This window comes from Phaseolus vulgaris, chromosome 4 (genome assembly GCF_051622355.1).
Source record: "Phaseolus vulgaris cultivar YP4 chromosome 4, ASM5162235v1, whole genome shotgun sequence".
Taxonomy (NCBI): Eukaryota; Viridiplantae; Streptophyta; class Magnoliopsida; order Fabales; family Fabaceae; genus Phaseolus; species Phaseolus vulgaris.
In genome coordinates, this window is record NC_143501.1 from 33,837,260 (window position 1) to 33,909,348 (window position 72,089).

At 38.2% G+C, this 72,089-nt stretch overlaps 4 protein-coding genes across 26 annotated transcripts in view; 2 read left to right on the plus strand and 2 right to left on the minus strand.

The window, feature by feature from the left end:
* Positions 1–28,665: 28,665 nt before the first annotated feature.
* Positions 28,666–29,703, minus strand: LOC137838721 (uncharacterized). Its single transcript, XM_068647949.1, has one exon. The coding sequence runs from the start codon at positions 29,701–29,703 to the stop codon at positions 28,666–28,668; it is 1,038 nt and encodes a 345-aa protein (XP_068504050.1).
* Positions 29,704–30,741: 1,038 nt separating this feature from the next.
* On the plus strand, positions 30,742–57,844 carry LOC137837556 (tRNA dimethylallyltransferase). Of its 23 annotated transcripts, XR_016520427.1 has the most exons (9): positions 30,742–30,918; positions 30,993–31,043; positions 31,464–31,608; positions 37,717–47,551; positions 47,626–47,695; positions 52,444–53,959; positions 54,058–54,297; positions 54,455–54,585; positions 55,444–55,612. XR_016520427.1 is itself a non-coding variant. In XM_090301372.1 (8 exons), the coding sequence occupies exons 7-8, from the start codon at positions 55,610–55,612 to the stop codon at positions 57,605–57,607; spliced, it is 507 nt and encodes a 168-aa protein (XP_090157498.1). In that variant the 5' UTR covers positions 30,765–30,918; positions 30,993–31,043; positions 31,464–31,608; positions 53,895–53,959; positions 54,058–54,297; positions 54,455–54,585; positions 55,444–55,609; the 3' UTR covers positions 57,608–57,844. The 23 variants fall into 23 exon arrangements, 10 of the variants coding, with proteins under 10 accessions (XP_090157492.1, XP_090157494.1, XP_090157495.1 ...); XR_016520432.1 differs by lacking the exon at positions 54,455–54,585; XR_016520426.1 differs by lacking the exon at positions 55,444–55,612 and having other exon boundaries at positions 54,058–54,323; positions 54,455–54,685.
* On the minus strand, positions 49,616–52,447 carry LOC150028022 (uncharacterized). Its single transcript, XM_090301489.1, has one exon. The coding sequence runs from the start codon at positions 51,203–51,205 to the stop codon at positions 49,616–49,618; it is 1,590 nt and encodes a 529-aa protein (XP_090157615.1). The 5' UTR covers positions 51,206–52,447.
* Positions 57,845–71,811: 13,967 nt separating the features above from the next.
* The window catches only part of LOC137837558 (acidic endochitinase), a 1,787-nt gene continuing 1,509 nt past the window's right edge, over positions 71,812–72,089 (plus strand). The window contains exon 1 of the mRNA XM_068646583.2: positions 71,812–72,089. This exon is cut by the window's right edge and continues 195 nt beyond it. Coding sequence (XP_068502684.1) covers positions 71,882–72,089 — 208 coding nt within the window. The 5' untranslated portion in view covers positions 71,812–71,881.

Consider the following 72,089-nt stretch of genomic DNA (forward strand, 5'->3'; position numbering starts at 1 on the left):
TTTCCTACTCAAAGGAAGTCCAAACTTATGCCTCGTGGAGATGGACCTTTTCAAGTCCTAAAGAGGATTAATGATAATGCTTATGAGTTAGATATGCCTGATACATTTCTTGGAAGTCATACATTTAACATCAGTGATCTAACTCCTTTTTCTATAGGTCTCCAGAATTCGTGGTCGAATTCTCTCCAACTCGGGGAGTATGATGGAGATCAAGATCTAGAAAAGAAAGAAGCCGAAGATGAAAATGCTCAAGAGGATATTAGCTCATCATCCTTTTTACCTCAAAGGATTACTAGGAGCAAATTTAAAGAATTAGGAAGTAGTGGTCAAATGTTTTCTCTTTTTGTAGTACCTTTTGTATAAAATGTAAAATGTTTAAATATATAGTTTTTAGGACGGTGCTAAGAGGGAAACCTAAAGATACCTCTTATGTAAAGCATCTTTAGGTATTAGTTTTAGAACATTCTAGTAGTTGACCCTTCATACCTCACTATAGGTGCTAGAAGTGAGAGATGTGCAAGGGACTTTTGGATAGCTTCTTGTGTAAGCTTCTTGACCGGTCCTTCTCCTATATAAGGAGGGTTTGGGTCCTTCTAAATACAGAATTTGATATTGAACTACCGAAACTCTCCCAAATTGGTGACTAAGTGAGTGAGATTTGTCTTCTCTTCTTCTAGTCTTATCTTGAGTGCATCTTGGAACCTCAAGTGGCGGCATCTACACTCATCTTGAAGCCTTCATCCTTCAAGTGGCGTGTTCACCTCCAAGAACTCCAACCACATAAGTTTCCTTCTCTCTTCCATCTTATTCATCCGTTTCCATGTCCTTAGAAATTCTAGAAACATGTCTTAGGCTTTTCTTGCACTTTTGTTCGGTTCATTTGTTCCAATTTCTATTTTGTTCAGTTCATTTCATTTGTTAATCATTTTAATCGGTTCAATAGCTTTCTTTCTTGCTTTTGTTTGGTTCAATTGCTTCTTAAGTAGTTTTAATCGGTTCCTTTGCTTTTTTTGTGCATTTCAATCGGTTCATTTGGCAAGAAATGGGTTTCTACATGAGTTTTGGTTTGGTGGCTCAAGTTTTGGTGAGTTCTTGAATGAAAGAACATTGATCCAATTCTAGAAAAGTGCCTATTCATATTCCAACTCAAGTTGATTCCATATCATGTCTATGAAACATCTCTATCTTGCTATTGGAATCATATCATGCATGGTCATTGTCTTCAATTTTGTTTTTTGCATTCCTGTAAGTGGAACTGAGGTTTGTGTGTAAGTGACACATAGTTGGAGTGTATTAATGTTAATTGGGTGGGTTTTACCATGATGCGATTTGTTAAGTTTTTGGTGCATGTTATTGCAGAAAATTTTAATTAACTCAAAAGTAATTTTTTTTCAGATTGTATGGGATTGGCCAGTAAGTGCCGAAGAGTAAGGAATCCAAATTTTGAAAGAAGGCTTAGCAGATTCTGATGAGGGTGTTGGGGAAGGTAGTGGTGGTAAAAGTGAATGGGACGACTTACTTTACCAACACAAACTTTTTGAGAAGAAAGTTGCAGATAACGAATTAAAAATTGATCATTTGGATGAGCAAATTAAAGAGGTCCGACAAATGCTTGTTAAAGAAAACGAGTGGTCAGTTGGATTTGTGCGAGGAGCCAACCAACCTCTCATGGGGCAACTTGTGTTGGTCCAACCTCATGCAGTTTGGATATTTCCAAAATTTATAAAACATTTTTTGCATTCAAGTTTGACATGAAACGGTAAGTACATATAATTGTAGTAAGTACATATAATTGTAGTCATTACTTCATTTGTTGTTATTACTTGATTATTGAGTTGGTGTTAAATGTTGATGTAGTGTCATTGTGGATATACAAAACAACATGTTGACGAGGCTGGATTTGCAATCATTAAGGTCGCGGTCAAGAGTTGACAACATGGTAAAAATCTACATATTGTAGTAGTTGTTCTATTTACTTGTAATATTTACTTAGTTATGTTGAATGTGTTTGTAGGTTATGCTATTTGTAACTGGCTTCTTAAATATGAATCAAATTGTTCATTTTGGAATGGTGAATCGTTTTTCATTCAATCCGTTTTTTGCAGTTAGTGTTCATTTAAATTCATTTTTATTTCTTTTAAGTTTTTGTTAATATTAATAATAGAGTTTGTTGTTGCAGACTCGTGTAATTGAGGAGATGATCAACAATGGGGGACAAAATTCATGGTCCAGTTCGGATTACATGTCATTTTATGAGAATGCTTTATACCCATATCAGGGAATATCTTATTCATAGTTTGGTGATTGCAAACTGACTCCATGATATATTATTTAGAAGGAGCTCCTACGCTTTCGTCAAGAGATGTTATTTTCATGGGTGCTGCATGAGTCTAACGTTGAACGACAAGCCGTATTAACAGATTTGGAAGTAGATTGTCGTTGATTTTTATTGGACTTATTTTGAATGTAATTGTACACTTTCAATTGTAACAAAAAAAATGTTAGTTATCATGAGCTGATGTGAACAATGTAGATACTTTTATTTCATGAATAGAAGCATTCTCAATTTCATTTAACTTATTTAGTTCAAGTATTGTTTTATATCATATTTTGGGCAGAAATTTGTCATTGAAGCACGGGAATGTGAAGGTCTTTGTTAATAAATTAACTGATACTGTTTTCTTTTGTTAATAAGTGTAACTGGGGACCTATGTGTTAATAAGTGGGGACCCATGAATAACTTTAAGTATGGTCATTGTGTTCAATTATTATTATTTTTTTGGATTCCTAGAAGTGTAAGTGAATGATGTGTGTAACTGACACATAGTAGGTCAGTTTTAGCATGATGTGGTGGTCGTAGGAAACCTTATATTGTGAGTGGAGACCTATGTGTTAATAAGTGGGGACCTAAGAACAACTTTCTGCATGGTCATTGTTTTCAAAAAAAATTTGCATTCCTGGAAGTGGAACTGAATGTTGTGTGTAAGTGAGACATAGTTGGAGTGTATGAATGTTAATTGGGTGGGTTTTACGATGATGTGGTGGTCATAGAAACGCTTATACTGTAAGTGGGGACCCATGTGTTAATAAGTGGGGACCCGTGAATAACTTTCTACATGATCATTGTTTTCAATTTTGTTTTTGTATTCCTGGAAGTGGAACTGAATGTTGTGTGTAAGTGAGACATAGTTGGAGTGTATGATTGTTAATTGTGTGGGTTTTACGATGATGTGGTGGTCATAGAAACCCTTATACTGTAAGTGGGGATCCATGTGTTAATAAGTGGAGACTCGTGAATAACTTTCTGCATGGTCATTGTTTTCAATTTTGTTTTTGTATTCCTAGAAATGGAACTGAATGTTGTATGTAAGTGAAACATAGTTGGAGTGTATGAATGTTAATTGGGTGGTTTTTACGATGATGTGGTGGTCATAGAAACCCTTATACTGTAAGTGGGGACCCATGTGTTAATAAGTGGAGACTCGTGAATAACTTTCTGCATGGTCATTGTTTTCAATTTTGTTTTTGTATTCCTGGAAGTGAAACTTAATGTTGTGTGTAACTGAAACATAGTTGTAGTGTATGAATGTTAATTGTGTGGGTTTTACGATGATGTGGAGGTCCTAGAAACTCTTATACTGTAAGTGGGGACCCATGTGTTAATAAGTGGGGACCCGTGAATAACTTTCTGCATGGTCATTGTTTTCAATTTTGTTTTTGTATTCCTAGAAGTGGAACTGAATGTTGTGTGTAAGTGAAACATAGTTGAAGTGTATGAATGTTAATTGGGTGGGTTTTACGATGATGTGGTGATCATAGAAACCCTTATACTGTAAGTGGGGATCCATGTGTTAATAAGTGGAGACTCGTGAATAACTTTCTGCATGGTCATTGTTTTCAATTTTGTTTTTGTATTCCTGGAAGTGGAACTTAATGTTGTGTGTAAGTGAAACATAGTTGGAGTGTATGAATGTTAATTGGGTGGGTTTTACGATGATGTGGTGGTCATAGAAACTCTTATACTGTAAGTGGGGACCCATGTGTTAATAAGTGGGGACCCGTGAATAACTTTTTACATGGTTATGGCTTTCATGTTGCTTTTTCTCACTGCAACTGTATGCATGCAGGGGAGAGGATTACAATAATTTTATAACGAACCTAATTCTCCTTCAATTCAACGAAATTGAATGCAACAAATTTAAAATGATTGTATTTTGAAGACATCATGGTTATCATTTTGTTCAATACCCAAGGTACAACCAAGTGGTGCAAGAATGGTTTTTATATAACCATCTATTCAAACAAAGAAGACATGAAATTGATTTGTAACTTAAACTTGCAGTACAACAAATATTATCAATACATATAGGAATGTATCCCATGTACGATGTTTAATAGTGAGGAGTTGGGATGCACCAAAAATAATAAAGGTTCTCTTCTATGTCATATAAAACACTTCCTTGTATGCAAAAAGTTGTGTGGTTCCTTCATTACAACCTGCAACCAAAGAATGAATTTAACTTATATGAATAAATTGATATCTATAGAACATTTGTTGGGTTTAAGGTCACAAACCTAAACAACTTTGATGCATTTGATTCTTGAGATACAGAAAAACCCTAAACCAAAAAAATCAAAATGCCAGAAAAACACAAATACAGACACTTACCTTCTCCTCCTTCCTCGCACACCTTTCGCGCACCTTTCGCACACCACTGAATCCTATCGCAGACCCCAGACACCACCGAACCCTATCGCAGACAACGCACACCACCGCTTCTTCGCACTACAACATGGTTGTCGTTCCTCGCCGTCGTCAACGTCGCAATACCTTGCCGCCGTCACCGTCCAACTACGTCTCCGCCGTCAACGTTTCGCACACATATGCTTGCAGTTTGGGAAATTTGAAATTGAAAGCTTTTTGGGGGTGTTGACCTTTTCAGAGTCAATTGCCACGTTGCCCTTTTCAAACTGCACATGATGCCACATAAGCACGTAATCTACGTCACCCAGACATAATTTGGAACAAACACTTTTAGGAGTGTCAAAATATCGGTACTCATATGACAAATATAAACTATTTTGATTTGACGGAAAAACAAAGTGGTCACTCAAGTCAAACAAATTCTTAAAGCTTTTAGAGTTTTGGGTGTTATCTTCTCCTTCAAAAACTAAGCCCCATTTGATATAACCTTAAAAATGTCTCCATCATGTCTCATAACACCAATTTATGACTAAAAAACAAGAAATTTTATTTATTTAATTATTTATATATATTTTTTCTAATATCTCTGTTTTCCATTTGTTATCTCCTTATATGACCCGAATATACCCAAATTATTCCAAACTTGTTAGTCAAACAAGTAGTGTTTACTAATTAACATTTGTGAAATCCATCTAAATTCTAATGTGACTCAGCACACACCAACGTAAGGCTTCCATGCAAAGTAAACGTCGGAGTCATGACTGCATTTTTTCCTATTAAAACAGCTCCAAAAACTTCCAACATACACGTGACCATAAGATATGAATTAATATTCTATATACTAACATATATATAATACTATTATGATCCCTCACAATGAATTTTTTTTTTCTTGGAACATTTTGTCGCATTTTTTCAACTTTTCCCTAAAATATTTATGACACTAAAAGTTGCCAAACATCTTATACTTAATCTCAAGGGTATGTGATTGCATATTACTTAAAGTTAAGTAGGGTTATCTAACAAAATTTTCTATTAAAGTAAATGACTTACCTGACTGAGTTCCTTAAATAAATTACATTGCGGTTCGCACTAATTAAAGAAAAATTACTCATAAAATTTAATATGGTTTAAGATAAGTATTTTTTAACACTCTTAATTAGTATTAAGGATACATTTGAATTCAACTTTTAAATCTATGTAGTACTGCAAAATTTACAAATTTATGATAAGACATATATTTAAGCAATCAACATTTCTGAGAAATCAGACCAAAAAAATCATTGTATGTATTGAGATACATCAAACAAACAGCTTGTGGGTACACATTTTAAACAATCAATGCACACTGGCATCTTTTTTCCCTGTCTCTTGCTTTTGTTCAAACTGTCCAGGACCCTCATACACTTCCAAAGGTAAAAAAAAACTCTCAAAAAATAAATTACAATCAACAATTTGATGGAAAAAATATTTTACATTATTTTAAAGAAATATAGGATAAGATAAAAAAAATTAAATATTGAACTTATGATAGAATTCCTATGTGTTTTTAATGTTGTTCTTTAGTTAGAATGAGTTTTATCTCAACAATTTATATTGACTTTCAATATAAATCCTTATCATAAAATTTATGAAAGTAAAACTTTAACTGAATCAGAAAACAGCATCAAAATTATATGAAGAATTATATTGAACTTCGTTTTAATAAACATACAAGTTAGTGTAAGTTTTTAAATTTCCAAGTTTCTATATATCATTAACACGTTTTTTTCATCACTGTCTTCCTTTACCTTCTGAACCAAATGTTTTCTGGGGTATCATTGAGTTATTGAGTATGTGCATGATCCTTGATTCACAATGCTTGCATGAGTTGAGAAGGTGTGTAGGTATTTACTTTATTCATAGAAACAAAGTTTTCATGAAAAATTTGTTTATTGTGTGTATATAACTTTGTCTTCACAAACTAAACATTTCTTAGTGTTGTAGTAAACTATTAATGTTTACATATATACCTTTATATATTTTTATTTTATTTTATTTGTTTTTTATCCTCTTAAATTAGCTTTGGATGTTTCCTACTATTATATACAGTCAAAGGGTTTTTGGAGAATTAGAGTTAAAATATTCAATAGGTTTTTCATAAGAGATTAACCGTCCTCTTACTTTTTTTTAATAAGATCATGTAACTTGACCTACAAGTTACTGATACTTGACAATGAAGAGAAGGCAGGAGAGAAAAATTATTTCGCTGAGGCTGACAAACTTAAGGTAAAGATACAAAGGATAAAAACTTAAGAAAACACTTAGCCTTATTTACATCAAATCAAGGTGGGTTTAGGCTAGGTTCTTGGAAATACAACGTGTAAAGTTGCTAAAAACTATTAAAATACAAGACGTAAAAGTTGAGAAAACTATTATAATACAAGGTGATTGTTATAGGTTGTGGCAAAAAAAATAAAAGGAAGATAATCAAAGTGGAGCATAAGAATTGAGTAATGTGAGTTGAGTAATTTATGTTTTCATAGAGATTGGAAAATAAATAAAAAAAGAAGACAATAATGTATTACCGTGCTAATTTTGTTTTGAATTATTTTATTTTATCAAAATATATTTGTTATTCTAAACTTTCTTTCTCGAGACCATGTGAGGTCTAATCCAAGTGGAAAGGTATTCAGGCATTTGGAATTTGGAGAAGTTAAAGAAAAAATCATATTACTTTTCCTTTTACAGGTGGTTGCTATAACCTGGATTCACTTATCAAAAAGGTAAAGAGAAAACCCTTAAGGATGAGGATATCCTATTGGGTTTCATTATGTTTTTTATTCTATTGACTTCCTTTTTATTTTTATTTTAGGCCTTTTACTTAGTTAATCCTTTATAAATAACCTGCTATTGTATTTTTGAATACACGCACTAGTAAAAAATATAAGAATAAATGACAGCTTCATAATAAAAAACACATATTATGTCAGTTAGTATTTTAAATGACATAATAGGTATTTATTATGTTGGTTGAACTTAGACCTGACATAATAAATTTCTTTTTTCTTTCACAATCCCACTTTCTTTCAAGTCTCCCACCAGCAGTTCACTCTCACACTTTCCACAGGCATTTCGCACTCCTTACATATCTCCCACAGTTCCTTTATTAACAGAACGAAGTCACTTTTAAGTAAGTTCTATTTCTTTTATTTCTCCTTTAATGATTAAGATTTTTGGGGCTTAGGGTTTATTTCATGCTCATGGTGCTTTCTTCTATCTTTCTACCAGAACGTCGTTACCGATGGCACCTTTAACCGATTGCATGACGGCGATCGTGGAGGTGCATGTGCAGGTTTGGTGCGGTAATGGAATGAAGCACGAAGTTGAAGATGAAAGAAATATGAGATAATGGCTTTGTAACTCATCATGACTTCCTTATTTTCTTCTTTTCTTCTTCTCTTCTTCATTCTTCAATTGTTATTACTGTGACACCACCGTTGACACATGAGATTGCGTGAAGAAGAAGACCTCCTTTCTCACCATCTCTTTCTTTTCCTTTATTCTTTTAATTTTTATTTTTATTTTTATTTAAATAAAAAATGTGGAAGTTTGAAATTTGTGTGCAGGCTTCTGTGGAAGTGGCAAAGTGAAGGATTGTAATTGGAGTTTGCGATGGCAAAGGAGCAAGTACCTTTTAAGCTTTTCACACAGAATTGTTCTTTTTTTGTTAATTTATATTCAGACACAATCTCTCAGAAATTATATTGCTTTTTAGATTTTTAACTGAAAATGCAAAATGCAATTCGTTTTACAGTTAATTTGCTATGTCATTGCTTTGTTATATTTATATTCCACTTTTGAGTACCAGTAAAATTGTTTGATTTTTTTAAGCCTTTTTCTTGAATTTTTGAACTCTAATGTAAATTTTATAATTAGTTTTGTCTAAAAAAATGTTTTATGAAGATGTAGAAGGGGAAGGTGTAATAGTAATAATTTATGCATTCATAACTGATGGAAATTAAATAGAAGATTTATACATTTAATTTTTTAAGGATCTGATTAGTTGAAAGACAATTCAATAATTCATGACTAATCTATTCATGCAGCAGGAACTATATATTAGATGTTATTTTGTTTATTTCCCACCAATGATGCACATGTTGAATGAAATTATAATGAGATGATGAAGATTGAATGGGTTGATTAGAAGGTGACAAATGTGGTGGTAATATTTTGTCTTGGTGATATATCAGTTTTAAAATTATATTAACATGTTATTTTATAATTTTATTTTCAACACCTTTATTATTGAGATTAAATTTAATGTATTTTCATATTATAATGTATTTTACCCACATGTTAACTCTTATTCAAGTTCTGCTATTCTAGTTGATATCACCATGCAAGTCCAGTGCTATTCAAGCAAACTGTATATGACTATAACACATAACGGGAATTTCAATCTTGAAAGAGATTGTGACAAATTAGCATAATAATCTTTTTCACATGTCCATAATTTTTTGCTGGAGAAACTTTGCAATGGTATAACAAAGGGAGAGATAAAGAAAGCAGCGCATAAAAGTATATTTCTCTTAATTTCAGTGAAAGAACCTTAAACAATTAATATAAAAGAATAGAGAATATTTTATAATTTATTATTCAATCTTAATTTGTATTTGAATAGGAATTGTATCATAATCATAACTAATGTGTTTGAATTATAAAAAAAATTACAAGTATAAAAAAGTATAAATGAATTAAAAGCGCTGTTGGTGAAACACTACATTCCACCCATAAAATTAAAATTATAGATATTAAAATGTAAATCAATTTTAATTTTATTTGAATTGGATTTGGATTATAACTAACATTATAGATGCTTGATTTGTATTTCAGTTCTAATTATGTTTGAATTAGAATGATGTTTGAGTAATTATGTGATAACTTAATTAATAATCACTAATTTTCTTTTTCTACTTTTTTTCCTTTTTTTTAAATAAACAAATGAATTAGGAGTAGAAAGATAGAAAACTAGGTAATGGTATTGGAGGGGTTGGTGACGTAGATTCTGGGTTAGGAAAATGTTATTATTATTTTATGTTTTATTTTATTAAATTTAATTTGATTCTGAGATTGAATGTAGATAATTAGAATCATCTTTGGAGCAAACATTTTTTAAAAAAATAATTATTATGATGGTTATTGTAATATACGACATAAAAAATTTGATTTACTATGACGGGTGGTAGAAATATTTGTCATAGAAAATTACTTACTATGACGGTTCTGTTGAGAACTATCATAGTAAGTCATATTTTCTATGACTGTTCTAAAAATACCAGTCATAGAAAGTTCTGTCTGAACTTACTATAACAGATATTTTGGACATTTTATGACAGTTTATATATAACAGTCATGGTAAGTAAACTTACTATGTCAGTTTTTCAACTGACATAGAAAGTGCAGAGTTTTTATATCGCCTGAATCTATATCGCCATTAGAACCATCATAAAAAGTCTCGTATAACCGTCATAAAAAGTCTTTTTTACACTAGTGACGTGAATAATAGATTAGATTCTATTCTTCTCTTCCTACTTTGTTTTTCTTTTGTTTCCTCTGGTGCACATACAATACTTTACATCATTGATTGACTGAATTAGAAGTCTTCCGCGGTCTTCTGCACACCATGGTATCAGAGCGGACCCGCTCGGTTCCTCTTCCATTTTTTATTTTCTCTGTTTTTTTCTTCTATCTGTAGTTTGTGTTTTCTTCCTGTCCAGATTCATGGATTCATCACAAAATCCATCCAACTCATATTATTGGCATCCTGGGGAAAATCTTGGTTCTTGTTACACCTCTTCTAGATGGTACTAACTATCATACGTATCAATTCTAAGCACCTCTCATTAGCAAAATCAAAGATGCAACATGATGGTGATCTCGTGGATTATTCGCATTCTCAAAACTCCAATCGGCGCAAAGTATCATATATATGATTAGGTTTTGTAGGACGATTTAAAGGAAAGATTTTCAAAAGTGAATTATTTTCGTATATCTAATTTTCTTCAAGAGGTTAACTCCATTAGACAAGAGGAAAGAAGTGTTTCTGAATATTTCACTAATCTTAAGGTTCTATGGGAAGAACTAGAATTCTTGAGACCCATCCCTTCTTGCACCTGCAAAGTCAAATAAAGTTACAGAGATTCTAATAACGTGATTTTTTTTTTCTTAAAAAGGCTTGGTGATGTATATACAAATGTTAAGACTCAAATATTACTTATGGAACCATTGCCTAACATTAATAGAGTTTTTTTCTCTTGTACAGACAAGAGTGGAAGTTTAGAAATGGAACTGGTAGTTACCAAAATAATAGCTGGAAAATGTAAGGAAGGGGAAGACCAAGAAATCAAGGGAAGTAGTGTAGCTATTGTCACAAGATGAATCACACGGCAGATGTGTGTTACTCGAAGCATGGATTCCCTCCATGGATGAAGAAAAATTACAAGAATAGTGTTAATCAAATTGAATAAGAAAATAAGTCTCAATCTCCTATGGAAGAGGGACAACTACATCATGTTGAAAATAAGCAAGTTGCTGCTGAGTCATTAACTTCATATTAGATACAACAGAAAATCTTACACAATTCAACAGATTAACTCCCTGTCCTCTACTGTACAATCGAATGAAAAAGGTAAAAATTCTTCTTGGATTCTTGATACGGGTGCCACATATAATGTAACATGCATGAAAAATATTTTTATTAGTTTTTACAAAATCAAATCTTTAAAAATCAGTTTACCAAATGGTACATGTGTCTTTGCAAATTATGTAGGTAATGTCCAGATAACAAAATGGCTTACCATTTATAATGTTCTTTACATTCCTGAATTCATAGTAAACATTATTTTTGTTCAAAAGCTTATTTCTTATTCTAGTTTACAATGCCTTTTTGCCCATCAAAATTGTCAGATACAGGATGAGGATGGTTGGGCAAGCTAATCTCATTGGTGGCTTATATCATATCGCTGATGACATGGATTTTATCAGTTCTCATAAGAATCATATCAACAATGTTACCAACTTTAAAACTTAGAATTTTGATATTTGGCATTTCAGACTTGGGCACCCTTCTAATAAAATTTTATACCGCATTTGTAAATACAATTTTGATATTCAGTACAACAGTACAAATATATGTGATTCATGTTACTTTGCCAAACAACATAGACTTAGCTTTCCTGATAGTAGATCTATTACTTCTTATGTGTTTGATCTTGTCCACAGATATTTGGGGTCCCTTTGGCATAACTTTTATACGCGAACATAAGTATTTTCTTACTATTGTTGATGATTTCTCTAGACATACTTGGATATACCTAAAGAAAAATAAAAGTGAAACTAGATCTCTTCTCAATACTTTTGTTATATATGCTCAAAATCAGTTTAATAAATGCATCAAGATTATAAGAAATGATAATGGTTTGGAATTTGATTGCAAAACCTTTTATGATGATTTTGACATATTACATCAAACATCTTGTGTTGAAACCCCTCAGCAAAATTTTGTAGTGGAAAGGAAACATCAACATATCCTTAATGTGGCTAGAAGTATCATGTTTCATTCCAGTTTACCCAAACAATTTTGGTCTTATGCTACATGTCATGTTGTATATATAATCAACAGAATACCTTCTTCTGCAATTGATTTTAGAAATCCTCATGAATTAATTTACAATTTACCCCTGATTTATCTGTTTTAAGATTCTTTGGATGTTTGTGCTTTGCCTCTACCATAACAAATAACAGAGACAAATTTTATTTTAGAAGTAGAAAATGTATTTTTCTGGGGTTTAAATCTGGTGTTAAAGGCTACATTGTTATTGATATTAAGACTAGGGAGATATTAATTTCCAGAGATGTTGTTTTTCATGAAGAAACTTTTATTCATCTATGTAATAATAATACAAAACAACTTGATGGAAACTCTGAGGAAATTTCTTTCAATTTACAAAGCTTTCCTACATATGAATGTGTCAATGAGAATATGCAATTGGAGGAGCTTGCAGGAAATAATCAAGAAGATTGCAATTTGAGAAGATCCACCAGAACACGTAAGGCACCAATATACTTACAGGATTACCATCATCAAATATCTCAATCTGCTCAAAATGATTATGATAACAATCAAGTTAAGTTTTCTATAAGCTTTGTTCTTCCATACAATTCTATCTCAAAATCACTTACGATTCATTTTTGTTGTTTCATCTCGCATTGAGCCTCGTAATTTTGAGGAAGCTGTCAACATACTAGGATGGAAGGATGCCATGAATGTCGAATTGATGCCTTAAAGACCAATCAGACTTGGTTCATCACTAATCTTCCTGCGAGAAAAACTCCCATAGATTGATGTTTAATGCTAATGGAGATGTTGAGTGACACAAAGTGCGTCTTGTTGCTAAAGGATACACCCAGCTTGAAAGTGTAGATTACTTTGACACTTATTCCCCTATTGCCAAAATGAACATTGTACGTTTGCTCATAGCCGTTGCTGCTGCTAAGAATTGGTTTCTGGAGCAATTGGATGTAAATAATGCTTTCTTCCATGGTGATTTGATTGAAAAAGTCTACATGACTTTGCCTTAAGGTTTATGTGTTGAGAAACCAAACCAAGTGTGTCGTCTTAACAAGTCATTATATGGCTTGAAACAAGTCAGCCAACAATGGTATGCAAAACTATCTTCTTTTCTGCATAATCTCATTTTATTCAATCTTCTTCTGATCACTTTCTTTTCACAAAAAGGTCTAATACATCATTTATTGTTCTTCTGATATATGTGGACGACATCATTCTTGTCGGAGAAAATATCAATGACATGAATGCTGTTAAAAACCTTCTTGATGAGAAATTCAAGATCAAGAATCTTGGGCCACTAAATTTCTTTCTTGGCTTAGAAGTAACACGAACAAGCAAGGGGATACATGTTTGTTAGAGAAAATATGCTCTGGACATCTTGGCTGACTCGAGAATGCTTGCTGTTAGACCTAGTTCTACCCCTATGACAAAGGATATGAAGCTCATGTTTAAGCAAGACGAATGTACTTATGAGGCAGAAGCTTATCGCAAAATTATTGGGAGGTTATTGTATCTCACCAACACAAGACCTGACATAAATTTCCTTGTCCAATTTTTAAGTCAGTTTATGCAGTCCACTATTGTTCATCATCACAATGCTATCAACCGTATTTTGAGATACATAAAGAATTCTCCTGCCTAGGTATTTTCTTCTCTTGCGATTCAAACATTTAATTGAAGGCTTTCAGCGATTCAGATTGGACATCTTGTGCCATTACACGAAGGTCTACCACTGATTACTGCATATATCTTGGATCATCCTTGATTTCGTGGAAAACAAAAAAACAAAGTACTGTTTTGCATTCTTCGTCTGAAGCTGAATATCAAGCTCTTGCTACCACGACATATGAAATTCAATGGCTCACTTTTCTTTTACAAGATCTCCAGATCAATATTCAACGAAGTGCCAACCTGTTTTTGCGACAATAAAGTTGCCCGACACATTGCTTCAAATCCTGTCTTTCACGAACGCACAAAGCATATTGAAAAAGATTGCCACGTCGTTAGAGAAAAACTACAAGTTGGATTATTTCATCTGCTCCCCATCAAATGTTCTGAGCAACCTGCAGACATTTTCACCAAAGTCCTTCCTCAATCCATATTCAATACGATGGTTTCCAAGCTTAGGTTGAAAAATTATCAACCTTCAGCTTGAGGGAGGCTATTCGGCTTCATTATTTTGTATTCTATTGGGCTTCCTTTTTATTTTTCTCTTAGGCCTTTTACTTAGTTTATTCCTTTATAAATAACCCGCTGTTGTATTTTTGAATACACGTGAATAATAGATGATTCTATTCTTCTCTTCCTACTCTGTTTTTCGTTTGTTTCCTCTGGTGCACATACAATACTTTACATCATTGAATGACTGAATTAGAAGTCTTCCGCTGTCTTCTACAAAGTTGGGAGAGTTAGATAGAGTAGAAAGTTGTTATCCATTGTTTGAAGAATATTTGAATAAACAGATAGAAAAAGACCCATCTGTGTTTATTTTGTGGGTTGCCATTAAAAAGAGATTATGATAACAACATTCTTTGCATTGCTTAAGATGCTGACTCAGTCTTCTGGTTCTGTACTTCGAAATGCCTTTATACTGGTTACTGAGGGTAATGAAAGTTTTAAGTATTGGTCATATTACTTTTCCCTGTCACAAAGGCAGCGGTTATAGGCTAAGAAGCCCAAACACGAATACGGGCACGGATACGACACGGACACGGACACGGAGATACGGCTAAACTGAAAATTATAGGACACGGGACACGGCTATATATAAATTAAAATGTAGTAATATATTTTGTTATATGAAAAAAAATCAAGAAAAACATAATGTTTAACTTTTACTTTTTGGAGATTTTAATATTTTGTTTGAGATTTTATCATATTTTATCTGAGATTTAGTGTGGAAAAGAAGAGTTCTTTAAAACACTGAACCGCGTTTTTTTTTCGAGCTTTTCTGGCGTGTTCAAGGAGGGAAACCTGTCCCCTCCGACGTATCCAGAAAGAGGACCGTTTCCGGCCCAATAAAAAGTGTCTGACACCGTGTCGGGCACGCTTCCGCCGCGTGTCCGTGTCCGCGGTGTATCGGACACACCGAAGACACATTTTTAGCCGTATCCGAGCTTCATAGGTTATAGGTCGTTGGTTACTGCAGCCATTTATAAAAAGAATGTTGAGGTTGTCCAATGTTGCGAGATTAATAAGTGGCGAGACAATGAATTATGTAACTGTGTGGATGCTTATAGAGTTGGAGAATTTCCATTTTGGTTTCACCAAACATGGACTACTAAGTGCCAATTATGCATTGCAATAGTAATACATTGGGATGGCAATTATCGCCTCATAGTGGTGATTACTTCTCACTCGTTGTGCAATACTTGAATAGCTAAGTTACAACACAACTTTCAGACCAAACTTATGGTGGCACAAGATTAGAGATTCAAAGGCTAGTTCTGAAGCTCTTGTGAATATGATTTTGAAAGTTCTAAAGCTATATGCATGAGAAAACCATTCTAAGAATGCTATAGTAAAGTTAAGAAGTGGAACTCAAATGGTTAGCTGCGGTGCAACTAAGAAAGGGATACAACATAACTATCTTTTGGTCTTGCCCTGGTTTCTGCTGCTTTCTTTGGGTATGTTACTTGTAGTAACATTTTGTTTTACATAAATGTACTATAAGTAAAATAAACATAAACATTGTTACATCATCTTATAAATGAATGTTATAATAAATAAATTTAAATTAACCTATAGCATCATTCTTCTAAAATATTACTAAAGATAATTTTTCAATAAAATAAAATAAAAAAGAATAAATTGATTTTTATTTTTCAGAATTATTATTCCACTAAAAAATCAATAAACATAGATTAATTTAGAAAAAATAATTATTATATTCATTAAATCAACACTATTAGAAATACATACATTTTACTAATTTTTTAAAAAATATTTATAAATTTTACTATCAATAATAATTTACTAGAAATTATTAATAAATTTATTTTATCTTTATTTAAGATATATATTAAGAGAATTAAAAAAATACTCGATTTTATATGTCTTTTATATATATTTTTTAGAAAAGATATTTTTTTCTAATATTTTAATAAATTTTTTATTTAATTACTTTTTGTCCTTACTTTTGAGGTCAATATTCAATTTAATATAGTAGTTTTAAAAAAAATTAATTTTGTCCCAAGGTTTTTTAAAAAGGTTCAATTTGGTCCCTTGAGTTAAGTTTTCACCAAGGATGTTAACGATGGATTACTTGACGCAACACAATGCACACGTGAAATGTCTCTCTCATCTTTTTTTCGTTTTTTTTGTCTTTCATCAATAACTTTTATCTCTCTAATCTATACCTATATATAAAGGGGATTCCCCTCTTAACCGCTCCTAATTTTTTTTCCCATTTTATCCTTATATTAATATTTAATTTTATTATTGTATTATGGTCATTGTGTCATTTCTTATTCCCCTCTTAACTGCTCTTAATTTTTTTCCCATTTTATCCTTATATTAATATTTAATTTTATTATTGTATTATGGTCATTGTGTCATTTCTTATTTTTTTTCTACAATATTTGGTATAGGGCGGTTTTTAATGGAAAGTGGGGTGGAAAAGCGGTTTTGAATTGAAAGAGATGTGGAAGAACAATTATGAAATGAAAGAGAGGTGGAGGAGTGGTTATGAATTGAAAAAGAGGTGAAGGAATGGTTATGAATTAAAAAAGATGGTTTATTTTCAAAATCAATTACATAAAGAAAGGGAGTTTATTTTTTCAAATTCAGTTACATAAAGAAAGGGAGTTTATTTTCAAGATCAGTTGCATAAATAAAGGGAGTAACTATTCAAATTCGGAGATAAAAAAAATATTAGAGAAAATAACAAAGATAAGAAGGAAGTGTTGAAAAAAAAAAAGAATAAGGAACAGGAAGAAGCATTGGTTGCTTTTTATCCTTGCACCCTCCAATCCCACCAATGAGTATCAGGTAGCTTCACGTGTCTCCCTTACAAGAAAATGTGATCTTTTTTTGTAATACATTAATTATTTTTTCTTTGAGTATTTGGGAAGGATCAATGGGTGTCATGCCTCTTCGGCCAATAAGGCCACTGGTGAGGCCTTGAAGCTTTGAATTGGTTCCTCTCATCCAATAAGATCTTTCTCTCAAGGTTTACTCTTTCATTGCAGAGTGTTTTTTTTATATGTCGTTGTGCTTGATAATTGCTTTGCTGGTTTTACAATTGGGATTATAGAGATCTTGATTTTTTATGACCGCTTTGGTAGCTTTTTCTGTTTTGAATAGTGTACATGCCAAAAATGGGGTTTATGGGTGGATTGGATTGGAGTTTTATGCTTTTAAGATAAAGATGTGTTGTTGTGTTGTTCTAATGTGCAGATTTTGAAACTGTTTGCATTTGGGATAAGAGCAACAGTAATACGATCATGGCATCGCTTATTACACAACCCAGGTTTTCTCTTATCCCTCCGATTTCCCTTCCCTATGATTTTGCCTTTTTCTTTAGTCGTTTCTTCATTTTGTTTCGTCACTTTCCGCTCATACTTTTACTACTCCTTCAATCTTTTAAGTTTATTATACCAACTCTTCTCAACACATAATAGCGTCTACACCCTATTCATTCATTCCTTCTGTGACTGCAATTTTAATATTGTTTATATCGTGAGATGTGAATTTGTTTGTTGTAACTAATTTGGTGTGCGGTCATTGTAGTTACTTGCTTTTCAATGTTTGAAAAGACCTTGATTGCAGCGAGTCGTGATGGAAGCCAAACTGACCAAATTGAGATGAAGATGTTTGGGTGAAAAAGTTGTTTGTAGAATCACAACAACATTTACAATGAAAATGGACATGCTACCAATATTACCGAGATTAGTCTTTCCATTTTATGGTGTAAAGTAGATTCACTTTTACTTTTACATATTATTATTTTGTTAAAAATTTATATATTTTAAATATTCACTCAAATAAAGAAATACATTATGCACAATAACTATATATAATCATGCCATGTTGTTGGTACTATGGTTGGAGACATGTGGTTTTTTTGGTTTTTTTTTTTTATCTTAGTACATTGCATTTATCTTACTAAATTTTTGTAAAGTACTTTGTGTGAGATAGATTTAATGATGAATGATTCATTTGCAACTTAAAGGTAAATGGTGAACAATGATGGAGCATTAAAGTTCCAATTCTATTATCGTCAAAGACTTTATATCAATACCAATTTCCCAAGATATTTCATTTTTATTTTAAGCAATGGTAGATTTAATGATGAATGATTCCATTTGCAACTTAATTCCAGTGGAAAATGAAAAATAAAATATTACTCACTAAGAGAAATTACTTTGATTATGTCATTAAAGACATATCTTTGTAAACATTATTTTTTAAAATTTTCTTAACTGGTTAATTATGATTAGTTATTTTCTAAATCCTATTAATAACAAGAACCAACATATACTAATAATAATTAAAATAAAGACACTAATTGACCTTATTTTTTCTCATATATACTAATGCCTAAATCAGTAAAATATAGAATAAATAAATAGGTAAAACAACAAAAAATTGAATCAACGCTTCATTATTAGTGTCCATCCAATGTTTGGTGTGAAACTGAATTTTAAAATATTATTAATTTAATTAAACTAAAAACTAAATTGAATAATCAGTTTTTATATTTGATTTTATTAACGGTTTTACATATTATTTAATTTGATTTGATTTGATTTTTTTTTTTCAAATCAAACTGATTTATTAATAATTTTAAATTTTTAATATGATTTTTAAAATAAATATTATAAAATTAGTGAAAACACAAGTGTGACAATGTCTGTATCTATATTTTTGTTTTTATTTTCATAAATTTATATGTATCTACACAAGTGTAGTGTTGTCAAATAATACACAGACATTGTCAAATACTATAAAATACAAATACATTGTCAAATATTATAGAATACATATACACATAAGTTTATGAAAAAAAATAAAAATATGAATACACATAAATCTATATTTCATTTAAATAAATATCAATATACATAAAATAATAATAAAAATAAAAACATAAAAAATGCGGATACACATGCGCGAGAGCGCTGTGTTCCCGCTAGTATTAATAATTTATGTTACATTATTCACATTTCAATTCATAAATTAAAAATATTTATTAATAAGAATCCATTTTAATGAGTTTTCATACTGTAAATTAAAATCTATTTTAATATTAAAAAATTAAATTAAAAATATTGATATGATTTTTTATTCATAAAATCTGAAGTCACACATTAATTTAAATTAAAATAATTTATATAATAATTATTTTTTAAATGAGAATAAATTTTAATATTAAAATTTTAAAATTTTAAAATTAGAAATATTTATTTGAATTTTTTTAATCAGACTTAAGTCATACATATATTAATTGAAATTAAAAAATTAATGTAATTATTTTCTTATTAATAAGAATTTATTTTAATATTTTAATATTAAAATTTTAAAATTATAAATATTATATTTTTTAATTAATCAGAATTAAGTCATACATACATTAATTTAAATTATCAAAATTTATGTAATTATATATTTTTTTTAATAACAATCCACTTTAATATTCAAATTTTAAATTTTGAAATATTTATATGCATTTTTTAATCGAATTGAAATCATACGTACATTAATTTAAATATGTAATTAAATTATTATTTTTTATTAATTAATAAGAATCCATTTTAATATTAAAATTAGAAATTATTCTCGAACTAGTTTTGGGGACAGGGAGAACTATTGACTTCAGGTGCTACTCGGTCGGTTCAGCCGCGTTCAACGCTCCTCCTTCCAACTTCCTCACCGAACGGCTCCTCAGACTGGTGGGGTACCTGCAGATGACACTCCAACGCTCAAGTCAGTGGGGTATCGTATTCGGCTGTCAGAATACTGTTGATAATGACGTACATTTTCCTTGGAATGCGTGATATTTATATTACCTTGATGGGCCCTTGTTGTTGAGCCGGATTAGGGGGTTGCATAGCGATTAGGGTTGGATTAGGTCGTTCCCTAACCATGGGTTAGCCTTTGCTAATCGGGTCAACTTTTGACTTGAGCATCTTATGTCGATCGGCCACATATGCCATGTGGTCGACCTCGTAGCTTAAGGTGGGGTCTAGTTGCGTAGGTTGACCAGGTCAACAGCCCCGGTCGGTCATCCCTGGTCGGTCATCCCTGTACAGTTGCCTCCCAGGCTCGAGAGGTGGTACAACCGAAGAGTCTGAAGAATGGGCCTCGGGCGGCTTGTGTAATGATGAGTGAAGTGATGTTTTGGGGCGCCTGAGCGATTGACGTGACGCGCATTTATGAGGGGTTTTTTGGGCGCCAAGTGACGTGGACCGTTGGATCAAGCGAATCCAACGGTTGTGGTTTTGTGACATTTGTGATTCTGAGATCCTTCCGGGCTATAAATAAGGGCTGGGAACAGTGTGTCTTACGCGTTATCTTTGTTTGAGCTCCGACACTCCGAATCAATCCGACCGATCTCAGTTGCCTTCTTCGTTCGTCTAAAGGTTAGTCATATCTGCTCCTTCGCGTCCGAACTCTCCCTCTAAATCTCCCCCCGCTTGCTCGTCATCGTCTTCTTCTTCTTCTTCTGGCCAAGCCGTCCCGGTCGGAGATGTGGGGGGTGTTCCTTCTCCGGGGTTGGTGAGGGAAGACGCTGGCAATGCGTCAGACCATTCGGCCCCTTTGGAGCTGCCGCGGCCCCATGTGGGGCCTGCTTGGGTTGATCCCCGAGTGTGTGAGGTGTCGTCCTTCTTTTATACCGACACCTCCGTTGCCGAGTTTTTGAACGAGGTTCCTGTTTTGAAGGCTTCAACCGAGGAATCCTTGTTGGCATTCGGTCCTTGTTCTTTGGAGGACCGTGTGTATAGGGAGCGGTCATCCACCGAGCCTCCCTTTTTCTTCATGTATAGTTGTCTTTTCGCGGACCTGCATGTGTCTCTTCCCTTTGATGCCTTTACGGCCGGGGTTCTTAGGGAGCTTAACGTGGCTTCGACCCAGCTTCACCCCAACTCGTGGACGTCAATGCAAGTGTTTCGCATTGTTTGCCGGACATTTGGGTTGCGTCCTCTTCCTTCTTGCTTTCTTCATTTCTACTCGTCGTACCCGGCTAAGCTTACCAGTTGGCAATCTCTGGTTAGTCGGGCGGGTAGCGTGTTGTTCAAGCTCTTCACGACTTCTTATAAGAACTTTAAAGAGAAATTCTTTAAAGTGTACGTGGAGCCGGCTGGAATGCGTTACTTTTTTGACAAGGTTGGTCGACCTCGTTTTCCGCTGTTTTGGTCGAGGAGTCCAACAAAGATAACGGATTGGCCGAGACCAGCCTATCCGAGCGAGCATGAGCGCCTTATTTTTTCTTTGTTCGATAGCCTTCCTGATGGAGATCAAGATCAAGAGAACATAGAGGCCAATCAACAAGATCAAGAGGAGGTGGAGGCACAAATAGAAGATACCCATGGAGGTCAAAGTCCACCTCAAAGGCTTACAAGAAGCATGTTTAAAGCTTTAGGAACTAGAGGACATTTATTTTCTCTTTTTGTAATTTCTTTAGTTGAAGGTGCTTAGAGGGAAACTTTAGAAACCTCTATTGTTATAGCATCTTTTAGGCTTTAGTTAGGAGCTTTAGGGGGGGTGTGTTAGTAGATAGGTGTAGAAGTAGAATAGGAGGTGCCAAAGTGAAGGAAGGAGTCACACCTTCCTCATGGCTTGAAATAGGCGCCGGTTTTAGCTTGCTTTAGGAGGGAAATTTGAATTGTTTTAGCTTGCATTTTCAGCACCTTAGGCTATAAATAGAGGTGCTCTCTTTGTAAAATTCAGATTGGAATTAATCTAAGAAAACTCTACTCAAATTTTGAGTGATCTTTGGAGAGCTTTTGAGCCTTCTTCTCTAGTCTTATCTTGATGGATCCATGGAGTCCTCAAGTGGCGGCATCACTCTCATCTAGGAGCATTCCACACTTCTAGTGGCGAGATCATCCATCATCCTTCCATCTTCATGAGCAATTCTTCTCTCTTTCCTTTCTTCTTTGTTAATTCTTTGTTCTAGCTTGTTGTCTTGTTGTTGTTTCGGCTATTCTGTTTTTCCAGCACCTATTTGCTGTTCTTGCCTTTTTAATTTCACTTTGTTCGGTTCAAATGTGTTCTTATTCAATTCTATTCGGTGCTTTTTAGTTTTACCTCTTTTTGTTGGTTCAATTTGACAATATGTGGAACATCCAAATGAGTTTGGGATTTGGTACTAGTTTTTGGTGAGTTCTTGTCTTAGAACAATGATCCAACTCTAAGAAAAGTGCCTCAATAATGTCCAGCTCAAGGTGATTCCTAAGAATGTCAAGAATCATTCTCTATATGGCTAGTGGAATCACATCACTTACCAGGAAGCTCCCCGCTCGGCCGCTCATGTCGCTATACAATGCGACCGACCGCGAGGAGGCTTTTGAGGGTACGCTGTTTAACGCTTGTCTTATTTTATGTATTGCGCTTTGTCTGACCGACTTTTTGTTGTTTACTCGCAGAAATCGCCAAGAAAGAGATACCACAAGCCATCGGCATGTTGCACTCCTTGAAGAACAAGTTGAATGAGAAGAGGGGGGCCACTAATGCCAAGCCCCGAGCGGAGGAGGGCGCCCGGGCAGGGCCCTCGAAGAAACGCGGCCTTGAGGGCGGCAACATCGCCTGTACCGTGCGGGAGGCGGGACAAATGCCGACGCCTCTTCCTAGCCCGCCGGCGAGGAATGCTTCTCCGCCCACCGATGACTTCAATCGTCCTATCTCGACGGCGGTGGCGGTACCAGTGTCGGCTACTGGTGGGTCGGCGCTGGCCTTACTGGGGGTGACCGATCCTTCAATCGGGTCGTCTATTTTCAGTTGCCCCCTGGCCTTGAGGGGGAAATCAAGTCGATCCCCGAGGACGACCTTCTCAATGGCGGCATTGAGATGATATGTCGGGGGTTGGTGCTTGCCTGGCGAGGCGCAGACGCTCGGAAGGGTCGAATGGAAGACATTTCCTGCCTCGAACACGAGCTCCAAGAGGCGGGTCATAATCTGAAGGAGACCGTGGAGGCCAACACAACTTATGAAAAACAGTTGTATGTGCAGGCTGCCAAGCTGGAGCTGCGTCAAACTCGGCTGACCGAGTTGGAGAAGGCCGACGCCGACAAAGTCGCGGAGGTTGTTCTTCTTCGTAAGGTGTTGGAGGCGGCTGATCGTCGGGCTACCTTGATGGAGTAGGAAGCCGCGTCCGAGCGCGAAGGGAAGAAGGCGGCCGAAGCTGAAGTTTTGAAGACCATGGAGGATACCATGGTTCTTATTAACCAGAGCTTTGACCTTGCCGTCCGCCAAGCCGAGGTGCTCTACGGCGGCCCCCCATCTTCTGGTCAATTTGACCAAGACATGGAGGTTGTCGATGGCCGTTTGGTCCCTGCGGCAGCCAGCCAACCTGCCGATGAAGTTGATCCCTCCACCGCCATTTTGAATATTGTACACTAGGGCGGTCGGCATGCTTTGTAACTTGTTCCCTTGGGGCCGGGGTGTGGCCCCCACCTTTGCGTTTTAATATAATGGTTTTTTCTTTCAATTGCTTCGCGTTGTTTTTTTGGATGAGTGGGCTTTAACAAGTCGAGCCGGTCGGAATAATTAACCCTAACCGAGGTAGAATTAATTAAGTAAAATAAGCTAAGTAACCGGTCGGCATGTTATTTGTAAGATCAAGTGATTGTAATGACGAATTTGACCGAACGTAATTAACCCAATCGCTTGCAATGAGCTGATTGTAGCATCAGCCAAGTGATTGTGACGATCTTGGTCGAATTAAAATCAACCAAGTGATTGTAACGAACTTGATCGAATTGAATAAGGTCGGTCGATATTGCTTTGACAAATTTTAATTGAACAAGTTGTGACTAACGTCGATTGGAGTAAAGGCCGGGAGGGTATGCCGGTTAGGGCTTCATCCTGGCCGAGCTAGGTACGGGTTTCGGGAAGGTATGCCGATTAAGGCTACATCCTGGCAGAACCGTGTCAGTTTCGGGAGGGTATGCCGATTAGGGCTACATCCTGGCCGAACCGTGTGTATTACTCATTGTGTGCATCGTATTTGTAAAAAAATCCTCGTTAAAACCTCTCCGATCGATGGATAGGCCGGGCGAGGAAAGAGTGCATGTATTTTATTCATGTTCAGCTGAAATAAAACTTTAGGTGCGTGGCATTCCACGTCCTAGGTACAATTTTTCCCGATAGCTGTTCCAAGTGATAAGCCCCTCCCTCTCCTACTTCTCGGATTCGGAACGGTCCTTCCCAATTTGATGAGAACTTGTCGTCCGACTTCCTAGCGTTGCTGCGCATTCTCTAGACGAGGTCGCCTTGGTGGAAGCTTCTGGGCTGGACCTTCGAGTTGTACCTTCTTGACGCTTGGAGCTTGCATGCCGCCTCTCGTATTTTGCTCTTGTCTCAAAGTTCGTTCAAGAGGTCTAGGCCAACCGCCAGACTTTCCTTGTTGAGGAATAAGTCGAAGAGTTGGCGTCTGATGGATGACTCCCCGACCTCCACCGGTATCATGGCCTCGGTGCCGTATGTGAGGCTGTAGGGGGTTTCTTGTGTGGTGGACTGCGGGGTGCAGCGATATGCCCACAAGACCTCGGGTAGCTCTTTTGTCCATCTCCCTTTTGCGGTGCCGAGCCTCTTCCTTAGCTCGTTCAGTAAGACCTTGTTGGCTGCTTCGGCCTGTCCATTCGTTTGTGGGTGTTCGACGGAGCTTGTGAGGGATTTGATGCCGAGGTCGTTGTAGAAGGTCATGAGGCCTTGGTCGATGAACTGTCGGCCGTTATCGGAGACTATCGAGTGTGGTATGTCGAATTGGCACACTATGTTCTTCCACACGAAGTTTTGAACGTTTCGAGCAGTTATGGTGGCTAGGGGTTCGGCCTCTATCCACTTGGTGAAGTAGTCTACCGCGACTAGTAGATGCTTCGTTTGGCCCTTCCCCGGTGAAAACGGCCCGATGATGTCCATCCCCCACATGGCGAACGGCCAGGGTGATGTCATGCTATGCAGTTCCTCTGGCTTCCGATGATGGAGGGGGCCAAATTCTTGGCATTTTTGACATTTTTTGACGTAGTCAGCGCTGTCTCCATGCACGGTCGGCCAATAATATCCTGCTCGGATGACCTTGGCCGCCATTGTCCGGGCCTTGGAGTGGCTTCCGCACGCTCCATCGTGGATCTCTTGCAGCACGTATTGGGATTGTTCCTTGGTGAGGCACTTTAGGAGTGGTGTTGAGTACCCTCTACGGTATAGGTCTTGGCCGATCATGGTGTACCGTGCACACTGCCGTCGGATGCTTCTTTCTTCCCCCGGTTGGCATGTCCCGTGTTCTAGGTACTGGGTGATCGGGGTCATCCATGTGTGAGTTTCGATGATTGCCATGCACTCGGTGTCACCTACGCTAGGTTGTGGCAGTCGCATTTGGACGACCGATCGGTGGTGACTTTGTTTTTTAGAAGACGCAAGGCGTGAAAGGGCGTCGTCCCGCTCGTTTTCCTGTCGTGGTATGTGCTCGACTACGACCTTGTCGAACTTGGCTATGACATTGCTAACCGTGTGGTAGTATCGTTGGAGGAGAGGTTCCTTGACTTCGAATTCTCCTTTAATTTGGCCGACGACCAGCTGGGAGTCGCTTTTGCATGTGACCTCTCGTGCGCCTAGGTCGTTCGCTAGGTTGAGGCCGGCCAGTATGGCCTCGTATTCCGCTTGATTGTTCGTTGCTTTGAAGGAGAACTGGAGGGCTTGCTCAATCAACAAGTCCTCGGGGCCTTCGAGGACGACCCTGGCGCCACAAGCTGTTTTGTTGGATGAGTCTTCCACGTAGAGTACCCACTTGGAAGAGGTCCCTGAGTTTTTGGGTAGCTCGGTAGCAAAATCTGCCAAGCATTGAGACTTGATGGCGCCTCTTGGCTCGTAACTGATGTCGAACTTTGACAGCTCAACCGACCACCCTATCATTCGTCCTGCCAGGTCAGGTTTAGATAAAATTTGTTTATAGGTTAATTGGTCCTTACCGTGACTTCATGGTTTTGGAAGTATGGGCGCATCCTCCTTGTGGTCAGCACCAGGGCTAATGCCACTTTCTCTATCATTTGGTATCTGGTTTCGGCCGCATGGAGTGTCCGGCTGACGAAGTATACTGATATTCTTCGTGGTCCACCTCCTGGACCAGGGTTGAGCTGACCGCTTCTTCGGACACGGCCAGATAAACTACTATGGGTAGGTCTGGTCTTGGCTTTTTTATGACGGTTGGTGACGATAGGAACGTTTTGAGTTGGCCGAAGATCTATTCGCACTCCTCGTTCCAGCTGAACTTCGAACTTTTGCGGAGCATCTGAGTTATGGGCCTGATTCGTTCGGCGAGGCGAGGAACGAATCTAGATAGTGTCGTTAGCCGACCGAGCAGCTGTTGGATTTCTTTCAGATTGCTCGGGCTTCTCATATCTGTTATGGCCTTACATTTATCGGGGTTTGCCTCAATTCCCCTGTGGGTTAGCATGAAGCCGAGGAACTTGCCGCCTTCCACGCCGAACACACACTTTTTGGGGTTGAGGCGCATGTTGACCCTTCTTAGGACGTCGAAGACTTCTTGTAGGTCCTTGATGTGCTGACCGCATGAGTCAGACTTTACCACGATGTCGTCTACGTAGACCTCCACGTTTTTGCCGATCATCCCTTTAAAGATTTTGTCCATGAGCCTTTGGTAGGTGCCTCCGGCGTTCTTTAGGCCGAACGACATTACCTTGTAGAAGTAATTTGCGTCGTCGGTCGTGAAAGCTGTTTTGCCTCTGTCACTGTGGTGCATGCTTATCTGGTTGTAGCCGGAGTAAGCGTCCAGAAAACTTAGGACTTTATGACCGGCTGCTCCATCAACCAGCCGGTCGATGTTGGGTAGGGGGTATGAGTCTTTGGGGCACGCTTTGTTAAGGTCTTTGTAATCTACGCACATCCACCATTTGCCGCTTGCCTTTTTCACCATCACCACATTGGCCAACTAGGTAGAGTATCGTGCTTCAGCGATGAAGCCGACCTTTAGGAGTTTTTCGGCCTCGGTTATGGCTGCCAACCTCTTGTCCTCCCCGTGGCTCCTCTTCTTCTGGGCCACTGGGCGTGCTTCTTTGTATACGGAGAGGCAGTGGGTGATTATGTCCGGGTGAACGCCGGGTACATCGGCCGTCATCCAGGCGAAGAGGTCTGCGTTCTTTTTTAGCGTTCGGTGGATGAACTCTGCGTCGGCGGCGGCCATTGCCGTGCCGATGTTCGTGTGCCGCTCCCCCTCGCCGAGTTCTGCTCGGCGCAGTTCGTCCTTGGCCTCCAGTCTCAGTTCAATTTCTCTTGGGTCTAGGTCTGCCATTGCGACGACATTCCTGGGTTGTGGGGAATGTTTCCGAGGGCTTCTACCTCGGCCGACCATCTTCCGTTTGGGCGAGTGGCTGCCTGTGGGTTTTTGCCATGTTGGCTCAACTCGCAGGCTTTCTGCGTAGCACTCTCTGGCGATCTTTTGGTCGACGTGGATCGTCAAGATGTCGCCTGAGAGGGAGGGAAATTTCATCGCCAAGTGAGGCGTTGAGACGATCGCTCCAAGCTTGTTGAGGGACAACCGCCCAAGGAGGATGTTGTAGGAAGTGTTTGCGTCTATGACCAAATACCTAATCCTGAGGGTTTTGCTTGCCCCTTCCAGGCCGAACGTTGTGTATAGTTCTATATAGCCCTACGTGCCCACACGTTCTCCAGAGAAACCGACCACGTGGTCGTTGTAGGGCATCATCTCCTTTATCAGAATCCTCATGGCTTTGAAGGTCTTCCAGTATAAGATATCGACCGAACTTCCTTGGTCTACGAGGGCTTTCTTGATCGTAAAGTTGTCGATATCAATTGATATCACCATGGGGTCGTCCTGTGTAGGGTCTATCCCTTTGAAATCTTTATCCGTGAACGTAATCGGTGGCATCCTCGGTCGAGCGGAGACGAGGTTTACCTGGTGGACGGCCCGCAGGTGTTTCTTGCGTGCGTTGTTGGAGCTGCCTCCCCCAGCGAACCCTCCGACAATGGTGTTGATGACCTCTCGGCCTTTACGGGTGTCGGTCTGTGGGGGGTCGTCTCTCCGTCGGTCTCCACGTCTATCGCCTTCTCGAGGTCCCGGGGGGGTTCGGTCCCTTCTCCTAGGAGTTTGTTCTTTGCACGGGGAACGACGTGTTTCTCGGGTACTACGTACGAAGCGTCTGAGGTGTCAGGCCTGAATGAGCTCTTCTATCTTGTCTTTCAGAGCTTGGCATTCCTCGGTGGAGTGGCCGATATTCTTATGGTACCGGCACCTTTTACTGCGGTCAGCATTCTCTAGGCTCAGGGCCCTTCGGGGTGGTGGTATCAACTCGGCGCTTAGGGCCTCTTGCAGAATTTTGCTCCTATCAGCGTTCAGAGGTGTGTAGCGGGAGAAACGAGGTCCTCGGTTGTCCCTCCTTTGATCCCGGCCAGCCCGGGACCTTCCTTGTCGTTCTCTGTCTTCCTTTTTTTCTCCATTTGCCTCGGCCCGGGCGTTGTTTCTGAACTCGCGGAGTTCTTCGAGCTGCATGAATTTCGATGCCCGGTGTTTAAGATCGTCGAGACTAGTTGTTGGCTGCATACACAGGCTGTCGGCGAACGGGCCGGGACGCAGAGCGGTCAGCATGTGGTGCATTGCCACCTCGGGGCTGAGGTTGCGAATGCTTATGGCAGTTTTGCTTAACCGATCGATGAATGTTCTTAGGGATTCTCCCTTTTCTTGGCGAATGCCGACTAGTGCTATGGATGTTAGGTGGTGGGGACGGCTTGTTGCAAACTGAACGTCAAATTTTGCCATCAGGGTCTCGAAACAGTCTATCGAATTTGCAGGGAGTTTGGTGAACCAACTCACGGCTCCTCCCTTTAGGGAGGTGGGGAAGACTCGGCACAAGACCGCGTCATCCGTGGTGTACAAGCTCATGTGGGTTGTGTACGCGTCCACGTGCTCGTCTGGGTCGGTCGTCCCATCATACCGATCCCTGTTGAAACCTTTCCACTTGTCCGGAAGGGGGGTATCCATAATGTGGTCAGTAAAAGAATGGCTCCAATCCGGGCCCGTCATGCCGGTAGTGTTAGTCGTTTTGTTAGGGTGGGACTCCCCATCCATCTCCAGAGTGAAATCATTTTTCACCTCCTTCTCGGCCTGGAGGCCGGCACCCGTGGCGTAGGACCTGCCAGCCTGGTTGGTCGCGGCGAGGGACGACACCCCTTCAACCAACTTCTTCATTCATCTATTCTCTTCTTGGAGGTTTTTTATTTCCTCCTCGTTCTTCTTAGCGACCTCCTCATGGGCCTTCTTCATCTCTGCCAACTCCTTCTGGAGGGCTATCATCATTGCCGTCTGATCTGCCTCGGACATGCTTGCCATGCTACGGGTTGATACCATCTACTGTTGTGGTTTCTTCTGGCTCTCCTCGGCCCCACTGTGGGCGCCAATTGTTCTCGAACTAGTTTTGGGGACAGGGAGAACTATTGACTTCAGGTGCTACTCGGTCGGTTCAGCCGCGTTCAACGCTCCTCCTTCCAACTTCCTCACCGAACGACTCCTCAGACTGGTGGGGTACCTGCAGATGACACTCCAACGCTCAAGTTAGTGGGGTATCGTATTCGGCTGTCAGAATATTGTTGATAATGACGTACCTTTTTCCTTGGAATGCGTGATATTTATATTACCTTGATGGGCCCTTGCTGTTGGGCCGGATTAGGGGGTTGCTTAGCGATTAGGGTTGGATTAGGTCGTTCCCTAACCATGGGTTAGCCTTTACTAATCGGGTCAACTTTTGACTTGAGCATCTTATGTCGGTCGGCCACATATGCCATGTGGTCGACCTCGTAGCTTAAGGTGGGGTCTAATTGCGTAGGTTGACCGAGTCAACATCCCCGGTCAGTCATCCCTGTACAGAAATATTTATATGATTTTTTTTAATCAGAACTAAAGCCATATATACATTAATTTAACCTCTGTATTTAATTAGATCATCACAAAATAGTCTATTTTTTAATTGGAGAGAGATGAAAGTCATAAATGAGAAGGAGAGAAGAAAAAAAAGAATGAGAGAGACATTCCAGTGTGCATCACATAATCATTAATGCTAATATTATTGGTGAAAACTTAACAAAAAACTTAAATTCTTTTTTTTAAATTCCTTAAAATAAAATTGATTTTTTTTAAAATTATTATATTGAATTGAATATTAATCTGAAAAATAAGGACAAAAAGTAATTAAACTAAATTTTTCTCATATTCTAGACGGTTTATAAAACTTTCTCTTTTGTTCTTTTTTCTTCAGTCTCTTCGTCTACTGCACTCTTCGACTTCTCCTCCCTCTCAGTCTCCTTCCTCTTTCTCATTGTTGCTCTCAGTCTCGTTCTCGTTCTCGGTCTCGTTCTCAGTCTCGTTCAATTGGTACGTCTCATTGTCTCGTTCCTCGCTCAAATCAAGGTAAGTCTTTCTCGTTCTCTAATATGCTCTTTATCTCGTGCATGCGACTAACATGGTGACGATGCCAAACGCAGTTACTTGAATCTGATCTTCAGTATCACATGCTTCAAGCTGTTCTTAATCAGGTAGGGTTTTTTGTTTTTATTTTGATTTTTTTATTTATTTTCGTTTTCATTTTCGCTTCGTTTTTATTTGATTTTTGATCGACGTTGATCGTAGTGACTCTCACATTTGAACCCTTGGATTAATGTTTTTTTCGTTGCTGTTTCGTTTTTAATGATTGATTTTTGTTTGTTTTTCGTATTGAACGGCTGATAATTTTGTTTTGAGCTATTCTGTCGTTGATTTGGTACAAAATATGTTGATTCTGATGTTGGTTAATACATCTAAATACACTAAGTTAATACATGCTTAGTTCTACATAGGGTGTGTTGTGTTTCTTTTCACTCTCTCTAACATAAATAAATACCTCATGCTAATAAATGTCATGAAAAAACAAGGATAGATATACAACCAAGATACTAACAGTAATTACAACAAAACAGTGCTTTATAGAAAATCTCGATTTCCTAGAGTACGAAGGCAAGCATAATTTGATCTTTTAAGAGAGCTCAAAACCATCTCTCAGAGGTTGCTGCTTGGAAAACAAGAAGAAGGCAATTCTTGAAGCTGAGATGAAAAAAAATAGAGGTAATACTTGATTTACCTGTTCAGTATTTAGTTTAATGTGATGCCTTTCTTATATATAATACTTGATCTATCATTTTTTCGATCTTATAATGTCATACTTGATATATCATTTTTTTGATCTTATAATGTCATACTTGATCTATTCTGTTTTGTCCTTTTATTGTCTGAGCTGAGCCAGTTTTTTTTTTGTCAGTCCATTGGTTTAAACATGATTTTGATTGTGGTGATTGAAGGAATGGTGTGGGGATGGGGGAATAAGTAGAAAAGTGTGGAGTGAATAATATAATAGTTGGGTCGGTGCAAAGGATAAAATTCACTTCATGTGTTGGAAAATAATTATAATGTTTCAGTGTCTTTTAGGAAGCAAAACTCTTTGTTTCCTTTTCTCCATTCAGTGTGCAGTCACTGTACCATGTGACCCTTCCTACAATACCACAACAACACCCACAAAGCTAGTCATAGCTAGATCCCACTTTTGGTGCACAATCACCTTGCTCTGTTTGGCTCCTTTTGGTTAAGGCTGCAACCAAAATGTCCCTTCTCTATTCTCTAATTTTCTCAGTTCATTCTTCACAACAAAATCTAATACTTGTAAACTATCTACATATTTTAGATAAATGATTACTTGCTCCACTGTCTTCTAAATTATAACATGAGACTTTTCAATGGTTGGGCTTTTTGCTAAATGATATTGCTAAGCTATCAAGACATAGGATTATTAATAATGTGCAATGTTTATGTTAAGCAAAAGAGAATGAAAGGGATATAAAATATGACCAAGATGAACATATTTAAATTAAAGGGCTGACACACATTTACTCAACATTATTTAGCACAATGACATGAAGCTGTCTTCTATTATTCTTGTTGAAAATCAATAGAAAATTGATTAGGAGATGAAAAAGAAGATACAATTTTACGTTTACAAGGGTTTCTATTACTCTGGTCACGAGGGCTCCTTAAATTTTTTGTCATAGAAAGATTAACAAAGATTTTATTATAAGAATTAAAGAACTAGAGAGATTGATTGAAATGAAACAAGGAACCTGTACCTGCTTTGCTTAACTGTATACTATTCAACAACAAAAATTAACAATCTTAATACATGATTGATAAAATTAACAGAAAAGATAATGGTCTACATTATAAATAGATAACTACATCCATCATTTTTAATTGGTCAAGGTAGAATATGTCCAGGTTGATGTATGTAGTGAGTAGTCAATCTCATTGTCTTATAGAATACTTGTTAGCCTATTATGTGTTATTGGGCAACACATATCCTATCCTCCACTGGTCTTTTCTTTTCAGTATAAACAGAAACCGGGGAGGACCAGCTTTATTAAACTAGTCATTCCCATTCTGAATTATATATAAGTGAAGCTCTAATACTACATCAAAATCAAGAGTGAATTAGGTTTAAATCAATTCTAAAAGTTAGTATGAGTTAATAATCAATCCCTTTGATCTAGTTTCTGTAAAACGAACATAAATCATCCTTGATTATATCTTCTATTTACTCTAGTATTAATATTTATTCATATCTTTGTATGTGATTGGGATACAAGATTTCTTTATCACCATCTCCCACCGTGTATAAAAATAATTTTCCAGATATCAATTTATTTAGAATATAAACTTCTCTCTACCACATTGGTTAGTTATTTATATATGTTTATTCAAATATGTAATATGTTACTATATGTGTCTAGTAGACAATGTACTAATTTCTTAATTTTATACTTAATTAGCAGGGTCTACTAGTAAAAGAAAAAGAGACCCTACCAAATGTCTCAAGACTTATGGTTTGAAATATGAAGAGCATTTACCCGTTAAATTTAGTGCTCTTGGCCAACCTGTTGGTACTTATTGAGCACATTGAGTAATTATCTGGGGACATTAGCTAGGAATGCACACCTAGCTCCTATGACTTTCACTACTTGGAAAAGACTAGAAGATCATGCTGAAAACATTCTTAGTACTTCACTAACCTTTTATCTTCAACTATATGTAATACTTAAATTATAAAATTTATAATTGATGAGATGTAGTCCAATGTTGTTAAACTCGAGGATCGGAAAAAAATAAATAAATTTGTTACTCGACTTGTAAGAGTAAGAATAACAGTTATTGGTTTAACCAAAATAATATTCAAATTACACACAACTAAAAGTAGGTTGATAATTCATAAAAATGCATTAAACAACTAATAAACTATCCTATGTAATCCTTCCTATTATCTAACCTTCAGTGCTTCCTTCATTATAAAACAAGGTAGAAAACAGAGAGGAACAAAGAAGAACAATGGGTAGTGAGAGTGAACAACAACGAGCGACAGCAGTGGCGAGTGCAAGCATTAGAGAGCGGAGAACGACGACAAGTGTGAGAACAAACAGTGTTGCGAACGTGAATGGTGGCAAGTGTGGTGGCGAGCGATGGTTGTGGGTTTGTTTCGGGAGTTGGTTTTTTGGGGTTCTTTCTGACTTGATTACTAACCCTAGCAGAAAAGGGGACAAGTAGGAGGATTTAGACGGTCCAACAATCCTCTGATTCACCGAGCAACACGCCTACTCGCTCCTATCTGCTATCGCTCTTATTTTTCGTTCGAGTCGCCTCGCCTTTTCCTCCAAACTCATTGAATCGTATGAGTTAAACTTGCGATCTTAACAACATTGCTCTACATCACTGACCTCCATTGCTAGTGTTATCCAATCACCCACATGCTATTTAGACTAACTTATGCTAAGCTATAAATCATTTTATCACTAAACTTTTGATACCTATCATGCATACCGTAGCCCTAGATGCAACAACTTGTGAATAAGTGTGTCTTGCAGTCTCCTTTTGTAGTCTCTACATAAATGACCTCCATTGCCAATGTTAACCAATCATGCAAAAGCTATGTAAGTTAACTTAGGCTAAACTTAAAATTGTCACAACCCTCTTGCGAGCTCTAAGAGCCTTCAGGAGATTGGTGCCTCTTAGGTTAACTATAAGAAGGGGTAACTCTTATTAAAGTATTAGTCATATATATTAATAACTAGAATGAAGTTAAAGTACAAAGTTGGTTCAACATATTAAACTAAAATAATATGGAGAAAATGCATTCCAAACACTAATAATTGATAATTAGAAACACAATTAATTCATTGACACATTAACTTGTTAGATGAATTTAGTTTGAAAATCTCTTTTGATTAATTTCCATATATTATACATTTAAATTTTGGTATGGTATTTATCGATTTCCTACTCTTTTTTTACTCATTCTATCCCCATTCATCGTGTACACTAAATGACTTTTGTCTTTGAAATGAGGAAAAAGGGAAAAAAGCAGTTCATTTAGTTCCCATTACTGACCTTGAAGAATATGCGTATGAGGCAAAACAGGAGAGAACTATTTATGCATGTCAACACCATTAATTTCATGTAATTCTTATGATAACAATTAGGAATGCTATGATCTTTAGATCAATGTTGGAGCATTGTATATACTTGATCCTGCCTGTTGACCAGAACGCTGGAGCTTTGCCTCGTCAAACTTGTATCGACTTCTGCGCCGCGTCAACCTCCGTCTTTCACCGTGATTCACCTCAAGAACCTGCAAAAGAACAGAACGGCGCCGCTGCGGCCGATCACGCTCCGACGCCCAAGTCAGCGACTGAACCACCAATTACTAAGAGTAAAACTTAAGAACTCTGAAGGAACCGTGCAATGTTCTCTCCCAGTATACTCAAGACTCGCAAGCGTAAAGAAGACAATCTGAACGTGCATACCTCAGAAGTTCGTTGGAAACTCTTATATACCTGGATACTTTCTCTCTCCTGGCAGTTACACATCTAGACACGTGGCTCGCATCCAGTTGTACACGTGCCATCATCTGGAGCATCCTTGACTTGGGCGCTACTTCCGACTCTTCTTTGGCTAAGTTACTTATTCATGATACTACTCAGTGCATAGTCGCCTTGGAGCGTGATCTCTTCTGGATGGCGAGTTCGGGTGCCTTCGTACGCACCTTCCCTGTGGTCTCGCCGGCCGCCTTCATGATCTGCACCACCTGTTTCACCGTATATGCTCAAGTAAGCTGTCCCCTGACCTCATCCTCTGGCCAGCTGGGAAATGTCTATCTGCCTTCACCTTTGGCGATGTCCTTGTTTCGGCGATCTCTAATCACTTGGTCGCCTGGGTTTACATCTGGCGACTTCATCTTTAACCCGGTGACCGCCGGTTCTGGTGTGCTGGAGATCGGAGCACGCCAACTTAATAACTGGCGACTACACGAGCCCCCCGACTTCCTTCCCTTCTGCCAGCCAGGAGTCCTATCAACACGCCTATACAATAGCTTGATGCCACGTCATTATTTCCGACTACCAGGGCGGTACACAAGTCCCCCAGTCTTAAGCGAAGACTTGTCCAGCGAAAAGACTAAAGGAGTCACGTCAATACCGATCTACGTGGCGCTGACGCAGAATTCCAAACGTTTGTACTTTCTGCTTTCCTGACGCTCCACCAAACACTCCTCCAATCGCTCGACACGTGGCTTCATCAACGGTTACCCTTAATTGTCGTTTGCGCTTCCAAAACCCATTCGAAAAACCCTTAAACCCATTTCACTTCTACTGTTCCATCACTTCTTTGCTTTCTCAAACGCTTCAAGCTTCTTCTGCAAAAACTCACGACGCTCTGCAACCTCCTGAATCCTCAACTTCCTTCATCGTTCTTCCGATCATAAAAAGGTACTCCCTTTACTTCTTCTGCTGATTTTTCCTGCATTTTAACCGATTCGCATCATCCATTAACTATCTGGTGCATACGCTGTGGGCTGTTTCTTCTATTTCTCCTTTCTCGTAACTTAGGGCTTCGTCTTCGTTACAACGAACCTTCGTTCGTTCGTTTTTCACCCTTTTTTCACGATCGAGTCAGCCTCTGCGGACCCTGATCACCTTTCCTTTTCTTTTTCCTTTGCAGTTTCCGCGATGGCTCGAACAAAGACCACCGCGAATCCTCCTCCCTCGTCACAAAACCCTTCGTCTCAAGCTCACAACGCACCACGAGCACCTGGTGCTTCTTCTTCCCAGGCTGAGAGGCCTGCAACCTCCCACCCTAACCTGGCTCAGGCTACTCCCCTAGTCGCCGGAGGAGCCTCCATTCCTTCCCCAGACTTCAAAAAGCTATACCCCTGGGCCAGCTCGGCACTGCTGAAAGAAACGTCCTCGATAAACTCCGAAACGGCGGTACTCCGACTAAGGAAAGGGGATCAGTCGGATCTTTCCTTTCACAAGGAGCATGACAACAAGGTGACCGTGCTGCCTTGCCACCCTGAGGAGCCGATTTGTGCTGACGACAAAGTGAGCGGTGGCGAGTCGTTCTGCTTCCTCTACACAACGTTATTCAAGAAGGTGAAGCTCCGACTTCCCTTCACCCGTTTCGAGCGAGAGCTGCTAACCGAGCTCGATATCGCCCCCGCCCAGCTTCATCCCAACAGCTGGGCGTTCGTAAGGGCGTTCCAGATCATGTGCGACCATCTGGGGCTGCCAGCGTCAGTGGACGTTTTTCTTTTTCTTTTTAAAGCCAAACACCCGGGAGATCGCTTGTGGGTGAGTCTGAACGGAATTGCTGGGAGGTCGATCCTCTTTATCTTCCAGCAATCCTACAAGGATTGGAAGGGCAAATTTGTCCAAGTACGCCAAAACGACCAGGATGCCTCGATGCTCGACGGGTTTCCCTTGTACTGGGTAAACAAGGGAAACAAAGACGCCAAGGGAAGCTTCAGGATGCCAAGAAGTCCTGACAGCATGGGTGCTTTGGACAAGGATTTGTGCCTCTTCTGGAAGAGCGTGGCAGGCGCCAATATCACCTTCCTCACCACTGCGCTTATCTCCTTCGAGTTCTTCGAAGATCAACTCGAAGTTCGCATAGGTTAGAGCTCACATCAGTGTCTAAGTCATTACACTTGACGTTACTTCTGCTAATTGTTTCTGGGCGTCTTGTCTGTTGTGCACAAGACTTTGGTTTTATTTTCTGCACCACTTATCTGCTTTTGTTGCATACTGACTTATGTGTTTATCCTTCTCTCTGAGCTAACCCATGTATCTTTGTATTATGCAGATCGTATGTTGGGCAAGGGAAAACTGGCTGAACTGAGGGCGCTCGCCCGAGCCCATGGGTTGGCGTCGGGTTCCCAGACCGTGCCAAATTCAGTGGTGGAGATCGCTGCTGCCCAGGGCAGATCGCCCCCTAAAGGCCCAACTCCTTCAGAGGCCCAGCCCGCCCAACAGCGCAAAAAGCTCTTCCTCAGGAAGCCAAAGAGGAAAACCCCTCAGGTGGTCCAAGAGGATGACGAAGAAGATGATGAGGCGACTGAAGATGGCCTTATCACCAAGAGGAAGAGGGTGGCGCCTTCTTCACCACCTTCCACACCAGCTCCACCTCCCACACTGCTTCCTGCTCCAGCTCCCACCTCGCCAGTCCAAGCAGTTCCTCTGGCATCTGCACCTCCTGTGGTTGAGGCCGCCGAGCCCAACTTCATGGAGAACTCCCCGAGCGCCTCCACGCCCTATGTATCAGCTGGAGGGGGCCCTCCTTCAAACGCCTCAACCGCAGATGCTGCACCAGGCGGGGATGAAGGTGCTCACAACTCGCCTATCATCATCACCGAATCCCCGACGTTGCCACCACGCCAAGAAGCACCCATTCAACAACCAACTCAAGAAGGTGGCGGTGAGAACCAACAACAAGCTCCCCTGGTGCCCCCACGAGCAAACCTCTCACTTGAGGTAAAAAGGGTGTGGGAACCCTTCTCAGCAAAACTCAAGATGATGGCGGAGGACTTCCCCTCCATCATTTCCAAAGCTGTGGAGAGTTCCAACAAGAAGCTCCAGGATGACATCTCCGTGCTCCAAGAGGAGAATCGCCTAATCAGGATCGAGGCGGAGAAGTTATCCTGCAATCTCATGCTCGCGGAGCTCGAGCACTCCTGAGTGGAGGATGCCATGAGCACCGAGCTTCGGGAGGCACGCAAGGAGGCCACCGATTTATGCCATAAGGTGCAGCTCTTAGCTCAAGAGAAGATCGAGCTGGAGAGCAAGCTGGTCCCTTATCGCGTCAAAGTGGCTGACCTGGAGGCGTTGATCAAAGCGGATGCCACCAAGGTAAAAACCCTCGAGAAGAGGTCAGCCGATCGGGAGGTCTTCTTGGGGAAGGTCGAAAAGGAGAGAGACGACACCATGGCCAAACTCGCCGAGGCCAAAGAGGAGCATGGGAAGATCACCACACAGCTGGCCCAAGCGCAGGCGGAATCCAAGAAGGTTACTGAAGACCTTCTTCAAGCTCGGGAAACAATCGAAGAACTCAAGAAACAAGCTGAAGAGCTGAAGCAGCAGAACAAAGAAACAGATTGAAGAACTTGAGCTGAGCTCCGCCCAGATTCTCGCTGTTGGATTCGAGGCTGCCCGAGAACAATTCGCCTGTCTGTACCCTGACTTAGATCTTTCCATGGTGTCGCTGAACAACGAGGTGGTGGACGGGAAGGTTGTCCCTTCTGAAGACTAGCTGCTCGCTGCTTCCTTCACCACTTACTCATCTGCCTCTCTCTTACCCAATTTGCTTGTAACAAATTTTCCCTTTTCTGCTCATGTATCTTGAACTGATTATACTTTATTATAAAGTCTTTGTGCTTCTTCTTGCAACTTCTCTGTCTGCTTTATCTTTCCTCACTTCAACGAAATTAACTTAGTAACTTTGTAAGCGCAATCGTATACTATCCGCCTCGAACCATCAGTTTTCGAACAATAACACTCTAACAACTTGTAACCACAGGGTACTGAACCTTAGCGCGAAATCGCTCTTCAAATAACGAACCTCAACCCAACTAATGGCTCAAGACACAGCTCATCTGACCTGCCTTATCAAAACGGGTCTTGACTTTCTCGCTATTGCTTGAATTTCTCCTGGTCGCCAAAGACTCTTGGCGATATCAACTTCCTCCTGCCTTCACAACTTGGCCATTGTTTCTTTATCTGGGGGTAGAGGCGCCTTTCGGATCCTTCTCTACCTCCCTGAGCTTTAGAACAAAAGACCGGGTGGCTAGGCGTTCTCTTCGAACCTACCTTAGCCACCCTCCAAACTTCTTCCACCCTTTACACCATACCTGAACTCGTTCGAGACGAGAAGGATTTTATCTTGCCTGAACTCGCTCATCGGCGAGAAGGTCTTTATCTCGGGCCTCTACATTGCCCCAGGGGTTACATCTTCTCTCCCCCAGAAACACTGAGGACTTTTTGCTGGTGCCTCTACATTGCCCCAGAGGCTACATCTTCTCTCCTCTGGGAGCACTGAGAACTTTTTACTCTTCCTCGCCTGCACTCGCTCGACGGCGAGGAGGTCTTTATCTCGCCTCAGGACGCGCGAGGGCGTTGAGGTCTTTTATCTGGTGCCTCCGATCGCCGAAAGACGATGAGGACTTTAACTTTTAACTGAGGTCGCCAATCGCCGAAAGACGATGGGGACTTAGAAACTTTTTAGAAAGCATGCACCATAACTTTAACTCGCCTTAAATCACATATAAGTGATAGGGTCTTTCTTCAAAACTTTCGGAAAACAACAAGCATGCAATCTAAAACAACTTTAAGCTTCGAAAACTCTTCTTTATTGGGCGGCCTCATTAAAAACCCTCCTTAGGGAAAAAAGAGTGCCCCCTCCAAACTGTTTTAACAGAAACATTGTAAAGCTCTTCGTGTTTGTTTTTACTTACAAAGTTCTTAACTGTAATATAACTTGAGGTGCGTGGCGTTCCAAGTGCGAGGAATCGCCCCTCCTTCCAATGTCTCTAGGCGGTAGGCGCCGTTCCCGAGTGCTTCGGTTATTCTGAACGGTCCCGTCCACTTAGGCGACAGCTTATTCTCCATCTCGTACTGGTGGGCCTTCCTCATCACCAGGTCGCCCTCTCTGAACTGTCTTGGCATCACCTTCGAGTTATATCTTCGTTCAATCCTTCTCTTCACCGCCTCAGCTTTCAATCTCGCCTCCTCCCTGACCTCATCCAGCAAATCCAGATTCAGCCTTCTTTCCTCATTCGAGTCTTCCGCTACAAAATTCTGGAATCTCGGCAAGCTCTCTTGGATTTCTACTGGAATCATTGCGTCGAATCCATAGACCTGGCTGAACGGGGTCTCATGGGTTCCTGACTGCTCGGTGGTGTGGTAAGCTCAGACTATACGGGGTACCTCCTCAGCCCAGCTTCCTTTGGCTTTCTCTAGCCTTCTCTTCAAACCTCTTAGCAACACCCGATTGGCTGACTCTACTTGGCCATTCGTCTGAGGGTGCTCGACGGATGCAAATACTTGTTGAATTCCCACCCCTTCGCACAGCTTCTTCAACAGGTGACTTGCAAACTGAGTCCCGTTGTCCGACACCAGGCGCTTGGGCACACCAAACCGGCACACAATGTTCTTCCACACGAAACCCTCGATCTTGTGTGCGGTGATCTGGGCCACTGGTTCTGCTTCGATCCACTTGGTGAAATATTCAATCGCCACCACCAAGTACTTCATCTGCCTGATCGCCAGCGAGAATGGTCCTAGGATGTCGATTCCCCATGTATGAAACGGCCAAGGGTTGTAAATCGACTTCAACTCCTCGGGAGGCGCCTTGTGCCAATCGGCGTGCTGCTGGCATTGTTTGCAGCACTGCGCATACTTCTTGCAATCTTCTCTCATTGTTGGCCAGTAGTAACCTGCACGGAGAGTCCTTGCGGCCAGAGCTCGACTCCCGACGTGGCTTCCGCATATCCCTTCATGGAGCTCTGCCATAATTCTCGTACATTTCTCGCCATGCACACATTCCAGGAGTGGGTGAGTGAACCCAAACCTATACAACTCGCCATCAATCATTGTGAACTTGCTAGAGTTCTTCTTTATCTTCCTAGCCTCCGTCGGATCCAGCGGGAGAAGGCCATCCGCCAGACACTGTTTGTACTGCGTCACCCAGGTGTCTGGCTCATGGGTCGCGCAGACCTGCGTCATGTTCACCCACTCCTCCCGACATGCTCTTATTCTCGGCGATCTCAAGGTTTCTTGAGTCAAAGACCTGTGACTCCTTGCCGCTTTCTCCGTCGATTTGCGTATCTGAAGAACCAGGTGATCTGCCACAAATGCTCTAGTCTTCAGAGTTTCTTGAATCACCGTCCTCTGCCTACCCCCTTTGCCTGAACTAGCGAGCTTGGCTAGCAAGTCAGCTCGGGCATTCTGCTCCCTGGGCACATGCACCACTTCAAAGGAGACAAAGGAACTCTTCAATTCCTGTACAAACTCCAGGTAAGCCGCCATCTGTGGATCTTTAGCCTGGAACTCGCCTGTTACTTGTCCCGTGACTAACAGCGAGTCACTCTTAGCCATCAGCACCCTGGCTCCCATCTCCTTAGCCAGCAAGATACCGGCGATCAGCGCCTCATATTCTGCTTGATTGTTGCTGGCCTTGAAGGCAAACCTCAAAGATTGTTCGATCAGCACGCCGTTGGGTCCCTCCAAGATGACTCCAGCACCGCTACCTTGCTGGTTCGACGATCCGTCCACCGAAAGCACCCAACGGAAATCAGCCCCTTCAACTCGTGCCGCTTTAGACGAGAGCTCGACCACGAAGTCTGCGAAGATTTGTCCCTTGATCGGACCTCGGGGCTCATACTTAATATCGAACTCCGACAGCTCCACTGCCCACTTCACCATCCTTCCCGCAACATCGGGCTTCTTCAAGACCTTCTGGATGGGCAGGTCGGTCATCACCAGTATCGTGAAGCTATGGAAATAGTGGCGTAACCTCCTTGCCGAAAAGACTACTGCCAGTGCAGCCTTCTCCAGGGCCTGATATCTCGTTTCGGGGTCCTGCAGCACTTTACTAACCAAATAAATGGGCTTTTGAGCCTGATCTTGGTCCTGGGCGAGCACCGCACTCACCGCCCTCTCAGTTACAGCAAAATACAACCTGAGAGGGGTTCCCATCAGTGGTTTGCACAAAACCGGCGGGCTCGCCAGATACTCCTTAAGCTTGACGAAGGCTTCCTCACACTCCTTCGTCCAGGCAAATTTGTTATTCCGCCTTAAACACTGGAAATATGGATGGCCCTTCTCTCCGCTAGCCGACACGAAGCGAGACAGGTCGGCCATCCGACCTGTAAGCTGCTGTACTTCCTTCACGGTGGCCGGGCTCCTCATCGCCAAGATGGCGGCGCACTTGTCGGGGTTGGCCTCTATTCCTCTTTCAGTTAAGAGGAAGCCCAAGAACTTCCCAGCCTCCACGCCAAAGATGCACTTCTCGGGATTCAGCTTCAACCTAAACTTGGCGATCGTAGTGAACAATTCCTCCAAGTCCGCAACGTGCTTGCTTTTCTCTGGCGAGGTCACGACCATGTCATCCACGTACGCTTGCACATTTCTTCCCAGCATTGGTGCAAGTACTCGATCAATCAACCTCTGGTACGTGGCCCCTGCGTTCTTCAGCCCAAAAGGCATCACCTTGTAGCAGTAGCACGACCTCTCGGTCATGAAGGCAGTCTTTTCTTCATCCATGGGATGCATCTTGATCTGGTTATACCCCGAGAAAGCATCCAGGAAACTCAGCAACTTACACCCTGCAGCACTGTCCACCAGGGCGTCTATGCTTGGCAAAGGATACGAATCCTTTGGGCAAGCCTTGTTCAGATCAGTGAAATCGACGCACATGCGCCACTTCCCATTGCTCTTCTTCACCAGTACGACATTGGCCAGCCAATCAGGGTACTGCACCTCCCGGATATGGCCTGCAGCGAGGAGTTTTGTGTTTCGTCTCTAATCGCCTGCCTCCTCTCCTCGTTGAACTTCCTTCTCCTCTGGCGTACCGGTCTGACCTGATTGTCCATCGCCAAATGATGGCACAAGAAGTCGGGATCGATCCCGGGCATGTCCGAAGCGGACCATGCAAACGCATCCAGATGCCGTTCTATCACCTTGGCGATCTGGTCCTGGAGCTCAACCTCCAGAGATCTTCCCAGCTTGAAGATCTTTCCTCTGATCTCTCTTTCGAGCCACTGCTCGACGGGTTTTGGCCTGGTTTCTCTGGCGATCACCGCCCTGGCGATTCCCAGCTCCCTCGCTTCCTCAGGGCGATTCCTTGCCTCTTCTTCCTCTAAACTGGCGTTCCCCTCCCCCTGCTCAGCATCCACCATCACCACGTCACTTCCGGCGGTCTCTTCTATTACCGTCGATCTGGGCTTCACACCAGGAGGCGGGGTGGTTGTCACGTAACTCACCGACCTCTTGTTCTTCAGGCTATTCTCATAGCACTTCTTCGCTTCTTTCTGGTCGGACTTGATGGTGATCACCACCCCCTCCATAGACGGCAGCTTCACCTTCATGTGTCGGGTCGACGGTATAGCGCCTATTCTGTTGAGCGTGGGCCTTCCCAGCAGAATGTTGTATGCTGAAGGAGCGTTCACGACAAGGTACTTGATTTTCTCTGTTCTCGAACCCGCCTCATCTATAAACGTAGTCCTCAACTCAATGTACCCCCTGACCTCCACCTGGTTACCAGCGAAACCATACAAACACCCTCCATAGGGCCTCAGCTAGTCAAGGGGTAGCTCCAACGGCATGAAAGTCGGCCAAAACATCACGTCTGCCGAGCTTCCTTGGTCCACCAGAACCCTGTGGACCTTCCTTCCTGCTGTGATCAGCGAGATGACTATGGGATCGTTGTCATGAGGCACAACGTCCCGAAGATCTTGCTTTGTGAACGTAATGTCCACATCCGGCGAGTGGTCTTCAAACATATCCACCGTCATCACAGACCTCGCATACTTCTTTCTCTGTGACGCGGTGCACCCACCACCCGAGAAACCTCCTGCAATGGTGTGGATTTCCCCGTGGGTAGGCATCTCGTGCTGCTGAGCCTCACCACCTGCTGGTTGGGAGCTCGACGCGCCCCCCGTCCTTCTGTCCAGCAAGTAGTCGTTTAGGAACCCGCTCTTGACCAGATCGTCGAGCTGGTATCCTAAAGCCAAGCACGAATCCACGGTGTGGCCAAAGCCCTGGTGAAACTCACACCAGGCGTCTGGCTTTGGTCCCAGCACATGGCGATCAGGTCCGCCAATCCCATGACAAACTTGTGCTTTGGCGAGCGATTGTACTCCCGGCGTGCTGGTTGAGGGCGCCCTGGGCCCCTGCCCTTGTTCTTCCTTGGGTCATAAGGATGGCGAGTCCTCTGATCCCTCCTGGCCGCCGCTGTCTCCAGCACCCTCTGGGGCTGGATCCTGGTCTGGGCACGTGGCCTAGCGGGAGCCACGCTTCCCCTCTTCTCGGCAACCTCACTCTCATCGGCGATGTGGGCCACCGCAAGTCGCCTGACCTCAGCAAATGTGGCAGGGTGAGCCCTGATCAATGCCTCGCAGAATGGTCCCGGCAGCACGCCCTTCTTAAATGCGTAGACCAGCATCTCTTCATCTTTGGCCGGCGATCGGACCATCTGCGCCCCAAAACGATTCAGGTAGTCCCTGAGGGACTCTCCCTGATACTGCCTTATGTCGAACAAGTCATAAGACACCCTGGGCGGTGCCTTGTTCACGATGTACTGCTCGACGAAGATCTTTGAAAACTGTTGGAAGTTGGTTATGTGGCTGTAGGCAGGTTCACAAACCATTCCAGCGCCGTTCCCTGGAGTGTGCTCACAAACATTTTGCAGTACACGGCGTCTGACCCTCCTGACAGCATCATCTGCGTATGGAACGTGGTGAGATGAACCTCAGGATCCTCCACGCCGGTAAAAACAGCCTTCACAGGTACCACACTCGCAGGGATAGGCGTGTCGGTAATCGCCTGAGCGAAAGGCATAGGAAAAACGCGAGGCGGCGTTGACGGCGCGACCTCTTCAGCGACTGGACGCCCTTGCTGCTCCTGAAGAGCTTGACGCAGTTCTTCAGTCACTCTGCTAAGCTCATCATTCCTGGCCCGAGAGGCGACCAGGTCCTCGTGCATTCTTGCCTGCTCTATACGCGAGGCTTCCACATTCGCCTGCAGCGAACGCATGATTTCAACCATCTGCGCCATAGTCATGGCGCCTTCAGCAGCAACAGGCGCAACTGGACTTGAACGGTTGCTTCTCATTTTTCTCATGAAAACTTGACAAATCACAGAGAGCGGTGAACAACACCTTCTTCAACGATGATCGATTCAGCGATCAATCGGTCAGAACTTCGCGAAACTTCGAAAGAAACCTCAAGGACACAACGAACCTTCACAGAAACCCGCAACTCCACCAAAAACCAATGCTTCTCCCACGAAAAACCAAACGAGCCAAAGAACTCAGATCTCACCGAACGAAACTCGCGCAATCAGCAGAAAACTTCACCTCACCGAACAAAAACCCAAAAGAACGGTGGAAAACGCGAAATTACCGAACGAAACCTAGATGAACAGCGGACAATGGTTGCACCAGCACACAACCACACAGAAACTGCAGAAACCTTCAAGAACTCACGATGTGGATGGGAACAGGTTTTACACGGCCCCACGGTGGGCGCCTGATGATCCTGCCTGTTGACCAGAACGCTGGAGCTTTGCCTCGTCAAACTTGTATCGACTTCTGCGCCGCGTCAACCTCCGTCTTTCACCGTGATTCACCTCAAGAACCTGCAAAAGAACAGAACGGCGCCGCTGCGGCCGATCACGTTCCGACGCCCAAGTCAGCGACTGAACCACTAATTACTAAGAGTAAAACTTAAGAACTCTGAAGGAACTGTGCAATGTTCTCTCCCAATATACTCAAGACTCGCAAGCGTAAAGAAGACAATCTGAACGTGCGTACCTCAGAAGTTCGTTGGAAACTCTTATATACCTGGATACTTTCTCTCTCCTGGCAGTTACACATATGGACACGTGGCTCGCATCCAGCTGTACACGTGCCATCATCTGGAGCATCCTTGACTTGGGCGCTACTTCCGACTCTTCTTTGGCTAAGTTACTTATGCATGATACTACTCAGTGCATAGTCGCCTTGGAGCGTGATCTCTTCTGGATGGCGAGTTCGGGTGCCTTCGTACGCACCTTCCCTGTGGTCTCGCTGGCCGCCTTCATGATCTGCACCACATGTTTCACCGTATATGCTCAAGTAAGCTGTCCCCCGACCTCATCCTCTGGCCAGCTGGGAAATGTCTATCTGCCTTCATCTTCGGCGAAGTCCTTGTTTCGGCGATCTCTAATCACTTGGTCGCCTGGGTTTACATCTGGCGACTTCATCTTTAACCCGGTGACTGCCGGTTCTGGTGTGCTGGAGATCGGAGCACGCCAACTTAATAACTGGCGACTACACGAGCCCCCCGACTTCCTTCCCTTCTGCCAGCCAGGCGTCCTATCAACACGCCTATACAATAGCTTGATGCCACGTCATCATTTCCGACTACCAGGGCGGTACAATACTGAATTTGGTCCTTTTCTTACTTATTGGCAACTTGCATTCTCTAATTATCTCAACCCGTGACTGCATATGATTCTTGTTATATTCATTCATTTTTATTCAAAACATGAGGATGAAATTGTTTTTCATTTAGAAGATTCAACTAAAAAACTCAACCCTAAAGGATATATTTTTCCAAGTCTTTGGAAAAGAACGACATGGCTATGTATACACATATAAAAAAAGGGTTGTACCTTCTGACTTATGAGGATCTAAAACTCAAGTTGCAATACAAAAATTAATTGATAAAGTTCAAAGAAATGCTTAGTTGAACTTCAAAGGATAAAAGAAAGAATGCAAGAGGAAATGGAAACAATGCTAAAAGAGCAAGTGGAAGCCATGGAAATCTAACTTTTAAATCACTTCAACATTGCTTTTACTTGTTTTCCATCCAGGAGTAATGGCTCAATATTTGGGAATCATGGAAGTTGTTTTTGAGGTAGAAATCATGGAAGTTGTTTTTGAGGTATATATATAAATTTTACATTGCTTATTATTGAATTAGATATCACACATTACATTTTTGTTTTTTTAATGTAGAAACAAGGTCAAACCATTCCTACGGTAGAAAACTAACACAAACTAAGAGAAAACTAACACAAACTAAGAGGTGAACACATGTAACACTTTTTATTTATTTTGTTTTTATATTATTTATTAATTAATTTTGTTAATCTTATTTTGAGATATATTGTACCATTTCGAAGACGTTAATGTTGGTGTTGTCACATTTGAAAAAGATCTTAAGACTCTCAAATATCCACCCAATGCCTTTGAACTCTTATTGAAAATCCTAGTTCATGTTTCTACTTTTGCTTTTTTGGTTTATTGGCTAATAATGATCATTATTATAGTAAAAAATTTGAAAAAACTAATAAAAAAATGTTTATTTAGAAAATTTGAAAAGAATAAGTGAAATTCAAGAAATTGATAATTTTAATTATTTAAAGTCATTTATTAATTAACATTTATTTTTTAAAAATAGGTTCATAATAAGGCTGTTAGAATGTATGACTAATGAATTAAGTCTCATGTTAGAATGTATGACTAATGAATTAAGTCTCAGTCTTATTTTTCAATTGTAAGTAATTTAATTTTGATTGAGCCTCTTGTTTATGACATTTTGAATCGGAAAATTTAGCCTTATTTTAGTGAAAACATTTCAGTACAACAAATTTGTAGTGTAATTTATTATAAGATCATAGTCTTCATTCATAAAAATTCTTTGTTTATTTTTGAATCTATATACGTATTTTGTTTCATTATTTTTAATTGTTTGTTAATGAACTCCATCTAACATAGTTAGAGAAACTAGTGATGTTCAAAGGAAACAAATAAAAAAAGATTGGAACGTAAACCAAAAGTTCATTTTGATGAGACTAGTTTTAATATGAATGAATAAATAACGGATTAATTACAATAAAATAGAGAATATTTGCATTTCTTTATTAATTATTTTGATATCATCTGCTGAAATCCCTTTGCTATTTATTTATCCATATTCAAGCTTCAAGCTAGTCCCATCAAAATGAACTTTTGGTTTACGTCCCCTTCTTCCTATTTGTTTCCTTTGAACATCACTAACTGATTTCTCTGCTTAAAATAATGAAAGAAAACAAAGGAAGCATAATACCTATGAATTCTTATGACTGATATGATCTTATAATAAATTACACTAATAACCTTTCATCTACTGAAATGTATAGTTCTCCTTTGAGTTTGATTGCTGTATTGAAATAAGGCTCTTTTTTTCTGATTCAAATGTCATAAATAAGAGGCTCAAATAATATTAAATTATTTAAAATTGGAAAAGGCTTAGACTTATTTCATTAGTCATAAACTCCCACACTCTAATAGCCTTTTTTATGAACCTATTTTTTTATTAAAAAAAAATGTTAATTAATAAATGACTTTAAATAATTAAAATTTATCAATTTCTTAAATCTTCACTTACTTTTTCAAAACTCTCTGAATGAAGACGTATCTGATGCACATCATTCTCATGCACACGTATCTGATGATACCCTGATTTTAAATCAATCTTCGAAAAAATTGTTGACCCATGTAATTCATCCAACAATTCATCCACAATGGGTATAGGGTATTTATCCGAGATAGTTACTTTATTGAGAGCTCTATAATCCACACACATCCGCCATGTTTGATCCTTCTTCTTGACCAAAATGACGGGGCTAGAGAAAGCGCTCATACTGGGCTGAACAACCCCTGCCTGCAACAGCTCCGCTACTTGTCTCTCAATTTCAGAGTTTTGGTGGTGAGGGTATTTATATGGCCGCACATTGACTGGACCACAATTAGGTAACAAAATGATTCTATGCACCTGATCTCTTACTGGAGGTAGTGTTAACTTGTCTGTAAACACTGCAGGAAACCGCTCCAATACTTCCCGCACACTGTTTTGACCCAATTCCATTGCATGCTGCTTCTCTTCCAATTGAGTCCACCACCCTTCACCATTCCAGTCCCGCTCTTGGCCTGTCAAGAAGGAATTGAGACAGCCATGTCGAACCTATCCTTTTCCTTGACCCTGTAATGTTACCAGCTCCCCATTATGCCAAAACTGCATAGATAAATTTTTCCAGTCCATTACCACTTTCCCCAATGTGCTCAACCATGATATACCAAGAACCACATCTAACCCTCCTAATTCCAACACCAGAGCATCTATTACAAAGAGCCTAGACCCCAGAAAAAGCTTAATTCCTTTACACGTGCCTTCGGACATAACCCGATGGCCATCCCCAAGCTTGATTCTCTTAACAGTAGTAGGGCTTACTGGTAGTCCCAAGGCGGAGGTCAATTCAGGTGAAATAAAATTGTGGCTAGCTCCACTATCGACCAACACCTCCACAACCACATCAGCTAATTGTGCCTCCAACTTCATGGTATTATATTCTCCCATCTTTCCCAGAACCCCGATAATTTTGCACTCCGCCTCTGGTTCTTCCTCCTCCTCAGCATCTTCTACCTCCAACGCTACTATTTCTCCGTCTTCATTCACTGTTTCTCCTTCCCCCAATATAAACACACGTAGGGAGCGTTCAGGACATTTGTGCAAGGTTGGGTGATACTTACCACCGCACTTAAAACAAAGCCCCTTTGCTCGCCGTTCCTCCATCTCCTCACTTCGCACTCCCCGCCACCGTTCCGAAGCTCTACCGCGGCGGTCGCCGTCGCTCTTCCGTCCCGTCGAGCTCAGCGATGAAGTTGGGTTCGCGTTCAACCCAAAAGAGCTCCCTGTTTTTGCCGGGTTGGGCCAACTTAAGTTTCCGGGTCTATTCATGTCCTTCTGGGTCGGGTTAAACCCACTACTGAACTTAAGCCCACTTTCTTCTCTTCGGCCCACAAACCTTTTCCCCACAGCTTTTTCACCCTCGGCATCGTCTTCCTTAATCTCCTCCTCAACATCCTTAGCCATCCTCATCATCTGCATCCGATTAGAAGGATTCAGAGTTCTCACCCTTCGTCGGATCGGAGGTTTCAACCCACTCATGAAGTATCCTAAGTATTGCTCCTCCGGCAATCGACCCACCTGCGAGGAAAGCAATTCAAATGCTTCAACAAACTCTTCAACTCTTCCAGTTTGACGGAGCGTGGATAATTCTTCAAACGAGTTTTCCAATCTCCGGCCACCGTAACGTGCGATCAATGCCCTTTTGAGTTTTTCCCATGATAGTTGATCTTCCGTCTCCATCAGTAAATTGAACCAATGGATCGTGGGACCTTCCATGCTCAAACGTGAAAGCTTCACCCGCATATCCTCCGGTGTGTTCTGGACATCGAAATATATTTCCGCACGAGTTATCCAAGCCACTGGATCTTCGCCATCGAACAGTGGAAGCTTCACCTTCTTCCCGGCGAGTCGAGACTCACTCGAAGGCGAATCACCACCCGAGTTTCCACTCGATGCCTCTCCTTCTCTATTTCCCTCCTTCAGTTTGCTTAGTTTCGCAAGAACTAGACTCTGCTGCTGCATCTGTTCGGACTGGAGCTGCATCTGTCGAACCAATGCGTTGAGCGTGGAGGTAACATGTCCCACTTGGGTCTCCAAAGCGTCAATCCGATCACCCATCTTAGGCGTAGGTGGCTTCCTTGGCATCGACGGTCTTCTCCGGGCTGGGTCTTTATCCGGCAGGTCGGACCAATTTAATGGAATGCAGATCAAATAACAGAGACAATCAGCAAGAAAAAGGATATCTCCTTTAGGATTCCTGAATCAGGTAACTAATATCGTGTATCTCAACAGGAAAAATAAGGAAATAACAATCTAACAGTAATTGGTAGCAAGCTACCAATCCAGAGCCACAGGGCCTCTACAATTCACGTTTACAGTGAATCCACTTCTAACAAAATCCTCGATACTCTCTCTCTCCTCTAACCACCTATATATATTACTAATGCTTATACCCCTTATATCCTCCATACATATCAAGCCTGATTCAGGGCCACGTCATTCCTCTTGACCCCTCTCTTATTCTTCCTCTCATACACTCTCCAATTCTTGGGCTTAGGACCATATTCCTGGCCCAGTTGTACCTCAGCATTTCTATTTTCTATCATAAACAGGGTAAGTTTTGTTTATTTTTTAATAGAGATATTACTTTGCCTCTGATAAAGAAGTAATGCGGATGAATGGCACAACAAAATCCTTTAAGCTAATCATGTTGATGAAACTGTGCTGGAGTTGTGACAATAAGGGCTTTTGAGGAGGAATATCGTTATTTTGTAAAGAATCTTGATTTCATAGACATCAATGCTAGTCCTTTCTTCCATTCCATAGCTTTGCCTCAAATGAGTGGTTGAGCCTAAGTTTAGAACTTGTAGTTGCAGTTGTTCTTACCTTCTCAGCACTTTGGATGGTCTTGTTTCCACCTGGGACTTTTACATCTGGTCAGACTTTGTCATTGTAATCTCTATAATATAATTGTTTGTGTATTCCAATTATCTTCAAATTATTGTCTTTTATCTTCAACAAAATCATTATCACTTTTGAAGCAAGCTTCTTATTTGCAGTAACCTTTCTCCCATGATTTATTGGCATGGCTCTCTCTTATGGCCTTACCCTAAACTTTCAGTTAGTATTTTCAATTCAAAGTCAATGCAGTCTTGCAAATTACATAATATCTGTAGAGAGGTTAAATCAATATATGCATATACAAAGTGAGGCTGAAGAAGTAATAGAAACAAAACACCCTCCTTTTAATTGTCCAGAGGAAGGTGAAATACAAATAAACGACTTGCAGGTAATTGGTTCATACTTAGAATATGGAGTATAATGTTTAGAAAAAGTAATGTTGAAGTGAATTGAATAATTTACTTGTTTATGTACTAAGACAGGTACGATACAGGCCTGATGGACCACTTATACTCCATGAATCACATGCACATTTAAAGCAGGACACAAGGTTGGACTTTGTGGCAGGACAGGCAGTGGAAAGTCCAGTCTTATTGGTTCTTTATTTCGTCTTGTGGGGCCAGCAGGAGGAAAAATTATTGTGGATGGCATAAACATTATTCGAGGTCACGTTTTGGTGTTATACATCAGGATCCTACCCTTTTTAATTGAACTGTTAGATACAATTTGGACCCTTTGTCTCAACATTCTGATGAAGATATATGGGAGGCAAAACTAGTAAGAATTAATGGCTTAAACAAGAGGGGGAAGGTGAATTGTTTGTCAAAGATTTTCGCAAAAGTTGATTAGGAATGAAACTTTAGCACAATTCACAGATAAACACAGTTAAAGAAACCAATGAAACAATGATTAAGAAACTGTTTGCAGAATTTCAATCGGTTGAAAATACGTTTTAACCGATTGTTTATGGTAGTAGCAAAAGTAGAATTAAAACAAATAGTTATAAGGAGTGAGAGAGAAAGATTTACACAGCAATTTTATACTGGTTCACTCAACCTTGAGCTACATTCAGTTCTCAGAACAACCACTGGGTTCCACTAGTAATCACTCACATATTTCACCAACACAGCCACAAAAAGGTGCTCTTGAAACCACAAGAACCACTCACCCTCTTTCCACACACACATCTCTAGTCAGAACACCCTTTGACTTTACAAGATTTCACACACACTTACAAGTTTAATAAAGTACAATTACAAGAATCATGAAAGGAATAGAAAACACCTGAGATTACAGAAACCAGGAAACTCCTATGATTAGACCTTGTGCACAACTTAACAACAATCTTGCAAAACTTTTGAAAAACTTCTTTCAAATCAATCTCAATCTCACTTTGTTTGATATAAACTTGTGTATTTTGTTTTGAAAGAAAGGCTATATTTATAGCACAAAAAACTAGTCATTTAAGACAACATTTATTGCCAAAACAACTTTGATTCACATCCAAAACAGATTAACAGGTTTTCAAAAAGTTGTTATGAAATGTTACAATCAATCGGTTGAAAAGTCGTTTTAACCGGTTTAATTGTTGTCAGTTACATAACCAAGTCAAAAACAGTTTTAAAACCTCCAAACAAACCAAGTGACAAACAACCGATTATTTCGATAATTCAACTGATTGTTTTTCTCTTTTATTAAAAACACCTTTTCTTTAACAAAACAGATTGAGCAAGCTTTGTGCAAGAGACTAGGAAAGATCTTAAAAAGATTCTAAACACCCTAGACTAAACCCAAAACAAAGAGCAGCACAACTTCAAGCTTCATCATGAATTTGAAACATCAAAGCTCCCATGTTCAACAAAACTTTGTTTGCATTCTATTTGTTTTTGCTTCACTTAGCAAAAGTGGACTAATTTTGTTGCTTAACATGAAGGTTCTTGGGAATGTCATTTGCGAGAAGTTGTGCAAGAGAAAGAAGAGAGAGCTTAAACTCCTCATGTACACTTCCAAGTGTCTTTATCATAATTATGTTGCAAGCATTTGTAGTACTTTCTAAGTTAGCAATTAGTAATGAACAATGTTAAATTGTTACACAGTTGTTGAAATGGATCAAACGGGAGCATGGGACAAAGGCAGCTATTTTGTTTGGGGCGTGCTATATTGAGAAGTAGTAAGATATTGGTGCTCGATGAAAGCTACAGAGTCAATTGATAATGCAACTGATTTGATTGTGCAGAAAACCATTAGGACTGAATTTGCTGATTGTACAGTAATAACAGTAGCACACAGAATACCAACTGTGATGGATTGCACTATGGTTCTTTCAATCAGTGATGGTACGTTTCATTTACCTATTTACAAGGTAAAGTAAACATTTCAATTTACTTGATTTTCACACTTGAACTTTTATCAGGGAAAGAAAATTAATAATATGCTTGATCATTTGTTTCTTTCCTTCAAAAAAGAAAAAGAACCTTATGATTGCATTTACAGGAAAATTGGTAGAGTATGATGAACCAAATACCTTGATGAAGAGAAAGGGTCATTGTTCAGACAACTTGTCCAAGAACATTGATGCTTTTGTTATATACTAGCAAAAAGTTAACGAAGTTTGCTATGAAGATGTAAGGTTTAATTCAACTTCTGTTACTCGAGGGATCACAATTGTGCAAATTTAGTTCCAAACCTTTGCCAAATATTAAAACTAAAAAAATTAAATTAAAATAGTTAATCTCCAAATAAAAAATATCCAAAAGTTAAAAATAACTTTAAAAACAAAAATTATAGGTACCTCACAGTGTATTTTTAACCATATAATAAAAAAATATAAAAAATATCATATAAATTTGTATATATTTATTATTCTACGTTTTTAGTTATTTTAATATACAATTTTGTTAAACATTTCTGATTTTAGTAAGTTAATTTAATGTCTTTCAATTTACCAACATTCAACTAATTTTTCAGTTAGTTTTGTCAAAGATAATGTATGTAAGTTCCAGATTGTTATAACTTAATTAATAAGAAATAAAATTATCTTCAATCGTAGTAATATTTTACATAAATTAGATTATTTTTAAAAACTATTGATTAGTAAAAAAGAATACATTCTACAGCTAACCCTCCTTAAAACGTTGGTTGGAAGGGACAAATTAAGCTCCTGTTTATTTTACAGTTAAAAATAATTTGTATATTGCACCTTTTATCCAGAAAAATTGTTCTTATATAAACAAGTAATTAAAATTTATAATACTAATATGATTACAGAGTATAATTTTATTTGTTGTTTTTCTTTAGAGAAGAAAATAAAAGGTATTTTTATATATTTTATATAATGATAAATTAAGATATTTAAAAGCCATTACATTTCATAATAATCATTTATCCAGATTTAAATGATCCAAAATGTACTGTTAGTAAAGAATTTGTGACCAAATACCCAAATCTAAGTGTGAAGCATTTCCCGTGCCGTGCACGTGCAGGTGATAACGAAGATTCATTAGAACAAATAACTGAAAGAAACCTCTTTGTGCAGCAGGATAACACTCTCCTTTCACCACTGTGTTCGTCTCTTTCACCAAACCTCTTTCTCTTCTTCTGCGCTTCTGCTTTTTCTTCTTCTTCTTCATTTCTCTTCCAATTTCATCCATGTCTGTGTCCATGTCCATTTCCACACTTTCCTCTTCAACCTTCCCAAACTCTAATCCCTCTCTCACTTTATCTTCCCAAAAGTTCCCTCTCTTCCCCAAACCCCTTCTTCTTCCCTTTCCCCACCCTCTCTCTTTCCCCCTCCGAACACAGACCTTCCTCGCCCCGCTTCTCTGCAAGTCTCCTGAAGCGGAAGCGGAGGCGCCGCCGCCGGAGGACCATTGGCTGCAGAAGCTGCCGGAGAAGTCGAAGCCTCTCTACTCCCACAGCCTACCCTGCATTGAGGCCTGGCTCCGAAGCCTGGGCTTCTGCCAGAGCAAGGACGATAGGGCGCTCTGGCTGGTTCACAAGCCCGATTGGCAGGCCCACCTCTCCCTTGATGTCACTGATCTCTACATAAGGTGCTTGCCTCTCTTTTATGCTTCCTTCTACCTTGCTATTTCAACCAATATTTGATTTCTCTTTTTTCATTGTAAATTAACTTGCTTTTGCATTGTTATGTGCATGGAGCAATATTTCTGTAAATTACAGCCATTAAGTTGGGTAAACTAACACTGCAAAATGCACAAATGATTCAAACTTTATCAATTGCTTTAATTTTTTTATCATTATTAATGGTGACTGCTGTTTTTTATTTTAAATTTTTTGTATGCTAGTTCAATTTTGGCATTTACACTAGTAGATCGAATCATACATGAAATTTGTTTTATTTTTCCTGCTTTTTATTATTTATTATCCGTTTGAAAATAATGTGTCGATGCAGTGAAAAAGAGAGAATCTAGAAACATTATGTATAGTAGTAACGATGGTGAGCAAAAGTAAACTATGACAACCCTTCCTTTCTTTTTGTTCTCAGTATAAGGAATAAATTGAGAAGTTGTCCATTGTATATATAAATATATACATCTGCCAAAGTACTGAAAACAGTTGACAAGCTAAATTATGTTTAACAGCAAAAAAAGTAGTGACGTTAAAATTCCAAATGCTATTCTCAAAGCATGTAAAAGAATTCAGATTCCACTGTTTAAGAGTCACGTTCTTTTCTAAAATGGACATGCCACATGTTCAAGTATTCCTCACAATTTTTAAAGTTTGATCATAGAATGTGTTACATGGTTAAAGATGAGAGGTTTCTTTTTTATTAAAAGGAAGGAGGATTATGCTTTTTGAGGAAGAGAGAGGAGCAACTATGGTAATGAAAGTAGAAAGATGTGGAGGTTGCTCCTTTCCTCTTTTATGTTTCTTCTATCACTGATCCAATGTAATTATCTCAGTTTTGTATGGAGAAACATTCCCTTCCGTGCCTCAAGGGTTGTATTTTTCTAAAAGGGTTAGGAGGGTGTGTCAATCAGAATGCTCGCAAAAAACTGAAAACATGAATGCCTTTTGTTTCCATTGAAGAAAAGTTGAGCTGATACATAATTGGATCTGAGAAGTGTCACTAGTTGAAAAGGAGAAGAAGAAGAAGAATGTTAATGTTACATAAATGTCTATTGAATTTGAGAAAATGTTTATTAGATTCTGCTGATTTTAGTGAAGACATTGAAGATAATGTCTAGACAATATTGAAAGTAAACTTTTTGTCTGCATTTTTGTGACTGGCTTGTTGTCGATATCTAATTTGTCTGTTGGGGACAGAGAGGGGGCAGGTGCTAGAGTTGAACTTCCTTTCATCGATGCTTTATCCTTTACATCCTCTAATTTGTCATATTCATTGTGGATACTATCTACAGATCAAGAAGTTTGATTACAAAGTAAATTGTTGGTATTCTAATAACAAGATGAGTGTGAAATATTTGGTAATTATGGATTGAGTAGTCCCATTGTATTGGTGGTGCATAATGAAGTTTAACTAGAAGGTTAATATCAATGATTAATAATAAATGGTGCAGGTATTTGAAGAGTGGACCAGGGAATCTTGAAAAAGATGTAGAGAGGAGGTTTAGTTATGCTTTAAGCAGAGAAGACATTGAGAATGCTGTGCTTGGAGGACCATAGTCATTTTTCTTTCTATCTGTCAAATATACAAAAATGGCTTGATTCCTTGTTCAAAATAGTAGTCAATTTATATGTTGAATCTTTAACTTTCATGTCAGCATGGCTTTTTTTTAGAGAAAGCACTAAAGAAAATGATACCCATGTTTCCCCTTAACAACATTGTTACTTCTTTTGGTGCTGGCAATACAGTGTAATATGAATATATTTTTTGTTGAAAGATGAGTTAGTATTCCTTCAGTGCAAATTCTTTTTAGTGTTTTACCTAGATAAAATATTTAAAAAATTTATATACTGCCAGCATAATATAATTTTATTAACAAAAGTCCTGTGTCATATGCTTCCATTAAAGATTCTCTGTCTTCTCTCAACACGCTTGAAATCATCCATTATATTTCATTGGATTTTCAACTTCTGTATATCTCTTCATAGCGTATTCCTAGATGATAATTTGTTAGAAGGTCCCATTTTAGCTTTTCCTTAGGAATATATTGACGTTAAGGGACTACAATCGATGAAATTTTGATAAATTGAAAATAAATTGTTTCAAGTAGAAGTAAATATTTGTTTTCATTTGGATTCTATTTTGTTTGACCGTAAAATTTGTTAAGATTATCAATTTAAATGCATTAGAGTAATTTTAAACATAAAATAAAAACAAGTTTACGACATGGTTTGACTATAATGAAAATATTTTTATAACTATTTTCAAAGAATATATCAATCTTTAAACATATAAAAGCATAAAATGCATACATGATATTAAAATGACAAGTTTCGAAAGATAAGAAAAGTTATAAATTGAATTTATCAAGAAACACACATGATTAAACTAAATTCTAGAGTCATTGAAAATAACTTAAATAAAAGAAAATTTAAACACAAGATAATAATAAAGAGTCCAAGTGTAAAAACACGAACATAAACTAAGATTGAAAAATAAAATCAAGTCCAAGTGTAACATCATAAATATTTACTAATTATTATCTTATTAACCAAACATAGAGTCTGTTTGTACATATATAATATTTAGATAAATATAAGATATTTTCAATAAAAAATTTAATAAAATGCTTATGATCTTCCGTATGCTCTTGTACATGAATCTGTATCATGCCATTTCACAAAATAAACAAAATATGTAAGGGTAAGCTATTGAAATAATTTTACATCATAATAAAATGTATATAAAAAAAGACATTTCAATTAACATATCACAATCATTCAATGTTCTTCAAATGTCAACTTACAATAATAATATACAATAATATATACCACACATGAATCTATACATTAAGAATATTCAATAAGTGAAGTATCAATCGATGTCTTTCGGAAGACTCGTGTTAAGTATCTCTACCTAAGACTTGGATTTACCAGCGTACCTGAAAGAAATAATTAATGTAAATTCATTTAACAAACAATAAGTATAAATTTTTTATTATAATTATTTCTTTAAATACTTATCCATTTATTTTCACACAAGTTTATCCAAATATAAGAGTCACAATGGAGATTACAAAACTAAGAAGCTCAAAAGATAAAATCCAGATAAAATGAATTTTTACAATATGTTTGAAAAACTTCTAAAGGAAACAAACAATATATAAAGAAAAAACTGAAGTGGTTAAAAACAATCGAGTTAATCGGACGTAATAAAAACACTTAAAATCAATAGTGCATTTAATGTATTAAATCGCTTCGATTAAAACGCAAGAACAAGGAAATAAACTGCTAATACACAAATAGAGGACAAATAAGATCATTTTGAATTATAAAAGGCCCATGAGTCCGTGAGACTAAAACTCATGTGTTAAAGTCTTATATCTTTTGTTATCCACTTTGAAAACACATATCACAATTTAATCTATAAATAAAGTTATCCACTTTGAAAACACATATCACAATTTAATCTATAAATAAAGGGAAAAGCCTAGATAATATGAGATTCTTTAATACTTGAAAATGTTACAACAAAGCTTTTTTACCATCGTGGGACAATTTCATAAGGTTATCGCGGTTGATTTTTTAAAAATTACAGATTAGGGTTATATGTGAAAACGTGGAACGACTTCGTTACGAAGAAGTTATGACAAGGTAACACAATTCCTACTATGTAAAAGTGAAGTCGTGTCAATGTGATACAATTTTAGTACTTAGGGTAATTTCGTGCTAATCTAGCACTACTTTAATTAGTTTAATCATTTTTTTACTATGTGAAGTCATGTCTAGGTGGTTGGAATTCAGTTCAAACCTAATTACACATAAGTCGTGTTACCTAAGCACAACTTCGGTATAAATTAAACTAAAGTCATGTCACCTATACACAACTTTTGTGTAATTAAGTTTAAACAAAAGCCATGATAGTTAGGCACAAGTTTGGTATTGGAATTTTTTTTATGTTTACATGCGTGTTTTAGAAAAAAATATTAACATAAACAATATTAGTTTAAGTTTAATATATGTAATATTATTTAATGTAAATGGTAGTAAAGTTTATGTTAAACAAATTAGTTTCATAATTGTAAAAAAAGGAAGGGTAAATATAATTTTAATAAAATTATAAAGATAATTAAATGTCTTTTAAAAAAATTGTTAAAAAGATTGTGATTATGGTTAACATAGAAATTAGGTTGTTAGTTTTATAAAATAATATTTATTGTTGGTTAATTTATGTTGCAGTTGAATAAAATGAAGGTATAAATACAAATATAAAAAAATGAGAAAATTAATAATGAAAGTTGAGACTAAATTTTCTTATGAAGTTTGTCTATATGGATAATTGTTTTTATTGTGACTTTCGCTCCTACAATATGAATATTTTTTGGGCTTATTATGTTGTTTATTAATTTATATTTTATTATTATTAATTTTGATTTTATTACCCTTAAACTATTTTACCGTTATTATTGCATTAATGGTCAGTTTACAGGCATGTTAGTATTCTTATTTTATAGCTTCCAGTAATTGTAATTTTATTATATATATTATTGAAGTAAATCAAAATGTATGAGATTAGTTAAGTAGTTTTGCAATTTCGTGCAATTACCTTCAATTAGTTTCTACAACCTTTTGCCTTATCTTATTTCCTTCAATTAGTTCCTACAAATGGTATCAGAGCTAGTCTGTTATCATGAATTCTACCCAATTATCAGTCCCTATCCTTGATGGAGAAAATTACAATCGGTGGTGTGTGCAGATGAGAGTTATGTTTGATTATCATGAGTTATGAGATGTCGTTGAGAGTGAAGTATCTGCATTAGTTGCTAATGCAACTAAGGCGAAATGAGTAGCGCATCGTGATAAGAAGAAGAAGAACAATAAGACTTTGTATCTCATCCATCAAGGGATGAATGACGAGATGTTTGAGCAGATAGAAGGAGCAACAACTGCTAGTGAGGCTTGAACAATTTTGTCAACCAATTATAAAGGGGATGACAAGATCAAAAGGGTGAGTCTTCAAACCCTAAGACGCCAATATGAACTGCTGCAGATGCAAACCACAAAGACTGTTGATGTCTATATAAATAAAGTTTTTGCCTCAACAAATCAGATGAAGACCAATGGTGAACACATTCGGAGCAGGCAAAGTTGGAGAAGATTTTGAGATCTTTAACTCCCAGATTTGAACATGTTGTTGCCACAATTGAAGAGGCCAATGACATTTCAAAAATGACAGTAAGGTTATTGTATGGTTCCCTACGAGCGCATGAGCAGCGGATGAATGACAATAAGATTGAAAAACCAATTGAGCAGGCTTTACAAGCACAAGCCTCAATTGGTAGCTCCTATCATAAACATGGTACTTATTGGAGTAAAGGTCGTGGTGGCCAGAATCGTGGAGGCGCTGAGCAAAACAACATTGGTTCCAATCACAATCCAAGTTCAAATAACTCTTGGCGCGAAGGACTAGAAGGCATGTATAATAAATCAAATGTGGAGTGTTATAACTGCCATAAACGCGACCATTATGCAAATGAATGCAGATCAAAAGGTGATAATCATTTTGCCAATTGTGCTCAAGAAGATAGTAATCACGAACAAGATGAAGAGGATCATGTAGTACTAATGGCAGCCACATCAAATGAAACTCCAAACAATCAGAGTTGGTATTTGGATACAGGTAGCACGAATCATATGTGTGGTCAGAAAGAGTTGTTTGCAGCTTTGGATGACTCATTTAGCACACAAGTGAAATTCGGTGATGGCAAGTTTGTTCTGGTAACTGGAAAAGGGTGAATTCTTATTACATTGAAGAATGGTGATCACAGGTACATCTATGATGTTTTCTATGTACCTGATATGAAAAGTAATCTGTTGAGTATGAGACAGTTGGCCGAAAATGGTTACGTTATGCACATAGTTGAAAATAAATTCTCAATTTTTGATAAAAAAAAGGTAATTTGATTCTTAAAACCTTTTTATCAAAAAACTGCATGTTTCCAGTAGATATTCATATGTGTGATTTCAAGTGCTTGAATGCAATCGTGAATAATGAATCGTGGTTATGGCATTTACGCTTTGGGCACTTAAATTTGCAGAGTTTGGAAAATCTCTCCAAATGAAATTTAGTGAATGGTTTACCCCATATTGATCACCTTGATCAATTGTGTGAGACTTGCATTTTTGGAAAGAATCACAGGATACCATTTGTTAAGGAGCCTTGGCGTGCGAAATTTGCTTTGGAGCTTGTTCATACAGATGTTTGTGGCCCGATGAACATATCATCAATTGGAGGTAATAAGTATTTTTTAACCTTTATTGATGTTTTTTCAAGGAAAACATGGATTTATCTATTGAAAAGCAAGGACGAGGTATTCCACTGCTTTAAAATATTTAAAGCATTTGTTGAAAGACAAAGTGGCAGACAAATTAAGATGGTGCGTAGTGATGGAAAATGTGAGTACAAGTCTAATGAGTTCAAGAGGCACTGTGAAGAACTTGGGTTGCAACATAACATAACATGTCCCTACACACCTCAACACAACGGAGTTGCCGAGAGAAAGAATAGAACAATCATGGACATGGCGAGGAGCATGCTTAAAGCGAAAGGTATGCCAAATTATTTTTGGGTTAAGGCCGTAACATGTGTGGTATATTTGATAAACAGATCACCCACTCAGAGTGTTCCTAACACAACTCCAATTGAGGCATGAAGCGGATTCAAACCTAATGTGTAGCACTTGAAGGTATTTGGGTCAATTACTTATGCTCATGTCCCCAAGGCAGCAAGATCGAAGTTGGATGATAAGGCAGTGAAGACCATTTTCATTGGATATAAGCATGGAGGATACAAACTGTACAATCCAATGATAAAAAGAAGGTGATTATCAGTCGTGATGTTACATTTGTCGAAGATGAGGAATGACAATGGAATGTAGCAGTTGAAATGGATTCGAAAAAACGATATATTTACGTTTTGAACGATGATGTGGAAAATGGAGTCACTCTTGAAGCACCTGTCGTCAAACCTGAAGTTGTAATTCAACCTGAAGTTATAATTCAACTTGAAGTTGCAACTCCAATTGCAACTATGATGGAGCGACCAAAAAGGCAACAACGACAACCTGTACACCTTCAAGATTGTGAAGTAAATCTTGATGATGAAGTTGATGACAATGAAGATTTGGTTCACTTTGCTTTTCTTGCAGATTCAGAACCCGTGAGACTTGCAGATGCCATTCAACACCCCAAATGGCAAAAGGCTATGAATGAATAATTGATGGCGATTGAGAAAAACAATATCATGACTCAAATTGGTTTTAATCTAGATGTTCCAATTAAGATTTATGTTGACAATGTCTCTGCAATTAATCTTGCAAAGAATTTGGTTTTTCATCAAAGAAGTAAACACATTGATATTCAATATCACTTCTTGCGAGACCAAGTTGGGAAGAACATGATCAAATTGGAATACTGTAGATCAGAAGATCAGATTGCAGATATTTTCACTAAGCCATTGAAGATCAATGCTTCCATCAAGTTAAGAGATCTGTTGGGCAGGAAGGTTGTTCCAAATCAGAATTAAGGGAGGATGTTGGTTATTAATTCATATTTTATTATTATTAATTCTGATTTTATTACCCTTAAACTATTTTACCGTTATTATTGCATTAATGGTCAGTTTACAGGCATGTTAGTATTCCTATTTTATAGCTTCCAGTAATTGTAATTTTATTATATATATTATTGAAGTAAATCAAAATGTATGAGATCAGTTCAGCAGGTTTGCAATTTCGTGCAATTACCTTCAATCAATTTCTACAACCTTTTGCCTTCTCTTATTTCCTTCAATTAGTTCCTACATATTCAAAATTGGATCATCCATTTTGAAACACTACACTTAGATAAGCTCCACAAAGAAAACATGTGGGCCAAAACATATAGATATTGGTCGGAATACCATCAACGGTGGATAGTAATATGGACTGGTAGACATAATTGTCTCATTGAAAACGTCCAGTTTAACGATAATGATCTTTTGCATGATACAACATCATACATGCAATGGTAAATTAACCATACTATTCATTACATACCGCCTTAAGAACCCACATCCAACGATGATGTAAGTCAACTAATATTTACCTATTACTTTTAATCATGTTATTGTCTTAATGTCAAAATTAGCATTGTTTTAAAACAGCAGGCGCCACAAGAGCCCACTCAACCCCAACCGCAATCGCAACCAACTTATCATCTTTTGAGGTTTGCTCCTTACACTCGTGGTTTCCAGGTTGGTCAGTCGAGTCAATTAGGTCTCCAAATGCATAATCATTATTCCTTTTTTTTTTCTTCACAATTACAGTTTTCTCATATATAATTATTTATATCGAATATGAAACAATACAATATTAAACAACATTTTTTCTAAAACAAAACTCCTACATAAATTTATTATCAAATAATCAAATCAAAATATTACATAACTTAGTACCATTCAATACATAATTTTAATTTATTTTAACAATAATTAAATAAATTTTACTATTTACATCAAATTTACTTACTATTTGCATAAAATAATATTATAGACAATAAATGTAAACTAATATTGTTTATGATAATATTTTTGCTAAATCACGTATGTAAATATAAAAAGAATTCCCCAATACAAAACTCGTGCCTAGTTGGAACAACTTTCGTTAAAAGTTTATTATACTTAAGTCGTGTCTAAATGGCACAACTTCAATTCAAACCAAATTACACAGAAGTGTGCCACTTAAGGCACAAGACCGTATGATGATGATATAACATCTAGCGCCTTAAAAGTTAATATTATAAAAGCAATCATTTTCCCCAATCCTCTTTCCTAAGTCAATTTCCTTCTATCACATCCTTCTAACTCAACATCTTTACACATAACAGTAGATTAAAATATCAATACGAGTATGAGACGTAAGACTTGGGTAACATACTCCTAGTCCATGCTCACATCTTAAGTTGTGCCTCACAAAACATATGTTTTACGTCTGCTATTCCATTTTGGAATACAATTTTATTTCTCTGCTTCCAAAAATTCAAAATCACTACAACCCACATCCCGTTCCATATTAAGTTACCTTTAGAATTAATTTATGTAGTACAAAACATGCTAAAGTGTTCCCTAGGTTGATTATGATCTTTAGTGGCTACCCTCCCTATTAAGACTCAACCATGCAAAGTATTCTGCACCAAGTAGGGTTTTAATTTTCTACAAGACTGAGAGTATATCATCATTCACCCCCTGACTCCCCTGTTTTATTACATCATAAGCTAACTGCACCAAATACTATCCATTTTCACTATGTTTCCAAATCCATTTATCTACCCTGTCTAAACTAAGGTGAACCTTTTTAAATCGTCCATGATTCTATGCACTAAATGTTTCTTCCACTTGAATCACTCTTTTCTCTATACTATCTACCAATGCCAGGTGTTATTGTCCCAAAATCTTGCTTTAGATACTCTCATAGATTTAGTTACAACATTTCCATACACTTTAGGCATCCTTGCCTTAATTGCAATCTCCCCTAACCAGTCTCATCTTTCAAAAAATTAATATCTTTCCCATCTCCCACTGCACAACCTATATTCTCATATAACCAATTGCCTTTTTAGTTCTTACTTATGTTCTGAATGTCCCTCCACCACCTAGATTGTTTTTGACTCATTCTTTCCCTCATACTCCTCCAATAGCCATATTTAGATTCAATCACCTATTTTCTAGAACTCCTTTTCCTCTAAACCCAAGCTTTAAATCTATTTGTCCAACAATGCAATGTTAAAAGTGTTTTGATCACCCCAAGCCCCCATCTCTTTTTTTACCTACAAATATCCTCTTATTTCACCCATGATATTGACAAGGTGATCCTTTGACATCGTTTATTTTTCTCATTGTTGTTGAGGGTTTGGCAGGAGTAGTAAGACATGCAGAAGAGAATGGCCTAGTAGACAATATTGAGATTGGTGAAAGGAATACTAAAGTGAGTATGTTGCAATATACTGATGAAACGTTATTCCTCAATAAAGCGAATATGCAAAGTGTGTTGGCGGTTAAGACTACTTTGATGTGTTTTGAGCTTGCTTATGGGCTTAAAGTGAATTACTCTAAGAGTAAAGTAGGAGGGGAAGGTATTAGTTTTGGTTAGGTTTCGAGGTTCGCCTCAGTTCTAGATTGTGATATCATGAAAGCCCATTTTACTTACTTGGGTATGAAAGTAGGAGGAAACCATAAGAGACTAGGTTTTTGGGAAGTTGTGTTTAAAAAGATTGTGAAGAGATTGGGGAGGTGGAAAGAAATTTTTTTTGTCGATGGTAGGGAGAGTTTGTTTGATTAAATATGTTCTTACTTCAATCCCCTTGTTTTATCTCTCCTGTTTTTTTATGCCTGTGTCGGTTATGAAGGAACTGGAAAAAATGATGAAAAATCTATTGTGGGGATGGGGATCAAAGGGGCGAAAAATAGCTTGGGTGTCTTGGGATAGGATTTATGTGTCTAGAGAGGACGATGAACTTGGGGTAAGAGACCTAAGATCATTTAATATTGATTTACTAAGTAAATGAATTTGTCGTCTCAAAACTGATATAAGTGGTTTATGGAAAGAAATTTTGGAATCTAAGTATGAAGGCTGGAGGGGGTTAAAAAGTATAGTCACAAATAATAAGAAATCTCTCAAGTGGAGAGATCTGAAAAGTGTCTGGAATTCAAAAGTGTGGGGGTGTGATATTGAAGATAAAGTTGAGTGGGTGATGGGGGATGGGAAGGAAATTAGGTTTTGGGAAGATAAGTGGGTAGATAATGAAACTTTAATGCATAAATACCCAAGATTGTATTCGGTTGCAGTAAATTGTGGTAGTACTCTGGTACATGCAGGTAGGTGGAATAATGGTAGGTGGGAATGGAAGCTGGGGTGGAGGAGAAATTTTTTTGAGGAAAGAGAATTAGGTCATTCAACTGATGCTTTTGTTGGACAATAAAAAGGTAGTTGAGATAGGGGAGAGTATTGTGGACAACTAGAGTTGGAGGGGTGATAAACACTTGGGTTGTTTTGTGAAATCTGCATATAATTTCATAAAGATAGAGGTGAGAGAGGAGGATAGGGCTCCATATGAGAGGTTTTGGGAGGTAAAGGTTCTCCCAATTGCACAAATTACAGTTTAGAGGGTGTTGAATAATAGTATACACTGGTGCAGAAAGACAAAACAATGATGACTATTTTCAATTTAAAATGGCGGCTATATAGCCCCATTTGATGTATATGTAGTCTTAAATCGAAGAGATAAGAAGGTGGCTATTTAGCCGCATTCGTAAATTCGATTTATAAATGCGACTATTTACCATAGTCGCATTTATAAATCACATTTACGAATGACGTTTAGGGTTTCTTTTCTTTTTCACTGTTGTTTGGGTTTCTAATCAAAGTTCTCAACTTTGATATTTTCCGAAGAACATGTCATTATTTTAGCATTTCTTTTGATCTCTTGGTGCATCCATATCACACCTCTTCACATTCTTAGTATTTCATCCCAATCTGAATTTGAATATGAATCTGACATGTTTTGAATAAAAAAAAAAATACAAATAATGGATTGATATTGGAAGGCCTGATAACCAAGAATATAAATAAAAGTCTAGAAAATGCAAACAAAAATTTCCCAATGAAACGCAAATATACAATGGAGCAATGCGACAATTGCGACGAGGAAGGCGCAATAGAAAGCAAACAAAAACCTTCCCAATTAAACAATGACCTTAGCAATGGCATGAGACAAAATATAAGAGAAATGGAAAACATACAAAAATCAATGGTGAAAAAGAAGAGAGGAAGACAATGCTTACCAATGGCATGAAGACAATGCAAAAAAGAGAGGAAGAAAAGAGGAAGCATAGTTAATGGAGGAAGCACAAAAGAGAAACAAAGCACGAAAGAGAGGAGAATATGAAAATGTAAGTGGCGCGCTTCTGAGTTAGGGTAAAAAAGGTTTTAAGAATGCGGCTATTTGTAATAGCCGCTTTCTTATATCAAGCGCTTTGATTTAAGAATGCGACTATTACAAATAACCGCCTTCTTAAATCAATTTAATTTCAAAAATACCACTGCGTTTTGAAAGACAGCGTCTGACCGTAAAAACTCATTAAATAATGGGTCGTTGTTTTAAACTTTTGTACTAGTGATCGCAATAAAGGATAATCTGTTGAGAGACGAGGAGTTTTACTGGTAAGTAAGCTTGTGTGGATTGTGTGGTGAGGAAGAGGAGACTATTTGTTATTTATTTTTTAAGTTTAAGGTTGTGTGGAGAATTTGGGGTTTTTGTTTGTCTTGGTTGAGATGTTTGTCGGTGAACCACTATGACGCTATGGTTTACTTCATGATGTTTTGCCCTACAAATGTTAAAGGTCCGATATACATAATCTGGGGAGGGGTGTGGATTGCAATTGTAGGTGAAATTTGGAAACATCGGAATATGTGTGTTTTTAAGAATGAGAGAGTTGATCATATAAAGGTGTTTGCGGTGACACAAAGAAAAGTCTGGGCTTGGATTACTAGTAAAGACAAAGATGCAGAGTTCACTTATTCTGATTAGTGCTTGGAACCTTTGGTATGTATGAAATTTGTTAAATAAATTTGCTCCCTTTATTTTGGTATGTATTTTAGGAAGAAAGAAGTTGTGTGTTTTGCAGGTTGGTTTTAAGCAGTCTATCCCTCTAATGGAGTGAGGGGTTATTATGCAATAGGAGCATTTGTCTTTTACGTTAGAATAAAGAGACTTTAAGGAGGAGAAAAAGTAACATGAAAAGGGATATCTACGATTTTTTGGTTGAGTTCGTGGTAAATTAAGGTGTTGTGCTATTTGTAAAGGGGATTTTTAAAAGTGCCTCTAATATTGGAGGTTAATGTTTGGTGGTCTGATTATGTTTTTATGTTTTTCAGTGTCTGATGTGTTGTTATACTCTGGATATTGCCAAGAGCGAGCTTCTTTGGTTATGTTGTTTTTAGGTTTAGGGATAGTTGGTAGCTTTTGTTGGGAGCTTAGGATAGGTTGAGGTGTGAAGTCCTATCTTATTCATATTTCTTGTATAAGAGTTGAGTCACCCCTTAAGTGATCTATATTTATTTATTATTTTTTGCTGATAATTTTTTTAAAAATAAATTATAAATAAATTTTTTCAAATTCACAAAAAAATAATTACATAAAGAATCATTCTTCTTGTTACACAATATTTTCATTCTCCCCCTCAATTGTTTAACTCATTCCATATTCATCAAATTCACTCAAAGAAGATACTTTTTTTTCTCATCACAATTTCGGCTACTCACATCTCTCTCTCTATATATATAAATAGATATATTATTCTTGTTGTGGTTCTCTTTAAACAATGTATTGCATTCCAAAAAAAATGTAAAGATCAATCTTATTGAACTAATGATTTCTAAGGTAGACATTTTTTAATTTATGTTTTTATAATATTTTTATTTGTTGTTTATTTTTTGTCACACAATAATATTTATCAATTTCAATCATATAAACCTTTGATCTATCCATTAACCCTAATAAATTTATCTCTTTTTTTTTATTCCTAGTTTGGTTTCATTTGAAATATTTTTCTTCTTTTACTATATATAATTTTTCATCTTCTCTTTTAACAATTTATGTCGTTCAGTCAAGTTCACTCAACTCATCAAGTTCACTCAACTCATGAGGAATTTTCCCTTTGAATTTTGTTTTTTAAAAAATAAAAGATGTCATGATTATAAAGAAAATTCAATTGTATATAATTGTTATTTAATATCTTGCTTTTTCTGTTTTGATGTTTAAACAATACGAAAGCATATATAAATTCAAGTACAAGTATACATGACAACACTTCAAAAAAATCTTTTAATAACAACTAATTTTAGAAATTAAAAAGATTTTTGTCACTATAGTGACTAAGTTATATAAAATAAAAAATTATGAGTTTTCAAAAGTTCGAAACTAATTTAGAATACAGAAGTTAATAACTAAAACCTTAATAGTTAATGTTGGATACCAATTTATAAATTATTTTATCAATTTTTATAAATAATAAAAATTATTTTAGATACCAATAATTTAATTTATAAAAAATATCTAACTTACTTCGTATAATGACTAATTATTATTTTTTATCTAAATTAGTTGTTATTAAATGATTTTCTTATAGTGTGACTAGAAAAATATTTTACCAATAAATTTCTTTTTTTAAAAAAAAATATAAACATTTATTTCTCATGAATAGCTAGGTATATGTTTATTGTCATTCTTTCAAATTTATTGCCTTTGCTATTAAATAATTGTACCATTTTGTCAATACAATATAATATAAAGTTTTCTTAAAAAAGTGATAAAATACATGTTATTAGAATCCACACTTAAAAGGATACTTTCGGTAACTTTGTAGGAGTAATAAATTAAAATTGAATTTTTTTTTCAAGTTTTCATGAGTGATATCTATTTTTCTAGATGTTTTATTTCAATGGTATAAATAGTTAAAAAAATATTTTCTCCAAAAGTCTACATTATAAAGTCTCTTTTATCATTTCCAATCTTTTGTTGTGTTAGCATTTCTAGCTTTTCTAAAACTTCCAATAGTAATTTACATATTTTTTCAATTATACTCTAATTAAGTCTATATTTCATAATAAATTATTAATATCTTTGATTTTTACAAGAGCTTTTATTGGGAAGTAATGAATACTATATATCTCTAACAAAAATTTGCATTAAAATAAACACTATCTAATAAAAAAATATAAAAAATATCATGTTACACACTAGAACATTTACTTTTATTAGTTACATTTATTAAAAATATTGCTATAGATAAATTTTATACACTACAGTAACATTTCTTTAATAAATGTTACTATAAGTAATATCAATAGCAATATTATAATTTTTTTCAAATAAATGTCACTATAAATGAAATTAATTTATTGTATGATATAATTTTAATAAAAGGTTATTAAACATTAAAGATAAATATTTCTTAAAAATATAACATTATTGATTTTTTAGCAATATTAATTTTAGAATTATTTATATTAATAATAAATAAGAATACTTTATCTTAATTTTATAAAAATTAAACATTTTAATCTCTATGAAGAAACTTTGAACAAGCAAAATACTAAGAAAACCTAGGTGTTGAAAAGGCAGCAAGTAGTTGAGAATAATAATGTGACCATAGGACACGTTATAGCAAAAGAAAAAACCATAGCACACGTTAAACTTTTGAAGTCTTTATTCCATAATAACTTGACTCATAAAGGGAACATAATTTAGTGGATCTGGGTCCTTTAAGTCTCTGTTTCTTTGAGTCTATTGACTATGACTTAGGAGGGACATGAAATAATTAAAGAAGATGGTGTGGTTGAGTTAATATTTGGAGGGATTGGTAAGGTGAGAAAAGTTCTCTTATTGACTATACTTTCTGCATGTTGAAAGTGAGCTGGTTCTTGCAAGTTTAACAAATAATTTTTCTCTCAATCTGTTATTCATCCCTGTTTATAATTTTTTTATATTATCGATTATCAATAATTACAAAAAAAATCATTAAAGTTTCTTCCTTGTTATCTGATTATTTTTAATAAATTTGAATTAATTACAAAAATATTAAAAGAATGCTCTAGGAAACTTTGAAGAGTTTTCAGGTCCCCAACATTTATGTTCACACACCTTCAAGCAGCTATAAGTAGCTACCATCTCTTGCACCTTAAACCAAACCAAACCAAGAAGCTAACACACAGAAACAAACACATAAAGCCCTAGAACATGGAATCCCCAAACAAAGCCTCACTCCTCTTATTCCCTCTCTTATTCCTTTCCCTGTTCAGTCATTCCTATGGTGCAGGAATAGCTGTGTATTGGGGCCAAAACGGTGGAGAAGACAGCTTAGCAGATACTTGCAACACCAAAAACTTCCAATTTGTGAACATAGCTTTTTTGTCCACATTTGGCAATGGCCAAACCCCTCAACTGA

Bases quoted from the DNA above. Each gene is read 5' to 3' on its own strand.
- LOC137838721 (XM_068647949.1), bottom strand. From the start codon at position 29,703: ATGAAGAAGTTGGTTGAAGGGGTGTCGTCCCTCGCCGCGACCAACCAG.
- LOC137837556 (XM_090301366.1), top strand. From the start codon at position 36,585: ATGGCTCGAACAAAGACCACCGCGAATCCTCCTCCCTCGTCACAAAAC.
- LOC150028022 (XM_090301489.1), bottom strand. From the start codon at position 51,205: ATGCCAAGGAAGCCACCTACGCCTAAGATGGGTGATCGGATTGACGCT.